Source organism: Theropithecus gelada, chromosome 10, assembly GCF_003255815.1.
Source record: "Theropithecus gelada isolate Dixy chromosome 10, Tgel_1.0, whole genome shotgun sequence".
Lineage (NCBI taxonomy): Eukaryota > Metazoa > Chordata > Mammalia > Primates > Cercopithecidae > Theropithecus > Theropithecus gelada.
The window spans coordinates 69502840-69570342 of NC_037678.1; the positions used below are offsets into that span (position 1 = coordinate 69502840).

General features: G+C 46.8%; 2 protein-coding genes across 3 annotated transcripts; both read right to left on the minus strand.

Annotated features, from left to right (window-relative positions):
* Positions 1-1283: 1283 nt before the first annotated feature.
* LOC112633557 (putative BPIFA4P protein) lies at positions 1284-18158 on the minus strand. Its single transcript, XM_025400288.1, has 9 exons — positions 18122-18158; positions 13514-13627; positions 12363-12510; positions 10197-10301; positions 9143-9292; positions 6579-6660; positions 5871-5934; positions 3947-4026; positions 1284-1707 (listed from the first exon to the last, which is right to left on the minus strand). The coding sequence occupies exons 2-8, from the start codon at positions 13611-13613 to the stop codon at positions 3986-3988; spliced, it is 690 nt and encodes a 229-aa protein (XP_025256073.1). The 5' UTR covers positions 13614-13627; positions 18122-18158; the 3' UTR covers positions 1284-1707; positions 3947-3985.
* A 10259-nt stretch (positions 18159-28417) lies between these two features.
* BPIFA2 (BPI fold containing family A member 2) lies at positions 28418-47199 on the minus strand. Of its 2 annotated transcripts, none has more exons than XM_025399858.1 (9): positions 40800-40931; positions 39715-39886; positions 36918-37062; positions 35825-35932; positions 34453-34605; positions 31833-31914; positions 30152-30215; positions 29219-29296; positions 28418-28606 (listed from the first exon to the last, which is right to left on the minus strand). In XM_025399858.1, exons 2-8 carry the CDS (start codon positions 39869-39871, stop codon positions 29256-29258), a joined length of 750 nt encoding a protein of 249 aa, XP_025255643.1. In that variant the 5' UTR covers positions 39872-39886; positions 40800-40931; the 3' UTR covers positions 28418-28606; positions 29219-29255. The 2 variants fall into 2 exon arrangements, with proteins under 2 accessions (XP_025255643.1, XP_025255644.1); XM_025399859.1 differs by lacking the exon at positions 40800-40931 and adding an exon at positions 47151-47199 and having other exon boundaries at positions 28421-28606.
* Positions 47200-67503: the final 20304 nt, after the last annotated feature.

Genomic DNA, 67503 nt, shown 5'->3' on the forward strand with positions numbered 1-67503 from the left:
TTCTCAAAGGGACCAAACTTGCTTTCTGTCTTCTTCCATTTTCCGCTTTTCGATCCCAATTCCCCTTTTATTAATTTTCTCCAACATGTGTCACCCAATATTTGCTCATTTTGCTTTAGCTGATCCTAAATTCTCATGGTTGCTAGAGATAGCTGCAACACTAAATTTCTTCACTTAGATCCTCTGGGAATTGGGGACCTGTCTTTGGAAGAGGGATTGTGTGACTCTGGGGGTGACATTCTCCATGCGGTTGTGCAGTGTGTGGCAGCTCCCAGGAGGGAGCGTTTATCAGGGAGTTGGCAGGTTTCACTGAGCCCCTCCATGTGCCAAGCAGTCAACAGGACAGATAAAAATCCAGTCCAGTGTTCAGCTCTGAGGTTGAAACAAGCTGAGGAGGCAGCACAAGAAAGCCAGTGTGACCAGAGCAAGTGAGACAAGGGGAAAGTGATGGGGACGGGGTCAGGAACATGCATATGGACACAAACAGTGTGCCCACAGGCCCAGTGAGTACCCAGACTTTCATTCTAAGGCAGATGTGGTTTGAGTTCTGACTCTCTCATTCTTAGAGGTGCAGCTTGCACACATCACTGCACCTCTTTGAGCCTCAGTTTTCTCACCTATTCAAGAGAAAATAACAGTTACTTCCTAGGTTTATCATGAGAATTAAATTAGAATAATGCTTTGGAGAAGGAAGCCAGATTGTATATAAAAAAAAAAAAAATACGGCCGGTTGCAGTGGCTCACGTCTGTAATCCCAGCACTTTAAGAGGCTGAGGCAGGTGGATCACTCGAGTCCAGGAGTTAAAGACCAACCTGGCCAACATGGTGAAACCCCATCTCTACTAAAAATGTGAATATTTACTGGGCATGGTGGCACACACCTGTAGTCTGAGCTACTCAGGAGGCTGAGTCAGGAGAATTTCTTGAACCCAGGAGGCGGAGGTTGCAGTGAGCCGAGATCACACCACTGCACTCCAGCCTGGAAGACAGAACAAAACTCCATCTTAAAAAGAAATAAGCAGGGGATGAAAGTGAGGAAGGAGAGGCAGTGAATAACAGCTTATGTTTTGGGAAGTTTGGTGATACAGGGAAGAGAAATGGAGTTACCAGGGCCAGGATAAGGTTTCTCTCATAAATCACAACTTTGTAGGCTGTTCCTGCCTGAGGGTGCTGGGAAGATGAGACCAACATTCCCACTGCGCAGTGAGGAGACTGTGCCCAAGAGGATGGAGCCACCCAAGCTCACAAAATCAGTTCAGAAAACATCCCAGACAAGACAGGAAACCTTTTAAAATTTTTAATTAGCTTTAGAGAAACATCATACTAGAGTGTTCAGATGTTTATGAGATAATGGATAAATCAACCCACGTATCCTCCCCTGCTTTCCAGACTTTAGTTATCATGGCCAGACCCACCACCGTCTCTGGCTACGTTGCCCCCATCTACATGGCGCTGTGGAAGGTGGACAATTTGCAGTTCAGAGCTGCTAAAAATTTATTGTGGGAAGATTAAAGGGAATCAGCACAGAGGTTCTGGTGAGGATTTACAGGGAAATAACCTCCATACCCGGAGAAGCAGGGGATCTTCGGGTCCAGGGTGGGTCATGCAGTTCCAGGCATCAGCTGAATAATCAACACGATCTACGCAGGTGGTGTCCTGGAGTGTGGAGAACATTCCAGGGAGAAAACTAGGATGTAGAAGCTGATTCTGTGTGAAATAATCCAGGTATTAGTAAATGTCACACCCTTTCTTCCCGTCAGAACCGACAGCCTTTCCCACTTCCTGCCCTCTCCCTCCGCGCTGGTAAGACTGCTGTCCGTGGTGCTGAAGTCTATTCCTGTAGGGACACCCATCCACTGCCTCTCTCTGGATAACGTTTTCTCATTGTTTCCCTGGACTTCCTTTCATCAATTAAGGTGGCTCTTCCTCGTCACCTTGGCCTACTTCACAACACAATAATACAAAATGTCACCAGGTGCCCTAGTTAATCAAAAGACATATTTCTTACTTTTAATATTGGCAACTCAGTCACATGTATAAAACACTTTATAAGCTAAACCAAATATGTCTGTGAGCTGAATATAATATGGGGGGGGTCACAGATTTGGGACTTCTGTGCTAAGTGAGAGCCTAGATATATTGGCAGGAACACTTGAGATGCCCTAGACCTTTCAACGTTTTGCAACTGCCAGCCAATTAACTTAGAGAGAGCTGCACTGTCCAATAGGGTAGCCACTAGTCACGCATGGATATCAGCATTTGAAATGCAGCTAGTCCACACTGAAATATGCTGTAGGTATAAAATACGCATCAGACCAAAGACTTACTGCAAAAATAATATGTAAAATATTTTATTACTTTTATATTGATTCCATGTTAAAATGATAATATTTTGGATATGGTGGGTAAATATAAACCAGTAAGGTTAATATAATCTATTTCTTTTTCCTTTTAAAGATGGCTTTGCTAGACAATTCAAAATTACGTGTGTGTCTCCTGTTATATTTCCATTGGATAACAATAGTTTAGAGTATGACATAACTAAGCTAATTAACTCAAGGACATAGATTCCATTATGGTGTTGGCCACTTAATTTTTTATGTCCCCGTCATGCACTGTACCTTATTACAGCTCGATTCATATTCATCACATGTGACCTTGTTCTCACAAAGCATGTGTACAGCGCAGCCTATTACATGCTTATCCTTACTCCTCAGAGGAGGATACCTCTATCCCCCATGACTCTTATGGGCAGTCACCCAGAGCTTCTCCCCATTGCCCAGAGCATCAGACCCTTTCCTGCTTCTGTGTACTTGCACATGCTGTATCCTCTGCTTATAATGTCTTTTCCCACCAAAAGAGTCTTTATCATTTTTCAATACCCAGTTTAAATCTTGCCTCTTCTGCAAAGACTCCTGGAAGTCTCCTGGTGAGGCTACTGGGTCTTGCCTGTCTACTTCCATAGAACCTCAACTGATCACCTCAGTGCACAAGAAATTGCCTATTTATTTGTTTTATTTCTTGCTAGGCTGGGGGATCTTGAGATCAGGGGCCATGTGTGATTCGTTTTTGTAATCCTGGAACTTAGGATAAAACAGGGAATAAGATGAAGTTCCTGACTTCATGAGGTGTACATTCTTTTGGGAGGGGGAGAGAAAAGATACAGATAATATAGTAGGAAGTAAGATAATAATGACTGTTATGAGGAAAAATAAAACAAGGAAGAGAGTGGTGGATGTGCCATTTTTGAGAGACTTGAGATGGTGACACCTGAGCAGAGTGTATTCAGCACAGAATTGTTGCAAATACATACATGATAAATGAATGAATAATGACATCTCCTTTTATAGAAACTCCCTTCCTTTTATCTGCCAGATATCACTCTTGTAAAGATGTCTCCTAAAACTGAGCTCCCTGCACACTCCAGCCCACGTCAACCTCCTTTCTTTACTTCAAAAAGGCAAGTTCCTTCATTCCTGCTTCAGGGACTTTGCACGTGTTCATCCTCTTGCTTGTGATACTTTTCTCCTGGGTCTTGGTACAACTCCTACTGCCTGATCATTCAGGGCTCAGCCGAAATATCTGTTCCCCAAAGAGCCTCTGTCTGACTATATTAATTTGATGCCTCTCTCTGTCCCCACCTCAGTTACTTTTGTCCACATCCTCCTGCTTTGTTTTCTTCTGAATACCCACCATCCTCTGGAATTTAGTTGACTATATATTTATTTATTTGTTCGCTGTTAGTATTCCCAACTAGAATATAAGCTCCAGGAAATCAGATTCCTTGTCCATCTCCTTCACTGCTGTATTTCTAACATGTAGAATAGTGTCTAGCATATAGTAGAGGCTTAACTACAATTTAATAAATGAATGAGTAACACACTTATAATGACCCTAAAGGCCAAAGGTCATCACTAAGGAATGGAAACATGCTCTGGTTTCTCACCGGATTGGTACACACGTAGCTCCTTCACTTTGGGGACATTTAGATGGTGACTTGGTACTTTTCCTGCAGCAGGACCAGATCTAGAATGCAAAACAGATACCTCAGACAGTGGGGGTGGGGGAGGATCAGAGAGACCAGGGGGGTTTCCCCCTTGGAGCAGCACTGGGAGCAGAATGGGGAGGGGGAATGAGCCCAAGCTGTGGAGACGGAAGTCTGAGGCTGGAAGCTCTGATTTGCTGCTGGCTGTCTTGAATGATTTCGTGGACAGTTCTGGATACTGCATGGATACTGCATGGATAACCATGCAGTATAGTGACTACCAGTGTGAGCTCTGTAGCTGGAGGATGTGGGTTCGCTCTGACTCCGACCCTTTCTTCCATGGAAATATGGGCAAACATTTTGATCTTCCTTTGTTTCTGTTTCCTTATCTTTAAAATGCAGATAGTGATAATACCTAGTTCATGGAGTTGTGTGGACTGATCAAGTTAACATATGTAAAGTCCACAAAGAGTCTGGCACATAGTAAAGCACCTAATATGCATTTAGATTTAATTGTTACTATTTTTTGCTAAGCAATCTTGGATAAATTGCTTAAAGTTCTTGGATCTTGGTTTCCTTATCTATAGATTAGGAACAACCACTTCCTTCCAAGCTAATCACTTAAGAGCTCCTACATTGGAATGAGACAGTGGAGAAAGGTGCCATTACTGCAGCTGGAGTCTCATTTCATCTGGTCATCTCTCTGAAGCGATGGCCCAATAGCAAAGTGAAGGTGTTGGTTGAGCTGTCCCATTCATTTGCATGGGCCTGGGATCACAAGCTTTGGAAATTTTTAGGTTCATCCAGATTAGTTGCCTCAAGCTTCCTACCTCATAAGTAGTGAGTTCTGGCCAGGCGCGGTGGCTCACACCTGTAATCCCAGCACTTTGGGAGGCCAAGGTGGGTGGGTCACTTGAGGTCAGGTGTTAAAGACCAGCCTGGCCAGTACAGTGAAACCCCGTCTCTACTAAAGATACAAAAATTAGCCAGGTGTGGTGATGCATGCCTGTAATCCCAGCTACTTGGGAGGCTGAGGCAGGAAAATTACTTGAACTCTGGAGGCAGAGGCTGCAGTGAGCTGAGATTGCACCACTGCACTCCAGCCTGGAGAACAGAGCGAAACTCCATTTCAAAAAGAAAGAAAGAAAAAAAAAAAAAGTAGTGAGTTCCCAGTTAATGAAGGTATATAAGCAGAGGTCAGAAAATTGCTTGCTGGGAGAGCCACTCGAGAGAACGTTAGAAACTCCGGCATCTAGCACTTGGCAGGACTAGTGAATATTCAGTGAATGAAGGCATATACCTTTCAATTCAGCTTTTTTTTTTTTTTTTTTTTTTTGGTGGGGGAGGTTTGGAGTCCTGATGGGGGCCTGAGCTGCTGAGATTCAATCTTGCATTTTTTGCTTTGAATTCTAGCAGATCTGAAAACTTTGGATGCTTGAGGTAGAGACATCTGAAAGGAGGCAGTCTTTGTCTCGGCTGAAACCAAACCAATTTCCTGACCCTCAATCAACATCATACAATTTTAGAGGAGAATAAAGGGAGAATTGGGCAGATTTTCTACCCTGGAGAAGCCTTCATTCATATCTTAGCTGCTCTAGGCTGAGGACAAGAAGAGAATTGAAACAAGCATGTCCTTAGCTAAAGGTGCACATTCAATTGCTAGTGCAGGCACAGTGCTTCATGTTGGCACACTGGGCCCCCTCAGTAAATGTCAGCTGAGTTTATTAAGGTTGTGATTATTAGGGACCATTCTACTTCAGCAGGAAAGAGATTTTTGGTCTAGAAGTGCCAGGGTGAGGTAAGGGGAAATGAGATACAAAGGGTGACAGAGGGGTCTGAGCTTTCTTCTGGAGTGTTCCTGTCCCTTCCCACCTCCAGCACTTACTAATCAATTCTTTAACCACATGCTGCTCCAGGTTGTAGAGCCATTTATTAATCACAGGACACACCTGAAAGACAAGGAAATAGGCAAAAGTCAGGAGGAGGGCTCCGTTAATAAAGCCTAAATTAGAGTGAGCAAGGCAAGTTCTCCTAAGCCAACCCATTCTGGGGACAACCAAGTAGATGGGTTTTGGGGACAGGCTACCCTAGGGTCACAAGCCAGCTCAGGCTGCCCTAGGGTCACAAGCCAGCTCAGCCACTTGGCAGCTGTATGACTTGAGTAAGTCATTGGCCCTGCCTGGGACTGTTTCTTAAATCTGGAAAATGAAGATGATATTGTTACCTGGAGTATGAGATTGTTTGGAGGATGAGATAAGAAAATTCGGATACTTAGCATAGTGTTTGAGTGCTTAGTGAATGTTAATTTTGTGATTACTTATCCCCATTTTATGGATAAGGAAACTGAGTTTTGGAGAGAATTATCAACTCACTTCTGGTCACACGGATGCTGATTTTGACCTGAAGAATTAAAGAATGTCTGTAAAACACTTCACCAGTGTCCGATTGCAGAATGGGAGCTTAATAGACGCCACTCCATCTCTCCCTAGCTCTCCTTCCTGGAAGATTTCCTCCCACTTCGTTAAGAAGATCCAATCCCTCGTTATCTGAGTCTCAGCTCAAAAACGGAAGTAATCTGGGTTTGCATACTTACCTTTTGTCCCAGATCATGGGCTACTATGTTTTTCAGGTTTCTCTCTATGTTTGCCACAACAAATTTTGCTGCTGGGGCGAGTCTAAATCAAGAGGCAGAAAATATGCAGAACAGATTAACTTCTCTCGGATTCCTTTCTCCACATCACTTCTTTGCTCAATGACCGTGAACTTCTTCAAGTCTACTCTTTGTTTCCACGGCATTGAATCACCCAGCCATGTCCTACTGCTCCAGTCCACACTCTAGGGCTCCTCAAAATTAATCTTCCAAGTTTAAGTCACCTTGCCCTTATCATTGTTACCCACCGTTATCTTCTCTGTGACTATTTTGCATCTCCCACTGGAGATGCCTTCTTCAAATTCTTGTTAGGCCCAGCCAACTGGTTTCCTTCAGAAAGCTCTTCCTGACCATCCTGGCTAATTCTGAGTTCTCTCTTTCCTTCTCACTTTCTCATTTCTCTGATTACCTGATGCTACAGCGGAACTTATCTCTTCTGCCGGAGGGCCAGTGCTTTCATGGAAGGAACAGTATAACATCGTTCTTTAATTGGGAGACAGGAGAAAGAAGCAGGAAATAGCATAAAGGTGTCCTTGTGTTCTGTGTTCCTGACTCAGTCCCTAATCATTAACATGTGAAGATAAATCTGTCCTATTCTCAGGCAAACGGTTTATGTCTTTATTTTTTAAAGAGTGTGCATAGAAATCAGCTATGATCTACTGCTTCCAACCTTAGGTCTCAGATTCCTCACAAAGGAGGGCCATGTTTTCTTTAGCATATCACGGGAGAGAGAGGTATTTGCAGAGTTTTCAGAAGGGGAGATGGGCTGTGAATCTGGCCTGGTTCTCATTTGTGTCTGAGCATGTCAGGAGGACAGGACCAGGTGTGCAAGGGTGCAGAAAGCATTCCACACCCAGAGCTTTCCTGAAACAGCGAGCAACTGAGATGAATCAAAATAGAGAATTCGTGAAAGAAGAAAACAAGATAGAAAATGGACTGGTGATGACCACTGGATTCAGCTAAATGTGGATATCAGCCTTAATTTAAACAAACACACACACAAACAAACAAACTTTAAAAAGGGCTAGATGTGGTGGCTCATGCCTGTAATCCCAGCACTTTGAGAGGCTGAGGCAGGTAGATCACTTGGGTGCCGGAGTTTGAGACCAGCCTGGGAGACATGGTGAAACTCTGTCTCTACAAAAAACACAAAAATTAGCCAGGCATGTTGGCCTGCGCCTGTAATTTCAGCTACTCAGGAGGCCTAGATGGGAGGATCACCTGAGCTGGGGAGGTGGAGTTTGCAGTGAGCCAAGATTGTACCACCATTGCACTTAAGCCTGGGCAACTGAGAGAGACCCTATTTCAAAAAAATATTTAAAAAGAAGACTTTTGAAAAAGGATTATAAATTTAGAAGTAAACACTAAAACTCTACTTATTAAAAGAGCAAAATCTCTGAAGACAGTTTCTCTGAAGAGGAAATATCAGAGACTAAGAAATGATGAAATCTTTTTCTACTGGTAGTCAAAGTAATGAAAATAATAGCATTTGTGGGATTTTCCTCCTAGTGAAAAGAAGATCTTGTCTTAATGTAGCTCAGAATAATCATATTCAGCACTTTTCCCAGCACCAAGCAGGCTGAAATAAATAAGTAAGAATGAGAGCCATCTATAGCAGATGCTTGGGGAAGGTATGTATGTATAAAAGAATAAATGTTGTGAAAAAGAGAATAATTGGGATTTATTTTATATGGGACAAAACTGCCCAGTATCAGCTAGAGACATGCCACTTGGTTCAGTTCCATTGGTAAGGTATTTGGTGAGTGGTTTGGCAGTGCTGAAAACTTAGAAGTTGTAGAACTGTGTATACTTTTGGAATAATCTTAAAAATCTACAATAAGAAAATAATTCTATTTTTGGAACATTTTCCTATATCAAAATGTTCTGGGTTATTTATGATAGCAAAATGTTTATCTTTTAAATTAATTTAATGTTTTCGAGACAGGGTCTTGCTTGTTGCCCCAGCTGGAGTGCAGTGGCATGCTTATGACTCACTGCCACCTCAACCTCCTGGGCTCAAGTGATCCTCCCACCTCAGCCTCCCTAGTAGCTGGGACTATAGGCGCCTGCCACCACATGTGGCTAATTTTTATATTTTTTGTATAGACAGGGTTTTGCTGTGTTGCCCAGGCTCGTCTTGAACTCCTGGGCTCAAGCTCTCTACCTGCCTTGGCCTCCCAAAGTGCTGAGATTACAGGCATGAGCCACCTCACTAGGCCCAAAAAGTTTAGAAATAACCTATCAACAAATGGCCAAGCAATCCTTTTTTTTTTTTTTTGCTCAGTCCTATTTGGTAAGTCTCTTTTCATGTTGATAGAATTATTACTTTTGTAAAAAACAAAATTTTAAAGGCACAGAAAGTCCTATTTATTATACCCACATCACCATACACACAAAAGCCTAATTTTGTAGGGTATTGTTTTTCTAGTGACATCTTTCAGGTGAAACCTCACTGGGAACATCATCATAACCAGCTGGACACAGAGAAAGACAGATGGAGAACTCACTGGGCTCCAGTTTGGATCCAGATAGCCTCAGGCAAGAGTCTGCAGTTCCCAAAGGCAAGTTCATATCTGCCACCTACATTCTTCTCCAGACGAATCTGGACTTTTATATCTGACTGCATATTAGCTGTGAAGGGCTTCAAGGTCAGGAGCCTGTGGGAGGGAAGAGGTAAGGCAGATGGGAGAGAAGCTCAGAGCTCACTACATCCCCATTTGTTTCTAGAACGAGGTTCCCCATGTTGCCACAGAATCTTCAAAACCACCCTGTTAAGGTCATTTTCTCATTTTTCAAAAGAGGCCATTCAGTCCTGGAGAATGGGAATGGCTTTCTCCAAGTCATGCATCCAGCCAGTGGCTAAGTCAGAGGGTTCTGCACTCAGGGAACCTAATACTTGCTACCTCTGGCTCTGGGGACAGTTAGGAAGGAAAATCTTGATTCTAAGTATGGCATCTTATCAAAACTAGAAAACTGCATCTGACCTTGGAAAGTCCTTTTCTAGAGGTCTCAGAATCCATCGCCTTGATGACCAGGCTTGAAATGGCAATGAATGAAGTAGACCGGCAGTTAGTTTCACAGGGAGAGGTAAAGGCTGTGGTGAACTGGAGAATGCCTGGCCTCTGCAGAGGCACCATGCAAACCAGACAAAATTTATCAGTGGGCCAGATGCATCTCCTGGGTTGATCTCTAGGCAACAGTGTCACAGAATTGGGGTCCAGAGGTGATTCGGTGTTCTTGTCTTCAGTTACATTCAATCAGAACTAAGCAGACTCATGAAGTCCAAATAAATGAAGGTGGGGGCTGTCTGGAAGAGGTAGGGGGAGGAAATCTGCTCAACCCTTCTGCTTTCTCCAGAGAGGCCCCAAGCTTGGAGCACTCAAGTATTCTGCAGGCTTCTCATTCTACACATGGGGTGACTCAGGCCCAGAGAGGGTGGATGTTTTGCTCTAACCACACAGTGAGTCTGTTGCTGAGTCCTTTGGTTAGCGCTCCTGCCCACAACCCCCGACTCCTGTGCAAAAGCCGATGGAACCTGCGAGACTCATAGCTGTGACTTACTGCACGATCAACTCAGATATGAATGGTACTCGTACAGTGGCCTCCTTTCTTTGAGGGGTGCTCTCGATGGAGACTTGGAGGAGTTGAGGATTTTTCACCTGTATCCTGGGTGAAGAAACAGCACAACACAGGGAGGCTGTGGCTCCTGCTGCAGGTGGACCTCACTTTGTGCAATGGCAGGTCCCTTGCAGAGAAGAAGCTGAATATAGGCAAAGATGGTTACTCATTCATTAACCAGGTAGTTTATTGCAAAGCTACTATGTGTTATAAGCACTGGAAATATATCTCCGAGCAAAAAGAAGCTCTTATCTTAATGCATCTCAGAATAATCATGTTCAGCACTTTGCCCAGCACCAAGCAGGCTGGAATCAATGAGTGAATAAGACCGAAAGCCATATACAGCAGATGCTTGGAGCAGGTATGTATGTATAGGAGAATAAATCCAGTAAATAAATACATACAGAAAGTGATAGGCATGGTGAAAAAAAAAGGCCCTACAGGATCAGGACAATGGAAGGTAATATTGGGAAGAGTGGAATTTCAGACAGGGTAGTCAGGGAAGGTTTATCAAAGGAGTCAACGTTTGGGCAGAGTCACGAATGAAGTGAGAATGAGTCATGCAGACAGTCAAGAGAAGGAAAGGACAGGCTTAAGACAGAGCAAGGCTGGGTGCATGGCTCATGCCTGTAATCCCAGCACTTTGAGAGGCCAAGGCAGGAGATCAATTAAGTCTGAGAAGTCAAGGTTGCAGTGAGCCATGATTGTGCCACTGCACTCCAACCTGGGTGACGGAGCAATACCTTGTCTCGAAAACAAAACAAAGGAAAACAAAAAATCAACCAACCAAACAAAAAATTAGCTGGGCATGGTGACATGTGTCTGTGGTCCCAGCTACTTGGGAGGCTGAGGCAGGAGGGTGGCTTGGGCCCAGGAGGTTGAGGCTGCAGTGAGCTGTGGTCACACCACTTACTGAACTCCAGCCTGGGAGACAGAGTGAGACCCTATCTCAAAACAATAATAATAGTAGAAATAATAAAGAAGGCAGAGCAAGTGCAAAAGCCCTGAGGCTGAAATGTGGCTTGTGTGTTTGAGGAACAGCAACGGGCTTTGTGTGGCTAGCAGGCAGAGAGTGAGGCGAGACTAGTAGAAGAGGTGAACGAGGTAGCCAGGGCCAGATTGCGTGGAGCCTTGAGGGCCAGTGGTAAGAACTTTGGACTTGGTTCTGAGGGCGAAGATAAGACATTGGAGGGTTTGGACAAGGGAGTTACAGGGTTGGCTCCGCTTCTTAGGAAGATTTTTCTGGATACTGGCAGAACAGAATGGAGGAGATGAGGGCTGGTGGGTAGAAGCAGGAGAATCTGCGGCTGTAAGTTAAGCGGGGAGATAATGGTGGCTCAGACCACCAGAGGTGGGAAAAAAAAGTGGTGAGATGCCTGGCTGTGATTTGAAGGCAGAAGTGACAGGGAGGATTTGGCAACAGGCTGGAAGCAGGTACAAGGGAGACAGAGGAGCCAGGGAGGATATCACGATTTCTGGCCAGAGCAACTGGATGGATGGAATTGTCGTTAGGTAAGATGGGCTGGGCAGGGAGAGGCACAGGTTGGGGCAGGGATGAAGGTGGGAGTCAGCAGTTGAGTTTTGGACATGTTGAGTTTAAGAAGACAAGGGACCCAGGTCTCCTATACTCTGGTGGCCAATCTAACCCTAAAGCCCAGCATCATCCAGTATTAGGATTATCACATTCTTGCTGTTGTTTATTACCTGTGATTGGATGCTTACTGAGGAGAGGAAGATGTGCAAACATTTTACACATATTATTTCACTTAATGTTCACAACAGTCCCATGGGGGTAGATGCTATTATTCCCCATTGAACAGGGCAGATGTTGAGGCTCAGAGAAAGGGGGAGATTGGTGATGCTGTCACAGCTGGTGAGCAGCCATCCTTTTCCCAGACAAGGGGACTGAATCCCTGTGTCTTCAGCCCCTCCCCTAGCCTTCTGCAGTGGGAGTTTCTCCCACCCAGGGGATCTCAGGCCATCAGAGTTGGAAAGGCTCTTTGCAAGGGAAGGGCCTCTGTGAGGTCAGGAAATGTGGGGAGAGCTCTAACTATCCAACAAACCAGGACAGCCTGGACTGGGGGTGGTTGGTGATCAGGGACCACTCACCTAACAGTGTCGATCTCATTGGTGAGTGGAGGCCCCAAGATGTCCAGGAGGCCTGATACAACGTTGAAGGCACTACTCAATGATTTCTGGAGGCCAGTTGTCTGCAGGCTGGGAAGAAAGTCTGCCCTGAGGAGTCCTTGAGTCAAATCTGTAAAGAATGTCCCACCCCCAAACCCATGTAGACATTTAGATGCCAAAGATCCCCAGATACAACCTCGACCTCCGAGCATGTCCCCTATGTGGCTCCGATTTGTCGATCAGCTATTTCTGGCTTGCTGGGCTCTGGGCCAAGTTCCAGACATAGTCATCCAGCAAATATTCATAGGGGCCTACTATGCACCTGGGCCATGCATCCAGTCTGTTCACCACCCTGGGCACCACCCTGATGGAGCTGGCATTCTTACGGAGCTGAGGAGAGACAGATGAAAAAGTGGAGGATAAAGGGACAGGCAGGATTCAGGTGCAAACAAGTGCTGTGAAGAGGCTGGTTTCAAAGTATTTAGCAACAAGCTCAACAGGGGCACTGGCCATAGCTCTGGACCCAGGTCCTGGGGTCCCCAGGCTGTGCCAGGTGTTAACTGCATAGTTGTTTAGTTCATGGGGAAGCTGGAGTTCTGGGGGTGAAGCCGGGATGGTTGGGGCAATGGGGGGCACCTGGAGAGTCTGTAAGCAGGAAGTATTTCCCAAATAGTATACCCCAAAATTTCAATGTTTTAACCATGATGACCGTGCCGCTGAATATCAGTCCATCCTATGACGAAAAAATAAAAGGCAGGGTGAGGGATTCATTTATGCAGGAGGTCAAGGAAGGGCTTTTTGCAAATGTGGCATTTGAGCAGAGACCTGAAGGAAGGGAGGCAGCCATGTTGACAGGTAGGGGAAGAATGTTCCAGGCAGAGGGAACAGCAGGTACAAAGGCTGGGACAGGGACCAGTCCATGTAGAGCTGGTTCCTTTGATGGTGGGTCTTGATAGATAAAGCACAGCAAGGAGACAGGAAAGAGGAGGCTCTTGGAAAATGCGGATTAAACGATGTTGCAGTCAGGACAGCGAACAATTAATAGTGTTAATTGTGTCCCAGGCACTTTGCTAATGAGAACTTCACTGGCATTGGCTAAGGGTTCTGCATGACCCAGAGCAGGACAGTCTCACCATTAAGGAGCTGGGAAGAAACTCCAGCCAGGACCTCCTGTGCAGAGGATGAGGCAAGCAGCCCACAGAGGAGAATGAAGAGGCCGGAGACATTCAGCATCCTGGGTTAGGTCCCTGTGGAGGATCAGAGAAAAGAGGTCATTTGCAAGGACACTTTCTGAGAGGGTCTTCCCAGAGCTTAGGTCTGAAGTGGCCACAGAACTCATGTGGACCCATTCACCTATGTCCATTTTACAGATGGGTTGACTGAGGCTCAGAGAGGGACCTGCTTTTCCTCAGAGTTTACAGCAAGAAACAGAGGGTCCAAGAGATGAAGTCACTTGCTCAAGGCCACACAACTTGTATTTATGCCCAAAAGCTGGACATATGGTTTTTCCCGCAGGGACACTGCCTTCCCCAGCAGGGCTGCTCATGGCTGCTGCAAGAGGCTGCATAACGTTAGAATTATGACAATGGTCTCTGAAATCCCCCACCTGTTAGCAGCTGTGGGATTGTGGGATTTAGTGCAAGTTGCTTCACCACACGATGTTATGCAGGACACGCTATCCTCATTTTACAGTGAAATGGTGGTGGTGATATGCCCTGGCTTCAGACAGACATACCCAGGATGGAATCCCAACTCTGCCACCTACTTGCTGGATACCTGAGGCTTTCCTCACCTGGAAAATGCAGAGGATACAAACGCATACCTTCCTCTTGCCCTTGTTGTAAGCACTTAGCACAGCACCTTGCGCATTGTAAGTGCTTCACAAATGGTCACCACTGTGCCGATGCATCATTATGATCATGATTTTCACTTGACATTTTCAAGGGCTTACCTCCCTGAGCTGGTGGGAGAGAGTAGGCTCCGCAGCACGGACAAGAAGGGCCCAGGCTGAGGGACTAGGGCTGGAGTATGTGGACACTACAGGCCCATCTACTGTGCCCGTTTGAATGGCACACTGCCTGGTCTGGGAGTGCCCCTTGGGACCTTGACACATGCTCCACCCCTCCCGGAAAGGAGGTGCATGCAGGTGTTCATGTGGCTTCCTGGGACTTCAACCAAATGCCAGTGCAAATGGCCCCACTGGGACCTGAGACTAACAGGTAGAGGCTGGTAGGGGCCGATTCTCTCCTTAGACACTTGACAGATTCCAAGGAGACTCTCAGCCCAGTCCCTGGTCACTTTTCTCATGTAAATTCATAGCCCATTTGGTTTAGCATTTTATTTTATTTTATTTTATTTATTTATTTTGAGACAGAGTCTCACTCTATTGCCCAGGCTGGAGTGCAGTGTGGTATGATCTCTGCTCACTGCAACCTCCACCTCTTGGGATCAAGCAATTCTCTTCTTCAGCTTCCCAAGTAGCTGGGATCACAGGCACCCACCACCACGCCCAGCTAATTTTTTCGTATTTTTAGTAGAGATGGGGTTTCACCATGTTGGCCAGGCTGGTTTCGAACACCTGACCTCAGATGATCCACCCAACCTGGCCTCCCAAAGTGCTAGGATTACAGGTGTGAACCACCTCATGGTTTAACATTTTAATTTGGGAGATCTGTTTTTAGGCAAGTAGAGAAATTAGAAAATAAAGATATGTACAAAGACAGAAGAAGTAGATAAAAATAAGTTCACAGAGATAACTTCTGTTGTGTCTTTTTTTGGAAGTTTTTCTTTCCATAGGTATGCATTCATGTAACACGATGAGAAACAAGGATTGGCCTGTCATGCTTCTACAGAAGCATTTATTCAAGTAGCAGCACATCAGGACTGTCTACCTCCTCGTCTGCAGAATTTTCTAAGGTATGTATTGACTGATGTTCGTGGAATGTCTCCTCTTTTGGGCAATTTTCATGTTTTTACCCCAGATGGCACCGGCAGGAACCTCCTTAGAGGTTTTCTGCATTTCCCTGCCACATTATAACCCGTGAAGCATTTTCCAGGAATAACCAACCCTGAAGTTCTTTGTGTGTGTGTGTGTGTGTGTGTGCACGTGTGGTGTTTTGTTTTGTTTTTGAGATGGAGTTTCGCTCTGTCACCAAGGCTGGAGTGCAGTGGCGCAATCTCAGCTCACTGCGACCTCTGTGCAAGCCACCACAGCCGGCTAATTTTTTTTTTTTTTTTTTTTAATTTTAGTAGAGACAGGGTTTTACCATGTTGCCCAGACTGGTCGTGAACTCCTGAGCTCAGGTAATCTGCCCCCGTCAGCCTCCCAAAGTACTGGGATTACAGGCGTGAGCCACCACGCCTGGCCTGTTTTTATAAGTATGGAAGCATTCTCTGTGTTCATCCTTCTCACCCTATCCCTGAGCCGCAATGAGGGTTCACAGTCCTTGTGAAATCTACGCTCAAGTTCCATCTGCAGAGTTCTGGTTTTGATCACGACAGAGTATCTTGCATCAGACTAACCCTGCCAACTAAAGTCAACTATAAGAGATGGAAATCTATAAAAACAAAGGAGGACATCCATGAGCAACTACACGGGCACAATTTGAAATGCTGTGATTCTTGAGAAAGAGACATCATTCAAGGTGGGCTCCATATTCACCCCAGTTTTTGCTTGAGGTCATTTTCCAACATATCAACTAGAGTCCAAGCAAAAAGAGCTAGTCTTACAGGGAGGAGGAGACAAAAATTGGAATTTGGGGCCACCAAAGTGGCTGGGACTTGAGGGGCAAAATCCCAGAGGAAGGTCCCCAGGGAAGGAGCCTTGAAATCTCAGCTTTTAAGCTGCACCCTTGCAGGGTGGGACTCTCAGGCTTGAGGCAGAAAACAGCAGCTGAAAGTTAAAAGGTGAACAGAGACATCAGCACCTCCGCTGTGTGATGCTGGGGAAGGAAGCGCTGGTTGGAGGTGGGCCCCTTTGATGGGAGGGACTTTGGTACACATCTTAAGCTCTCAGTGAAGACACAAAAGACTATGCTCTAGGAGAAAGGGCCACACCCTAGAAATAGTCTCCCTCTAAAAGTAAGAACAAGACCAAAATAGTTCTACATAATAAAACACAAAGCTAAGCCTAGGCAGGGTCATGATCCATTTCTGCTCTATCTTTCTGCCATCTTCGTTTCTGGAAAAAAGATAATGTCATTCACCATCGTGTTCAGCATCCAATAAAAATTTACAAGGCATGCATGCTTAAAAAATGACCAAGGGACTAAAGGCCAAGAAATTAAAATATGCAATAAATAAATCCACAGGCAAGTCAAATATTCCAATATTGAGCAGACAACAGGGCAAGAACCCAACAGAGGATGAGGAGGCCCGCGACCTTCAGCGTCTTGGGGCAGTACCCGTGGGATACCAGGTAAGCAGAGTCAGCTTCAGGGTCACTCTGAGAAGTTCTCTATGGAGCTAAAGGAGATTGGGGGGAGCAAAGGAGTCATTTGGACTCATTGCTACCCACCCAATACCGGGTTTTTTTTTTTTTTTTTTTGAGATGGAGTCTTGCTCTGTCACCCAGACTGGAGTCAGTGGCACGATCTCAGCTCACTGCAACCGCCACCTCCCAGGTTCAAGCAATTCTCTTGCCTCAACCTCCTGAGTAGCTGGGACTACAGGCGTGCACCACCTTGCCTGGCTAATTTTTGTATTTTTAGAAGAGACGGGTTTCACCATATTGGCCAGCCTGATCTCGAACTCCTGACCTCGTGATCCTCCCACCTCAGCCTCCCAAAGTTCTGAGATTACAGGCATGAGCCACTGCACCCAGCCCAATACCCATTTTACAGATGGGACACAGAGGCTCGGATCAGGGTTAAGTTTTCTTAAGGCCAGCTGTAGTTAGTGGCTAGCACCTGGCTCTCCTGCTTGTTAGTTTTTTATACTTTAATCTGCATCTCACTCAAAAAGGTTAGTAGGAGAATTCAGCAAGCATTTTGAAAATTGTTTAGCCTAGTGCCACTAAATAGAAGTTAATTTTGAATTTGCAAATTAAAGTTCCTCTTTATCCCTCCCTGGTTCTGACAGTAAGTACCCTTGGAAGACTCACAGACAGTCTGAAGGAGGGGAGGGTGGCCGGGAAGCATCTTTCCTGCTGGGTGCTGGAGGAGTGCCCCGATTCCTTACAACATCCCAATCCTATGAGACAGTTATTGACATGCTTCCTTTACAGAGCAGGAAATGGAAGCTTGGAGAGCTGAGGGCACATGCCCATTCTTCCCTCTTTATTTACAGAATCCTTTTATTTTTGAGGGAAGAAATGTGCTTAACAAAGAAATTATCTTTCCCAACCTTCTTTGCAACCAGGGATGGTCCATGAGATATAAATGGAAATTGTAGGTCAGGGCTTCTTAAAACGTTCTCTAGAGTGACTGATCCAGCTGCAAAGCGCATGCTTTTGTTTTCCTCTCCTGCCTTTTCCTGATTACATGTAAGATATGATGACTGGAGCCCAGCAGTTATCTTACTAGAAGGAAGATGAAAGCTACATGCTAGGGGTAGCCAAGGAAGGAGATGGCAGGCTCCGCCAGCCTAACTCTGGGCTTCTCATCATGACGGAAGCCATGATTTTTCATATTCTGTGCTAGAACCAAACACAATTTGTAACTGGTAACATGTATCAAAAGCTTTAGTTTGGTTCAGCATCTGATGAAAAGGCAGGTTGGAGAGTGCCATTGCCTTGTGCTTACCTGTATTTCTCTGGTGTGCTGTCGAGACACTCTGGCCTCTGTAGGTTGATTCTCGATGACTCTGTAGGGGAGCAGACTGTATAAATGGCAAGTGATCCCATTGCTGGGGGAGACGTGGCACTGGGTGATGGACAGCTAGGAAGCTGATGGAAAGCCCTTGATTTTACCACGTCTATCCAATACCTCCAAAGCAAACATGCCTGCCTGGAAGGCCCGGGAAAATGTCAACAACATATTTGAATCTGTACATCACGAATGCCATCAAATGGAGAGGTGCAGAGAGTATGGAGAGCACCGAGAGGGGCTGCAAGCGGGAAGACAGTGTGTAGGAGTCACATTCACATCCCTGCCCCGCTCTGAGCTGCTTTTCTTATCTGTACAATAAGCGAGATGGGTCTGGTGACTCTGAGGAAGAAAGCCGTTCGGTCTTCTGTGAGTGGGGAGGCAGAGGATGTCCTAGCTTCAGTTTACTGGTCTGTGGTCCCAGACCCTTGAACTCCAGCATGGTGCTGCCCATTTCTTGCTGTTTGATGCTGGACAGCTCCCAAGCCCTTTCTGGGTCTCCGTCTCTCCATCTATAAAAATAATAGCTCACATTGACAGGCAATTTTCACAAATGCATCCTTATCATGCAAGAACTAATTAACCTGATTTTACAGATAAGGAAACTAAGACTCAAGAGAAGACAAATCTTGCCCAAGGTCCTAGAGCTAGTGTATAATAGAATGAGGATTTGAATCTAGTTCTACCTTCTATGAAAGCTTGTAACCTTCACACTACATCACAATTTCCTCCTTTTAGAGCAGAGCTGTGACTTCCTTGTGGGGTAGGGGTAACTGTTCTCTATCTTACTGAAGAGGTTTGTTCATTGAAGACTTGAGAACAGATGTGCTCAACCATTTGAAAGGTTGGGACCCCACTAAAGCCTTAATTGCAAAGATGTCTTAAAACACGTGCATGGTTTGAATGCATGTGTCCCTCCAAAATTCATATGTTGGAACTTAAACCCCAAAGCAGTGGTATTAAGAAGTGGGGCCTGTTGGGAATCAATTAAGTCATAAGGGTTCTGTACTCATGAATAGGACAGTGTCCTTATAAAGGTGGCCTCAGATAGCTGCCTAGCCCCTCCACTTCTCTTTTGCCATGTGAGGACATAACATTTGTCCTTTTGCCCTTTCGTCCTTTCTCTCTTGTGATTGCAGTGAGAAGGTGTCATCTTGGAAGCAGATAGAAAGCCTTTACCAGACACCAAGTCTGCTGGTACTTTGATCTTGGACTTCCAGCCTCCAGAACTGTGAGACGTAAATTTCTATTATTTATAAATTATTCAGTCTAAGATATTTTGTTATTGCAGCAGGAACAGGCTGTACCTTTTTGATGGTGGGAACAGGTCTTGCCCTCTTCCCCTCTCAGTCCCTCCAGTCCCTGCAACAAGTGTGGCAGGAACACATTCCTTGCATGCTGAGGTTGGCGAGGCACTGCTTAGGTCATCTCTGAATTGCTCAGCACAGGCTTGGCTCAGCTAGATACTCAACAACCTTCCTATTGTTTTTGAAAATGCACTTTTTTTTCTTGCATGCACTAACACAGAAGTAAGTCACATCTAACAAATAAACTTCTGTCAAATTTTGGCATCCCTTTTCAGTTTTTTTCTCAGTTCCACTTTTTTGCATCATTGTGATTCCAGCTAAGCAAATTCTTAGATCTTTATTTCCACCCAGCTGGAAACTACAGTTATTTTTCCATTTTTAAAAAATGCCCAGAAAACAAGTCTGTTGAGTTGGTGTAACAATTGACTCCCCTAATTTGAGAACTTTGGCTTTTCCAGTGTGATGAAATTTATTCTACTCCCATTCGCAGAGCAAATATTTACAGTAAAGGTTTCCATCTGCTGACAAAGATGTAGTGAAATAGGTACACGCTATCATCGTAGTGTAAACAGAAAGATCCACTTTGGTAAATATTTCATGATGTGTTCCTGGGGTCACAAAATGTTCCAAGGCATAGAGTTAACAGTTTGGATCCTGAAATGTTATCCTGTATGAATCAAGCAAACATTGGAAAGATCCATATGAATGGGCAGCATTGATTTAACTGAATAAAGGCTTCAAAAGAGCCTGCACTAGAGTTGAGTGCTTTACTCTCTGGATAACTTCATGTCCACTTAGGTTGTGCCTTCATTCTTCCCACATATCCCCTTATGGTAGATGTCCCTCTCCCTCCCAAAGCATCCTCCTCTTCCCCAAAGCCTCCTTCATGGGACATCTCCACATCCAGGAAGCCCTCACCACATCCCGACTTTTAAGTTCTGGGCTTGGTGAGAAAGAAGCCCAGAGCTGGCCCCAGGGAGGCTCCCAGAGGGGAAACTCCCCCACTCCACATTGGCCACATCAGTCATCAGTGGGTCCTGGTGATCTTGGCCCTACTCCCTCCACAGCCTGGCGCCATGCAGCTAGGAGCCATGCGTTTGGTCCATAGTCCATCAATTTTGTCCTCCATTATCTGTCTCTGGTTAACAGAAAATAATGCAGGTCTCCCATACCCCCTAATCCTGGTTTGCTAGAGTTTTCCTGCTTACTCACCCACTCAGCTGCCCCAGAGGTGGTGTCTGTGTACAGTCAAGAAGAGGCTCATTCATTTATTCACTCCATTCATTCATTCATTCATTCATCATGGGTTATTTGCTTGCACCTTTGCTAGGCACTGGAGCTGTTGAGGAGTGAAGCACCTGCCCTCAGGCAGATGGGCAGAGGGGTGAACGAGAAGAGTGGAAGCCACGCTATTAAGAACTGATGATGTTTGAGTGTTCTTTCTGCATTGGACGCTGGTGACAAGGTAGCTTGGTTAGACCTGCATGTCGAGAAATACAGTGTCTCATTTTTGGAAACATTAAGGAGCAGTCCCGCTCAGCTGGGTGGTGACTCCTGAGCAGTGGAGGATTTAACCAGCAGGTGAGGGAGAAGGAAAGGTGTCCGAGGTGGTTGGGACAGCATGGACTAAGGCTTGGCACTGACCTGAGTTAGTTCCTGCCCAAAAGAAGCCTCGACTTTTGAGCACCTCCTTGTGTATTTTCTGTGGGATTGGATTGCCACAAATTATAGTCAGTAAGGAAAATTCGCATCCTTCATCTTTTGCTAGCGGGAAAAGCTATGGAGGAGATGAACTTCCGATTAAATGCCATTTTGCCTCTGACTAGCCATGTGGCCTCAGGCAAGTCACTTCACCTCTCTGACCCTGAGTTGCCACACCTAACCAAAGACTCATTCACTGGATCACTCAATAAAAATCCGAATTCAATGAGATAAATGTGTATGAGGTCCACTACAGGATTTCTTCCCCACCTGGTCACTTCTGCAGGTTTTAAAATTTAATACATTGTAATCAAATAGTAGCAGCAGTAAATAAACACTTTGAAAAACAAGCAAGTATCCCCTTGTATCTGGAAGAATATTAAGTCAAAGTATTCTACATGATAGAAGGGAGACAACTGCCAATGTCCATGGTTAGACAATTCAAGGACATCTTGGAAATTTCTTTTTGTTCTTTTTATTTTTTATTTTTTTCTTCTTTCTTTCTTTCTTTCTTTCTTTCTTTCTTTCTTTCTTTCTTTCTTTCTTTCTTTCTTTCTCTTTCTTTCTTTCTTTCTTTCTTTCTTTCTTTCTTTCTTTCTTTCCTTCCTTCCTTCCTTCCTTCCTTCCTTCCTTCCTTCCTTCCTTCCTTCTTTCTTTCTTTCTTTCTTTCTTTCTTTCTTTCTTTCTTTCTTTCTTTCCTTCCTTCCTTCCTTCCTTCCTTCCTTCCTTCCTTCCTTCCTTCCTTCCTTCTTTCTTTTCTTAGGCACAGTCTCACTCTGTCACCCAGGTTATAGGGCAGGGGCACGATCTCAGCTCACTGCAACCTCTGCCTCCCGGGTTCAAGCGATCCTCCTGCCTCAGCCTCCCAAGTAGCTGGGATTACAGACATGTGCCACCATGCCTGGCTAGTTTTTGTATTTTCAGTAGAGACAGAGTTTCACCATGTTGGCCAGGCTGGTCTCGAACTCCTGGCCTCAAGTGATCTGCCCCCCTCGGCCTCCCAAAGTGCTGGGATTACAGGTGTGAGCCACTGTGCCCAGCCCAACTTGGACATTTCTAAAGCCATTTCCAAAAAATCAATGGCGACAGGTTGGGACACAGCTACTTCAAAGGGTAAAATGTCTATATCTACATTGGTTTTTATAAACAGAGATCAAGTTGTACCTGTATAGCATGACATTCTTGTCTTTAGCTTTAAAAGAAAAAAAGCCTTTTCTATTGGCACCAGTTTGAAATATTTCCAAAATAAGGCTCCCTTAAAATGGATTAGTACAGTATTTATTCATATGACAGAGTTCATCCATGTAGTAAAAAGACAAATACAGGCTGGGTGCGGTGGCTCACACCTGTAATTCCAGCACTTCGGGAGGTCAAGGCAGGTGGATCATGAGGTCAGGAGATCGAGACCATCCTGGCCAACACAGTGAAACGCCATCTCTACTAAAAATACAAATCTTAGCTAGGTGTGGTGGCATGTGCCTGTAATCCCAGCTACTCAGAAAGCTAAGGCAGCAGAATTGCTTGAACCTGGGAGGTGGAGGTTGCAGTGAGCCGAGATGGTGCCCCTGCACTCCAGTCTGGTGACAGAGCAAGGCTCCATCTCAAAAAAGAAAAAAAGAAAAAAAAAAAAAGACAAATACAGGGCTTCGTAGGCCTTGTTTGTTTGTTTGGTTAATTGTACAAAATGAGAGAGGAATACTCACAAGCATGATCTTTTTAACAACTGTTTAACTCTTAGGTACATCAGAATGCAAAATATAGAATGCCCTAAAAGAAACTGACCAACAGGCATATAAAATTGCAGTGAAGCCTGGAATCAGCTCAGTTCCTGCTATCCCTTCAGCATTCCTATGAAGAGGGCTTTCTCTCCTCCTGGAGCATAGACCTTCGACCTAATAGAAAGGAACCTCAGAAAGGCAAGGCATTCTGATAAAACACTCCTCCAGCCTTTACATGGGACATTTTATTTTTAATTTGAAAGGATCAACCGGCCTTGGTCAGCCTTAGGAAGGGAGATATCACTTAGGTGAAGATATCTGGGGAAACTTTAAATACCTAGCTGCCTCTTCGCATTTAAATCAGATTGCCTTCAGCGGTTCTTACAAAGAATTCCTCATAGCTATTCAGAGCAGTCACTCAAGTTTTGGTTCTCTTTTACATAGCTGCATTTGGAGACACTCTATGTGAGGCATGTTTAGAAAAAGAGAACCTGGGCGGGGTGGCTCAGGCCTGTAATCCCAGCCCTATGGGAGGCCGAGGCGGTGGATCACTTGAGGTCAGGAGTTCGAAACCAGTCTGGCCAACATGGCGAAACCCTGTCTCTACTAAAAATACAAAAAATTAGCTGGGCATGGTGGTGGGCGCCTATAATCCCAGCTACTTGGGAGGCTGAGGCAGGAGAATTTCTTGAACCTGGGAGGTGAAGGTTGAAATGAGCTGAGATCACACCCCTGCACTCCAGTCTGGGCAACCGAGCAAGACTCTAGTCTCAAAAACAAAAACAAAACAAACAAAAAAATCCCCACTTATACCTGGAACAGATATTCTTCCAAATAACTTAGTCTTGTTGGTCAAGGCCTGTTAGCAGGGGGTTCCCAGAGATCACCGGCTGTTAGCAGGGGGTTCCCAGAGATCACCGGCTGTTAGCAGGGGGTTCCCAGAGATCACCGCCTGTTAGCAGGGGGTTCCCAGAGATCACCGGCTGTTAGCAGGGGGTTCCCAGAGATCACTGCCTGTTAGCAGGGGGTTCCCAGAGATCATGGCCTGTTAGCAGGGGGTTCCCAGAGATCACTGTCTGTTAGCAGGGGGTTCCCAGAGATCACTGGCTGTTAGCAGGGGGTTCCCAGAGATCACGGCCTGTTAGCAGGGGGTTCCCAGAGATCACTGCCTGTTAGCAGGGTGTTCCCAGATATCACTGGCTGCTAGCAGGGGGTTCCCAGATATCACTGAGTGTCAGTGGGGGGTTCCCAGAGCTGCTGTAGAGACAGTGTTTCTGGTGGAGGGTGTCCAGGTTCTTGGCGTCTTGAACAAAGAATTGGAGAAAACGCACAAATAAAGCAAGAAAGGAATGAAGAAATTTATTGAAAAGAAAGTGCACTCCACAGTGTGGGAGCAGGGCAGAGCACAGGGGCTCAAAGGCCCTGTTACAGAGCTTTTGTGAGTTTAAAAACCCTGTACTTGGGGTACGCCCTGTGTAAATGAAGAGGATGAAGTAAAGTTACCAAGTCATTTACTCAGTGTAGGCCCTATGGAGAGGGTATTTCCTGTCCTAGCTGAAGTGTGAATTGGCCTTGTGTTCCCTGCCTCCAGACCCTATTTTCCTGCCTCATCAGGGCTACTGGGTAGCATGCTTTGGTCAGTAAAGGTGAGCAGTGCCGTTCTGGAACCTTCCCGCCCGTCTGCTCATCCTTGCTCATCTGAACATAGCAGTCAATTAGATGAATCCACACTTGCCACAAAGGACAGAGTGCAATCTGAATTTCCCATCTTGGTATTTGATTGGAAGATTAGTTGGTCCAGCTGATGTTTTAACAGATATTGTTAATAGGTCGTCTGAATGGGAGCTATCTCTAATCAAGCAAGTTCCTTCTGGTGCCTCTTTTAATTTATCTTTGGCTCCATGGACATATTTCCCCAGTACCATCCTGTGGGAGCTCCTGCAGGGCCTTTCCAGACACGCACCACCTTCGGGCACAGCTCCTCAACGACCCCGTGGTCTCCCCGCTGGCTCCGCATTCCTTCCCTGCCATTCCTGGAGGGCTCAAGACACCGCAGGGTCATGGGAGCAGGGTCACTGTGGCAAAGACAGGTGGCCACTCGGGCTGGCTGGGGTCAGAGAAGGGTTTGTGTCCTTCCTGAATGTCAGTGGGAATCCCAAAATGAGTCCCTCTGGGGTATCTAAAATGGGGGAGGAGGGGTAGGGGACGGGGTTCTTTCTCCCCAGGTCCTAAAACACAGACGGCAAAGTCCTCCACAGATATGGTCACCCACAAATTGCCTAACCCGGGCTCCCCAGCTCCAAGGGTGGGGAATCCTGAGGCTGTGCCCCAGGGTCCTGGCCCTCACTGTCCTCAGCCCACACCAGTTGCCTACTACAGGGTTTCTTAACACTAGTGACATTTTAGGTTGGATGCTTCCGTTGTGAGGGTCTGTCCTGTGTACTATGGAATGGTTAGCACCACCCCTGGCCTCTACTCACGTGCTCTCCTGGAGTAGCACACGCCTCATCCATTTGTGACAACTGAAAATATTGCCAGTGTGAAAGGAAGTTCTATTCAAAGTCATCCCTCTGCTCACTGAAATAGATGCATATTGTGACTGCCTCCTTTGGAAAGGCTAATCAGAAACTCCAAAGAATGGTACCATTTGTCTCACCTACCTGTGATCTGGAAGCTCTTTCCCTGCTTTGAGTTGTCTCTGTTTTTCCCGGTTTTCCGGACAGAACCAATGTACTTTTTACATATATTGATTGATGTCTCATATATCCCTAAAATGAATAAAACCAAGCTTGGGCGCATGTCGTCAGGGCCTTCTGAGGCTGTCATGGGTGCACATCCTCAACACTGGTAAAATAAACTTTCTAAATTAACTGAGACCTGTCTCAAATTTTCGGGGTTCACACCAGACATTACCAAATGTTCCCTGGAGGGCAAAGTCATCATCAGTCTAATACAGTGTCTGGCATGTAGTAGAAACTTAACAAATGTCTATTCTTTCCTTCCCTCTTCAGTTATGGAAGAAAAGTTAGCTTCTGTCCTGTCAGAGTGGGAAGAACCTTTGGGGATATGGAAACAGGGCTCCGAGAGGGGAAGCTGGCTGCCTAATGGTCACACAGCATGTGACTGGAAGAATGAGTTAGGTACAATGTAGACAAAGCAGACTTAGCAAAAAGACCCCAACGTAGTGGTTTAAATAAGCAAGTTCATTCCTTTCTCCCTTAAGAGCCCAGGGCTGAGTGGTCTGGGGCTGCTGGAGCAGCTGTGTTGTTCTCAACACAGGGCTTCCACCTCTGGGTCCAGGGCAGTTGCTCCAATTGCTCCCATTTCTAACTGCAGAGGAGGGAGAATGCCAGGAGGAAGTTGAGGGAATCCCCTTCCTTTTAAAGCACAAAGTGGAATTTGCATAATTAGTTCTGCTTATATGCCATTGGCCAGACCTTAGTCACGTGGCCACAGTTAGCTGCAAGGGAGGCTGGGAGATGTGGTCTCTGGCTGGGGTCCATATGTCTAGCCAAATCTTGGGGAGAGAAGAATGCACACTGGGAGTTAGTTAGCAGTCCTCCCTCATAGAGACAAGGTAGAAACTCAAGATCTCCTTGGGCCACGATTCTTCTACCATATTTTTATCTGTCAGTCAACAAACTTGAGCGTGGCAGTTTTAACAGTAGTTTCAGGGTGTAGAGGCCAACATTCATCCTGTGCTTATTTGATATGAGGCCCTGGTTAAACACTTTCCACTCACTGGCTCCTCATTTAATCCTCACAAGCCTAGTGAGGCAGATTTTCTATTAATTCCATTTGACAGGTGAGAAAGCTGAGGTTAAGTAACTTGCCCAAGGTCACACTGCTAGAAAGTGGCAGACTTGAACTCAGATCTGCCTAAGTCCTCAGTTTCACCCTGTGTCAAGCAACTCACAGTCATAGCCAGAGCTGAGGTCTTCAGCAGAGGGGCTCAGGAGGAGATTCAGCTTGCTGGTCCAAGGCCCTCTACACAACTTTAAGGAATCAAAGGGCCCCCGTAGGCCGCCTGACTCCGTGAGACTGCCTTCATCAGAGAGGAAGCCCTCGAGTGAATTAGCAACTGGGTGCAGGCTTCTGTGTGGCCTTGGCCTCTCTGAATTTGAGTTTCTCGTGGAGACAAGAGCCATCCCTGCCTCCTAGAGTTGTACAGAGTAATGAGATGGCTGCTTGGCAAAATTGGCAGAGGTTCCTGGGGCTGGGTTCCCTACTGGAAAGGAGAGGCTGCTGCGATCATGAGGCGACAGCGTGCATTAGTGTGTGGCCCGTGTTGCATCTCTGCTGAGGCCAACGCGATTGTGGGAACGGGCAGTGTCCTGCCCCTTCTAGAACAAAGGAAGAGCCGAGGGTCCACACATGGGGGAGAAGAACAGCACCCAGAGCACCTCGTCTGTCCTGGGCCAGGGAAGTGGAGCCTGCTGGAGACTGGCAAGAGTAGTGGCCAAAGTGCCTGGAAGCCAGGATGTCACCTCTCTGAGCCTGGGCCCTCTTTGTGCCTCAGTGTCTTCATTTGTAGTAAATCCAGGGGTCCTACAGCTGTGGATTCAAAGCCCGGCTCTGCCCCCTCACTCACTGTGTGACCCGGAGGAGTCACTTTGCTTCCGTCAGCCTCAGAGTTCTCTGTCAAATGGGTGTGATAATGGCTCTCCTGGTGCATGGGTGTGGTAAGGAATCAATGGAGCCCTCATGCCGCACAAAGGCAGCCCCCCATGACGTGTTGCTGTGAGCAGTGTGATGCTGTCTTTGCCACAGCCTGGTGCAGCATGGGCTGAGCTGCATTCTGGGGTGTGGATGGAGGGGCTTTGGGTGGAGGGAGAAGCTGGTCTCCATAGGATAGGTGAGCATCCCAGGGTTCTCGACCTCACTAGGGAAGCTGGACCTCCAGGCAGCCTGGCAGGTGGGTGCACAGGCTCTCAGGTGATGGGAGGGGTGGGTGAGGGCGCTGCAGACTAAGAACTCTCAGCACCCCCTGGAAAAGACATCTCTGCTCCAGTGGGGCCCCTAGAGGGCAGCGGGGCCAACAGGGCAGGTGGAGATGGGGCCACAGGCCTCTGAGCCTGCATCACTCTGCCTTATACTCCTGACTCCAGTCAGGCGGGGTGTCCCCTGTTTCTCCGAGAATCCTCAGGGCCCCTGGAGAGGAATGGAGGAAAGCGCTGGGTGGGACTGCTCCCAGAATGTGACTTTCCAGTTCCCACTGCCTGTCTGGCACAGAGTAGGTGCTCACTACATACCTGTTGAATGCGTGAATGGATAGATCAGAGGTCTGCCATCGCCACAGACTGGCTGTGAGACTTGGGCTGGTTTGTTGCCTCTCTGTGTCTCCGTGGCCCCCTTTATAGAACCAGGAGATGGGGCTGGATATTCTCACTGAGCCTTCTAGCTCTGGATCCAGGTCTCTCCCACCCTAGTTGCAGTCCCCAACCTCCCTCCCCAATTCCCACCAACAAATCCCAAATGGAGGGAACACAATGAGCCACACAGAAGGGTGCAGAAATGAGCCTTTATTGCCAGGGACAGGAGAGTATGTGTAGAAACTGCTGTTCTGACTGTGAGCAGGAGGGGCATCTGGGAAGGTCCTTCTGGTGGGACTTAGGCTTTCACGCTGGTTAGGTGGTGGCAGCAGCTTCCCAGAAGGAGATGCTATAAGGGGGTGGCGCAAGCCACTGGGAACCAATCTGGAATGAGACCACAGGGGGTTAGGACATTTGCAGCTAGGCTGCCCTTATACCCAGCTGTCATCCACTGGGCACTTGATGGGACCCAAGTTGACCTGGCTCCAGCTCTTTCCCACAATACCCCATGTGGTTTAAGTCCTGGGAAGAAAAAACTGGGACCTGTGGTTTGGGGTCTTTCATTGGCACCTAGCACTGACTCATCTACATTCCCCTCACCCTCCTTCAGAACAATGGCAGATGTGGAAAGATTGATTGCAGGCCACCACTGGAGCCAGGTTCAGGGCCCAATATGTGATCAGAATCATGGATCCGTTTGAGACCAAGGTTGGGGCTCAGTCTGTGACCAAGACTAAGGCTCAGTCAATAACTGGCATCAAAGCTCGGTCTGTGACTAGGATCCAGGCTCAGTCTAGGGCCAGAATCATAGTTCAGTGATTAAGGCTCAGTATTCAGAGTGTGACCAGAATCAGGCCCTAGCCTGGGACAGGGGCCAGTGCTCAGTCTATGACTGAGATGAAGGCACAGTCTTCTAACACAAAAAGAAGGGAAGCCATGCTTGGCTTTTCTTCACCATAGGCCCTGTGCATTGGGGCTTAGAGCCTGGCTCCTCACCAGCAGACATCACAGTGGTCCTCGTCATTCATCCTCTTCAGATGTGGGTTTGCAGCTGGGTTTCATGCTGAAGATTATCTGAAACAAAATTAATAGCAGGTTTTAGTCTCTGCCTCTGGAAAATTGAATAGAGACCAGACTCCAAAAGATGCCGCTCTCCTGCAGGTCACCTGACAGCTGTGGGACCCCAGGGATGTTACTGCACCTCTCTGAGCTTCAGTTTGTTCATCTGTAGAGTGGATACAATGACTGTACCCACCCCACAGGGTTGTTGCAAGGATCCAGTGAGATAGTGAGTACAGAGCATGAAGTGACTGCCTAAGGGACTGGACTTGCAGCTATTTCCTTTCTTCTTCTTTTTTTTTAAAAAAATTTTTTTTTTGAGATCGGGATCTCACTCTGTCGCCCAGGCTGGAGTGCAGTGGCATGATGTCGGCTCACTGCAATGTTCGCCTCCCAGGCTCAAGCAATCCTCCCACCTCAGCCTCCTGAGTAGCTGGGACTACAGGTGCATGCCACACACCTGGCTAATTTTTGTATTTTTTTTGTAGAGATGGGATTTCACCGTGTCACCCAGGCTGCTCTCAAACTCCTGAACTCAAGTGATCTGCCCACCTCAGCCTCCCAAAGTGCTGGGATTACAGGTGTGAGCCACTGTTCCTGGCTGACTTGTGGCTATTTTCATAGAAGGGTCACCTCCAGGGTCTTGACACCTTTACTTACTCCATTTCTCCCCAGCAACCTCAGCCATGCCTGTAGACCCAAAAGCCAAAGAGAGTCCCCAAGTGCCTGTGGAGGGAAGCCACAGCTCCTAATTTGCTTAGGACAGTGGGTTCTTCTGCTTCTCCAGGGTCTCCTGACCAGAACTGCTTATGCGGTGGGCACAGAGCTCCAGGCCTGCCTCAGAAGGTCCCCACTTCCCCGTTGACTTACCGATGATCTGCTGAATGAATTTCACATCCAGGGAGTGGAGGAAGATGCGGATCAGTGGGCATATCTGACAGCCAGAGAGAGGAGGAAGAGGACGGTCAGGAGAAGGAGGAAGAACAGACCGTTCTCCTGGGCTAGAAACAAACTGCTTGCCACCCACAGAGGAGCTCATTTCTAGGGATCTTAGAACCTTTGAACTTTAGGATTTCATTTTGTTTTATTGGTTTTTTTTTGAGGCAGGGTCTCACTGTCTTGCCCAGGCTGGAATGCAGTGGTACAATCTCTGCTCACCGCAACCTCCGCCTCCCAGATTCAAGTGATTCTCCTGCCTCAGTCTCCCAAGAGACTGGGACATGTGCCTGTAAACGCCAGGAACATGAACTGCTTTCTAACTAGAGACAGAGCCACATGGATCATCACTTAGAATCCCACATCTGACCAGCGGCTCACCCCAGGGCCTCATGAGATTCTCAGCACAGAGACCTTATTCGTTCATTCATTCAACCCATATTCACAGAGCACCAACTCTGCACCAGGAACCTAGCTGGGCCCTGGTACCGAATGAGCGAAGTACAAACATCCCCTAAGCTGGTACCTAAACATGCATGACTAATCTTTGTGTTTTTAGTAGAGACAGGGTTCCACCATGTTGGCCAGGGTGGTCTTGAACTCCTGACCTCAAGTGATCTGCCCACCTTGACCTTCCAAAGAGCTGGGATTACAGGCATGAGCCACCGTGCCTGGCCTGAACTTTGGAATTTTAGAGAAATGGGATCCCAGCAATCTTAAATCTGGAAACCCTAGGGTGTTAGAATCCTAAAACCTTAGAACACTAGAATTCTAGGACCTCAGAAATCTACATTCTAGAGTGTTGACATCCCCATGTTGTTGAGCTTTGGAACCCTGGAATTTTAAAGGGTCAAATGGTGCCCTGAGGCGTTTGCCCTGAGGTTGTAGAGCAGAGTATCTCATGCTCTTGTGTGTACACAGTTCCCTGCAGATTGCAATTCAGCAGGTCTGGGGTGGGGCCTGAGATTCCATGTTCCTATCAAGCACCCAGCTGAGGCTGAAGCTGGTGGAGGACCACACTTGGAATATAAATAAACTCTGGTTCAGTGGGTCACGGAGCCATCCGGAGGGTTTTTCTTTTATAAACCCACATTCCTGGGTCCCCTTCCAGAATGACTGATTTAGTATCTCTGCAACTGTGGGCCTAGGAATCCTGCACATGGTACCTATGGTTCTGGATGATGCACAGATGGAAAAAAAAATTAAAACTATTTTATAAGTCTGTGTTTAGTTTTTCCATTGATTGTATGATATGTGATATTAATTTTCTATTTGTGATAGGGATATAAAGTTTTATTTTTAAAAATAAATGCTTCTAAAGAAATGTATTTAAGTAAAATTGTGTCGAAGATGTTAGCTGCAAAAGCATATTGGTAGTGCATGGATATGTTGAGTGGCTCAAGTTTGGGTCCTGGCAATTCCAGCTGATGTCAGGCCTCTGTTCTCCCCTGCTGCCCCCCAGGCTGATTAGTAGGGGAGGAAGTTCCAGCTGACCTCCCAAGGAGAAGCTTTCACCTCTGAAGGAAAAGTGCCCAGAGGATACAGCCAGGCCTGCAAATTCCCCAAAATGCCACGACCAGGCCTGGATCTGGGCCCCAAGGAGTGGGAGACTTACCTCCTTCTGCACCAGGAAGGATACGGTGCTTTTCAGCGTGTTGATCACTCTATTCACGACGTTGTTGATGATTTGGCTGCGGCTGCAAACACAAGGAACTGTTAAAGTCTAGTCAAGTGGGCAAGAGATGGGGGAAACTGCCAAAAGCTGGGGGGGAAACACTGTGGAGTCAGAGAAATCCCAGGGACATGGAAACTCCTTTCTAACTACAGACAGAGCCACATGGATCATCACTTAGAATCCCACATCTGACCAGCGGCTCACCCCAGGGCCTCATGAGATTCTCAGTACAGAGACCTTATTCGTTCATTTATTCAACCCATATTCACAGAGCACCAACTCTGCACCAGGAACCTAGCTGGGCCCTGGTACCGAATGAGCGAAGTACAAACATCCCCTAACCTGGTACCTAAACATTAACGGTCCAAACATACCCTAATGTGGTACCTAAACAATTCTTGCCAAGGTTGGCTCCTCCCACCTTCAACTGTCAGTATAACTGCCACCTCCTCAGGGCAGCCTTCCCTGACTACTTATCTAAGAGAGGGCTTTGCTATCACAGTGCCCTGTTAAGGGTAATGCTCTGTGCAGGACTCATATTTCCCTGGAGCGTTCTTTACTGATGGACTGAATTTGGGTTGATTTGATCCAAAGTGCAAAGAAAAGCCCTGAGAAGATTCGGAGCTGTAGAGCGGTGTCATTTCACAGATGTGGACACAGATCCAGGCCAGCTTAGCTTTCCCTTAGGTAAGCTCCGCAAGAACAAGGGACCTTGTTTGTCATTACCAATCAGTTCTCCAGAGCCCAGAATGGTGCCTGCTCAATACACCTTTTTTTTTTTTTTGAGACAAGGTCTTGCTCTGTCACCCAGACTGGAGTGCAGTGGCACCATCTCAGCTTATTGCAACCTCTGCCTCCTGGGTTCAAGCAGTGCTTGTGCCTCAGCGTGCCAAGTAGCTGGGATTACAGGCACTTGCCACCAACCCTGGCTAATTTTTGTATTTTTAGTAGAGACGGAGTTTTGCCATGTTGGCCAAGCTGGTCTTGAACTCCTGACCTCAACTGATCCGCCCACCTCAGCCTCCAAAAGTGCTGGAATTACCAGTGTGGAGCCACCATGCTCAGTCTCAATACATTTTTGGCTGAAAGAATGAAAAAAGTCAACATGCAATTAAATATATGTTGAGAACTTGTGACAAGTGTTTTAAAGGCAAGAGTAGACTCTTACGAGAGAGAATAGGAGGAGCCCTGTGAAGGCCCTGCAGGATGCAGCAGTCCATTGAAGCAGAGTGAGAAGAAGATGCTCTAGGCAGCCAGAGCATCCCATGCAAAGGTCTTGAGCTGGGAAAGAGCCTATCTGAGGCACGGCACAAAGGCCACTGTATCTGGGCACAGTGAGTAAGGGGAGGGTGCAGGGATACAAGGGTGGGGCCAGATCAAACAGAGCCTACATGACCATGGGGAGCACTTGGGATTGAACCACAAGTGCAAAGAAAGGCCCTGGAAGGATCTGGAGCTGCAAAGTGGTGCCATCTCACAGATGTGGGCACAGACCCAGTGCAGCAGGATGGAGTTCCTGAGGCTACTTGGGAAGATAGCACCCAGCCAGACTCCGGTCTCTGAATTTACATCCCGGCCTTTGCAACTCACATCAGGCTATGGAAACCTTCTTTGGTTTTCAGGGGTCTTTGGGCAACCTGTGTTCAGATCCCTCAGTGCAGGGCAAGTGGAGTGTCCTCTGCTCATGGCCATCAGGGCTGAGAGCTGAGGACCCAGCCTTGCTCCTGGCCAAGGCCAAATAGCCCCAGCCCTCAGCTTCTGGGTCGTTCTTCTTCTCCCAGCCATCGGCCAGTGTCACTCTTTTTCCCTCCACCCTCTTGTCTGAGTCAGACCTGCTCTTTCAAGCACAGAGCTTAAGATGTAGATTTTGTGGATTAAAAGGGATCAATGATTTAAATGGGGAGGATTAAGTTTTCAAGATCTCCTTTCAGGAAATTTCCACTGGGTGGAGAACAATTTGGGGACAATCTGAAATTAGAGCCCATGGCAGGCGCTTACTCTCCCCTCTCCCTCCTTCTGGAGGCAAGAAGGTAAATATAATTTTATTATTATTATTATTATTGAGGGACATTACATAACAATAAAGGGGACAATTCTCCAAGAAGCCATAACAATCCTAATGTGCATGCACCTAACAACAGAGCTCCAAACGGTATGAAGCAGAAACTGACAGAGTTGAAAGGTGAAATGAAGAAATTAATGATTATGGTGGGGAGCTCAACACTCCAGTCTCAGTAATGGAGAGAACCAGCAGGGAGAGAGGCAGCATGTTCTAGGCTGCATGCTAAATATTTGTATTTTCTCATCTGGTCATCTCAGAAGCCTATGAGTAGTTATTATGAACACCCCCAGTTTACAGATGTGAAAACAGGCTTAGAGGATCAAGTTGGTGATAAAGTTACAAGTTAGTGGCAGAGCTGATGTTTAAACCAAGGTCAACATGACCCCAGAGCCTGAACACTTACACCACGAGGCCTCCTCTTATTTATAGGACTAGAGCTGAAATTAGGGGTCCTCAAGTTCCCTGAGAGCCCAGCTCTGCTAAGATGACAGGACTTACTTGTCCAGCAAGGAAAGTGAGATGCTGGTTGGGTCACTGGTGCATTCTCCCAGGACAGCAACAGACTGATTTGTCTGGGGATCAGTTTCAATGCTGACTGCAGTCAGGAGGTCCAAGGAAGCTTTCAGGTTGATAATCTGGCCAATGATGGGCCTGCAGGAAGTAAGATGCACAGTGAACAGAGTCTAGAAGGTCCTGCCTGTTGCCCAGTTGGGTTCTTCCACCTGTGTGGACATGAGTCAGAATGTCTATGTGTAATGTCAACATGGCCCAGGTAATATCAACATGGTCCATATCCTCTATGAAATTTACATGTTTATATTAGGGTCTTCTTCTTCTGGCCACTTGGGTTTAGCTCATATGAATTTTTTATACAACATTACACTAATAGGTAAAATAATAATAGTTAATATTTATTGACAACAATTTATGTGTAGGTACTTTAAAATGTATTTTACCTGGATTCATTTATTACTATCCCTATTTTCTGAATGAGGAAACCTTGGTACAGAGAGGTTAAGTAACTTTCCCAAGATCTCATAGCTAAATGATGGATGGCACCATTAGTGCATGTAGTTTACAGAAGTGCTTTCACACATGCTCCTTTCTTGTCTATCTCCTTTAAAATTAAAATTTTTTAATTTTTGTGAGACAGGGTCTCACTCTGTCACCCAGGCTGGAGTGCACTGGTGCAATCAGGGCTCACTGCAGCCTCGACCTCTCGGGCTCAAGCAATCCTCCTGCCTCAGCCTCCCAAGTAGCTGGGACTGCAGGCGTGCACTGCCACACCTGGTTAATTTTTGTATTTTTTGTAGAGACAGGGTTTTGTCATATTGTCCAGGCTGGTCACGAACTCCTGAGCTCAAGCGATCCTCCCACCTCAGCTTCCCAAATTGCTGGGATTACAGGTATAAGCCACCACTCCCAGCTAAAATTAAAAGAGTTTAAACTTATATTTTGCACACATATACTTTATTATACAGTGTGTATTACTGTATGAATTTTTCTGTAATGGTCTCTGCAATTTAGAGAGAATCTTGAGAGACAAAATAATGCCGGAGGAAATTTTGCCAAGGAATAATAAATGCTTGTTTTCTCAACTTTTCAAATTTTAAAACCAGATAAATGTCATGATTTCAAAACTACATTCATTGGAGTATTATTTTTAAAAGACCCTTGATTATGGCTAGAGTTCTCTAGAGCATTTTAAGGATTGAGATCTTAGACCCAGAAGGGTCCTCTCACTCACAGATTGGGAAACTGAGGCCCAAGGTCACCCAGTAACGGGAGGAGGTGCCTGATTCCCAGGTTGGGCATCCATCGGCCAGGTTGCACTGCCTTTCCCAAATCTCAGATTCTAGCGCATACTCACAAGGTTGTAGTGACTTCCGCGGTGACGGGGAAGCTCAGGTTAAGGCCTTTGCCACCATCGATTGGTTCAGCTTTGAAATCCAGGATGAGGGAGTCGCTGATTTTCAACCTGTGTAAAACCCACAATTCACCCTTGTCACTCCTCATAACAGCCACTTGCCAAGCACTTCCCTGAGTTGAGCGTTTGGGCCTCGTCAGCCTTGCCATCTTTAGTCTTCACTATAGCCCTGTTCAGAGGTTTGATTCTCTCCATTTTATGGCACAGCACACCAAGGCTCAGGCTGGTGTGATATTTCCCCCAGATCTCCAGGGGAGTAAGTGCCAGAGGCAGATTTTGAGGCCAGAACAGTCTGACTTTAAAAGTTCATGAGTGGGGCCGGGCACGATGGCTCATGCCTGTCATCCCAGCGCTTTGGGAGGCCGAGGCAGGTGGATCACCTGAGGTCGGGAGTTCGAGACCAGCCTGACCAACATGGAGAAACCCCATCTCTACTAAATGTACAAAATCAGCTGGGTGTGGTGGCACATGCCTGTAATCCCAGCTACTCAGGAGGCTGAGGCAGGAGAATCGCTTGAACCCGGGAGGCGAGGTTATGGTGAGCCAAGATCGTGCCATTGCACTCCAGCCTGGGCAACAAGAGCGAAACCTCGTCTCAAAATAATAATAATAATAATAACAATAAAATAAAAAGTTTATGAGTGGATCCACTGCCTGGAGTTATGTGGTGAAGACTCCAGTTTCCCTTCCTCTAAAGGGATCTGGGCTTTTACCCCCAGTTACATATGGAAAAGAAAATTTTTATTCCTTGGAAAGGGACTTTGTGTACCAGCAAACAGGTAGAGGTAAGGATGAATATAACCTTCACCCTGACCCTGAAATTAAAGAACACGGAAACCCAAACCCATAAGACACCCAGATTAACCTTGTAGCCCTGCCTCTAATTTACTCAAGCTCTGGTGGGTCTGACCTCGCTCAGACCACCTTGGCTCTGTGGGAGGGGAACGAGGCTTGTCTTTCATCTTAAACTTACCTCCTCAAAGATATGTTTCCCTTTTCTTAGAGCAAAGATCTCCACCTTGAAGCACCAACTCACCCCAAAGTGTTCGTATTAGTTGGAAGCAGCTTAGAAACGACATTGTTCAGCAATTTCTCAGCTTCCTGGGCCTTCTGCTTGGCCAGTTGCCAAGCACTGGATTTCTGAAGCACCCCTAGGTCGACCTTCAGTTTCTCAAGGACACCTGCCAAAAACAATCGCTATTTTGTGTCATGCACCCCTTACGAAGTAGCTACGATGCTCCAGGTACTGGGTAAGACTGTTTGCCTATGTTATTTCATTTAATCTTTATAACAACTCAGTGAGGTAGATATTGTCATTGTCTGCTTTTTTACAGCTAAGGAAATAAAGGCTCAAGATGGTTAAGAAATGTGTCTAGCCACACACCCAGGGAACTCTTGTTTCCTTCATGCTGCCTCCGTACTATTAATAATATATTCTGATTATTTGTCAACAGAGCAATCAACCAATTGGCCAGGCAATTGATATTGATTGTACGCCAGTGTGTGACTTAGGGGTCTATTGTGTTAAGTGAGATGCTCACGTGAGTTTGAAAAACTAGAAAGAATGAGAGAATACACTCAAGAAATGAAAAATCTAGAATCAAGGAGAAAAAATGGCTCCAATCCATGAAACTGGCAAATGAGAGTCCCAGAATGACAGCTTTGCAGCAGGCCCACAAAGCAATAATTCTTTCTTTTTTTTTTCTTTTACTTTAAGTTCCGGGATACATGTGCAGAATGTGCAGGTTTGTTACATAGGTATACATGTGCCACGGTAGTGAGTTGCACCTATCAACCCGTCATCTAGGTTTTAAGCCCCACATGCATTAAGTATTTGTCCTAATTCTCTCCCTCTCCTTGCCCCCGAGCCCCCAAAAGGCCCCAGTGTGTGTTGTTCCCCTCCCTGCATCCATGTGTTCTCTTTGTTAAACTCCCATTTATGAGTGAGAACATGCAGTGTTTGATTTTTTGTTCCTGTGTTAGTTTGCTGAGGATGATGGCTTCCAGCTTCTTCCATGTCCCTACAAAGGACATGATCTCATTCTTTTTTATGGCTGCACAGTATTCCACGGTGTATATGTACCACATTTTCTTTATCCAGTCTATCATTGATGGGCATTTGGGTTGGTTCCATGTCTTTGCTATTGTAAATAGTGCTGCAATAAACATATGTGTACATGTGTCTTTACAGTAGAATGATTTATATTCCTTTGGGTATATATCCAGTAATGGGGATTGCTGGGTCAAATGGTATTTCTGGTTTTAGATCCTTGAGGAATAGCCACACTGTCTTCCTCAATGGTTGAACTAATTTACAGTCCCACCAATAGTGTAAAAGTGTTCCTATATCTCCACAGCCTTGCCAGCATCTATTATTTCCTGACTTTTAAATAATTGCCATTCTTACTGGCATGAGATGGTATTTCATTGTGGTTTTGATTTGCATTTCTCTAATGATCAGTGATGATGAGCTTTTTTCCATATGTTTGTTGGCCAAATAAATGTCTTCTTTTGAGAATTGTCTGTTCATATCCTTTGCACAATTTCTGATGGGGTTGTTTGTTCTTTTCTTGTAAGTTTGTTTAAGTTTCTTGTAGATTCTTGATATTAGACCTTTGTCAGATGGGTAGAGTGCAAAAATGTTCTCCCATTCTGTAGACTGCCTGTTCACTCTAATGCTGGTTTCTTTTGCTGTGCAGGAGCTTTTCAGTTTAATTAGATCCCATTTGCCAATTTTCCATGCTCATGGATAGGAAGAATCAATATCGTGAAAATGGCCATACTGCCCAAAGTAACTTACAGATTCAATCTGTTCCCATTGAACTACCATTGACTTTCTTCACAGAATTAGAAAAAACTACTTTAAATTTCATATGGAATCACAAAAGAGCCCATATAGCAAGACAATCCTAAGCAAAAAGAACAAAGCTGGAGGCATCATGCTACCTGGCTTCAAACTATACTACAAGGATACAGTAAGCAAAACAGCAGGTCATTGGTACCAAAATAGACATATAGATCAATGGAACAGAACAGAGACTTCAGAAATAACACCACACATCTACAACCATCTGATCTTCAACAAACCTCACAAAAACAAGCAGTGGGGAAAGGATTCCCTATTTGATAAATGGTTCTGGGAAAACTGGCTAGCCATATGCAGAAAACTGAAACTGGACCCCTTCCTTACATCTTATTCAAAAGTTAACTCAAGATGGTTTAAAGACATAAATGTAAAACCCAAAACCATAAAAACCCTAGGAGGAAACATAGGCAATACCATTCAAGACATAGACATGGGCAAAAACTTCATGACACCAAAAGCATGAAGAAAGAAAAGAAAGAAAGCAGTAATTCTTATAGGAGGAGGAGGGCAAAGTGTCTTTATGATAGGTCTCTGGAGAACTTAGAGGAATGCAAAGTGAAATAAGTTATAGCTTTTCATCTGTGAGACAGGCAGAACATTTAAAGTTGTCCAGACCCACTGCTGGAAAAGGGGTGGGAAAAAAAACACTCTCGTAGACTGTTGGAGACAGTGTTAACATAGGAGATTATTTGTCAACGGCATAGTTTTTGAACTTTTGAAATCCCACTTGTAGGAATTTATCTTATGCACATATTGGCAAACGTTTATCAGGATATAATATGTAAAAGGATAGTCATTGTGGCATTGCTTGTTTCTAGAAAGAAATGAATGAGCCAGGAGTTCAATAGCCACTTTTCTCAGTAAACCACCCATAAAGAGTAGCCCCTAGTGGCAGCCTCTGGTAATGCAGGCATAGTGTTTAGGAGGCTAATTTAGGTGACACGCTTCGTAACTCTCGTTGATTTACCTTTAAGAGTATTGTCAACTGTCTCAAGTCCATCGTGAAGATTAGGTTTCAGCTCATCCACGACATTGCTTAGGTCACTGCCAAGATTGTCAAGAAGAGACTCGGAGGTCCCAGTGAGGACGCCACATAGGAGAACAAGTTTCCAAAGCTGAAGCATCTTTTGTCTTGACCCCTGGACAGTCATGGGAAGAACAAAGTGAGAATTGCCCAGAGGGAAATGGTCTCTTCAGTGAGTTCCCATTACTCTTAACATTTAACATTCCTTTAAGATAGATGTAGTTATTTCTTATTTTACAAATGGGCAACCAAGGTCAGAAAGCTACAGCAACTTGCCCGGAGACACACAGCCAGTGAGTGAAGGAGCTGGGATTTGAAAAGTCAGACTTGACTCCAAGCCCATACTCTTGGTTCCTTTTCATACGCTGTCTTCTCTGCCTAAAATATTTTTCTTCTTCTTTACTTTTCCACTTAGGTCAATTCCTATATCATGCCCTCTGTGAAGCCTACTGTAGGCCCCTCCCCAGATTCTAAGTTGGGAGAGTCCCACCTTGCTGCCTTCATTATCCTGATCAAGGTCCTGGGTAACACTTCCCTGATTATTTGACCACCTTTCCTACCAGGCTGTGAACTCCACAGGGGAAGGACTGTGACTTATTTCACTGTCAAATCCTCAGGCGCCAGTAAAAAGCCTGCACCTAGTACAGTACAGTAAATGAATAAATATTTGTTGAATAAAAGTATGAACAAATCAGTGGAGACCAACTCATGAACCTGCATTGTTCATTAGTTTGACGCTTATTTTAATATAATCTATAGATCTCTAAATTTGCTCTGATTTGCTATTTGGCTTGATACCTGGACTGTCATGGGAGGAACAGGAGTAAGAATTGCCCAGAAGGAAATGGAATCTTTAGTGAGTACCCATCACTAAGTTGCTATTTAGAGCAAATTTAGAGATATATTGATTATCTCTGCTATATGCAAAATATTAGCTAACCCAAGCAATCCCACCCGTCTGCCTCTTGCCCCCAAAGCCTTCTGAAGACCACCATGTGTGGTGCCAGTGGGGAAAGCACGCCACTCACAGGTTTAGAGGAGGATGCTCATGAAATCCTTGCCCCCTGCACAGTCTGCTGGGATTCTGCTGAATGGTGGCAGCTCTTATATGGTGGAGATGGGATGGAAGGCTGCCCACAGAAGCAAGCCTTGGTTCTGGGATCATCCAAGGACACTCCAAGGAAAATACCCCTCTCAGGATGAGCAGAGAGAGAGATTTCCAACCCAAAGGTCACCCAGGATGTTTGAATTGAAATGGATGGCTATGGAGAGGGCTTTCTGCCAAGACTAAGACCAGGTCCTCATGGAGCCTGCAGCTACCAAGGGGGTGGTCCTTGGTCCTTGTGGGTGAGGACTGGGGAGAGACCGAGAATGAATGAATTGGAGAATGTCCTGGCAGGAGGACCCATAATGACCATTCAGTCTAACTCTGTCATCACTTGGAAACTGAGGCTCAGAGAGGGGAAGCTACCAGCTTGGGGTCATTCAGCAAGACAGGGACAGAGATGGGTCTAGAATTGTGGCCCACAAGGAGTCAGACAGTCTCCCAGTGTACAGCATCCTGCCTCCAGGGGTCTGCACCCGGCAGGTGCAGCAGATGCCTGGCAACTGCTTGTGCTGACACTGGGCTTGGTGTCCCTAAAAGGCACTTTAGATGCACTTTCCTGTTATTCCTTATGAAAACTCTTTAAGGCAGGTTTTCAGAGCTCCATTTTCCAGTTGAGGAAGCTGAAGTTCAAAGAGGGAGGTGGCTTGTCCACACTTGCAAGGACAGGAACCAGGCATTTGGGCCCCCAGGGAAGACCCTTCCACCCATATCAGGCTGAGGTCAGTTAGCAAAGAGGGAGAGTCCCTGGGCCTGAATATCCTGTTTTTGCTTCGGCCACCGATGTTTGGGTTGGTTGTAACGCCTGCTGCGCTGGGCCTGTGTCAACCCGGAACAGCACAGGAAACTCAGGTGGGTGCCCACTTGGCCTCAGGCTGGGAAGGACTGGCACAGAGCTCAGGGTCACTATGGGTCTCTGCCCTTCTGCTTACCCACCTGCAACTCAGCAAGGACCTGGGGGGGGGGCCGTCCTCAAAATGACGCAACCAGGCAAAGGTTGGGACAAGACCGGTGGCTCCAGGAGCTGGCTGTTCCTACGCTAACCGTGGCTCCGCTGTTATAGCACAGAGCTGGGCGGCTGCAGGGAGAAGGTGATGGCCAGGCCTCAAGAGCCCAGACCATTAGAGCACTGCTGCAGTCTTGCCCGTGGTCTTGAAGGGTTGTCACACCTCCTTCCCTGGCTGCCTGACACTGGGTTCTGCACACATCTGAGCCCCGCTCCTCCCTCAGTTGTGAAGCACAGAGCCAAGGGCTGTGCTGAAATCTCGTGAAGGCAGTTTGTTCCAGCCCAGGAATACAGCCCAGGGTGCTGAGCGTGATGCAGTGACCTCGAGACCTGGTGTTGGCCTAGGCCTCAGTTGCCTCATCTGTAAAATGGGTAAACATCCTGTTCCTGGATCTCAGAGGCATAGTGGACAGGCAAGGACCTAGGAAATCAAAGCGATGGTGAGGGGCTTTGAGGGCAGTGCTCAGAGCCTGGCACTGGGCTTGGGCTCTCCCGGGCTTGAATACTTGCTCTGCTGGTTGCTGGCTATGTGACCTGGGCCAGAGACTGTACCTTGCTGAGTCTCGGGCTCTTTATCTGTGAAATGGGACTAAGAACAGTGCTCACCTCATGGGCGTGCTGTGAGGTCAAAGTGGGGTAACAACCATGAAGGCTTAGCTTAGGGTAGGCCCTTGATGCACGGCGACAGCAAAGATGGTGAAGATGATGCTGATGAATATGTGCACATATGGTCCCAGATTACCACGGTTTGACTTCAATAATTCAACTTTACTACGGGTTTATTGGAACATAACTTATTATAAAATGAGGACCATCTGGCCGAGTGCAGTGGTTCACACCTGTAATCCCAGCACTTTGGGAGGCCGAGACGGGCGGATCACCTGAGATCAGGAATTCGAGACCAGCCTGGCCAACATGGTGAAACCCCGTCTCTACTAAAAATACAAAATCTAGCTGGGCGTGGTGGCGGGCGCCTGTAATCCCGGCTACTCTGGAGGCTGAGGCAGGAGAATCGCTTGAACCCGGGGGGTGGATGCCGCAGTGCGCCAAGATTGTGCCACTTCACTGCAGCCTGGGCAAAAGAGTGAAACTCCGTCTCAAACAAACAAAAATAAAATAAAATGAGGAGCATCTGTCATAAGATTAATATTATATAATATACAATACAGGGTCTTTGGTGGGTGGGGAGTTTGGGACCCTCAGAGGTCACCCGTGGTTCAGGCTGGCCGGTCTGAGTCCTTCCGGAAAGAGAAGCAATGACACCTCCGCCTGTGTGCTCCTCCTCCTCCTCCTCTTCCCTCTCCAGGTTACACAAAGTCTTCTCACATGGAAGATGTTTGCCTTTCAGGGACAAAGGCCCCAGCCATGAGGGTCGCGAGATGAATTTCTTATTGAAAATTCCCAGCGAGGCATTAAAGACTAGCTGTGCCAAGACTAGGACATCCTACCCCTGGCATGACTGCTAATCCCCAGCTGGGGCAGCTTCCTGGTCCCACTGGCCCAGCCTTAACCTCCAAGCTGGTATCTTTTTCCATACATGGCTCAGTGCCCTGTCTAGAAAGAGCCTAAGAGGTCACGCAGCCTACTGAGACCAGAGAAGGCGAGTGACAGGGCTGGGGTTGCACAAGGGGCCAGCCAGGCTGGGGGATGTTCAGCTAACCAGGCTCTGCCCCATTGACCTTCCTTCTCCCCACCGACAGAAGCAGCCCCCACCCCTTCTCCAGATAACAAACACACAGATGTGCACTCCCATCGCACCCATCAAAGATAATTGCCTTATTTTGCCAGTAAAATTGTTGAAAGGCTTGTCACCATTTTGCTTGTGAAATCAGTCAGGTACGAATCATCCATCCAATTTCTAGTAGGTCCTAGGTTGTCACACTTGAACTGCCTACTCAGGAATTCTTGGCAAATAAGAAAGATCAAAGCAACAAAATGTTTTCACACGTTACTGTCCTTCTTATGACTGCTCAATAGAGCAATTAATAAAGTTGTCACAATGTTACAGTCTGAAGGCCTTTAATTCAACTTTTACTAATTTTGACTTTGCTGGGTTTTTTTCCTGATTTTGAAGGTGACAATTGTATTCTTTCAGCTCTCAAGTATTTCCCTAAGTCCCGGATTCCACATCTGGACACTAATAGACCCCACTCAGGTCCTGCCCCTAGAATATGGGGAGCCACCTCCTATGGACTGACTGATGGAGGGGGCCTTGCCCCACTGCAGGCTGGAGTCTTCTTCCTCCTGTCCCATGGAATGGTGCCTGAATGCTTCACCCAACACTCCCAGAGAAAATTTAAAGGAGTTGTCACCGGGTCAGCGTCCTCCCCTGGACCTTTGAGGTCTGGGCACCTTGTCTTGTTCACCTTGGTTCCCTCAGAGCTGGAACAGGGTCTAGTCTACAGCAGGAGTCAAATGATGTTTGTGGCAGGGAAGAAGGGAGAAAGAAAGGAAAAAGAGGGAAAGGGAAGGAGGAAAAAAGAGAGAGGAAGGAAAGAGAGAGGGAGGGAAAGAGAGGGAAGGCGGGAGGGAAGAAAGACAGGAAAGGGAAGGAGAGAGGGAAGGAAGAAAGAGAGAGAGGGGATGTGGAGAGAGAAGAAGAGAGGGAGGAGAAGAGGGAGAGAAGAAGGGAGGGAGGGAGGCCAGCCACGTCCCACCAGTTCCACTCTCTGAGGGCAAGACCACACCATCTCCAAGGTCCCAGTACCCAGCCCAGGGTCTGGTTCAGCTCATGGGCATTGACTTTCTGTCTTCCCCAGGTGGGTGGGCCTCTTGACATGAGCGAGCTCTCTGGGTCCCTCCCTGTTCTCACCTCACTTCCTGGAATTTGGCCCCTCAATCTGTCTGTGCCCTGTCTCATCTTCCAGATCCTCCTGGCTAAAGTGGGCCTGGCCCTGCACCTAGTCATCTGTCCATTGATTTATTGTTCATTCACTTTACAAGGCAAATTATTTTCTGCTGGAACCACTCATGCTTTTGACAATCCTTTGGTGGGCACCCCAAGCCCTGTGATGGAGTCAAAGATGTCTGAAGCTCAGTCCTTGTCCCAGAGACAAGCCACCTCCAGGGCAGTAGGTGAGTTGCTTCGATCGGCTCACGTCTGGCAAGAAGGCATTTACCCTCCCAGCAACCAGAGGCAGGGACTGTCTTATTCCCATTTTATAAACAAGGAAACTGAGGCACAGAGCGGTAATGTGTATTGCCCAAGGTCACACACCTAGTAAGTGGCAGGGCTGGGATTTGAACTCAGAAAGCCTGACTCCGGAGTCCATGCTCTGAGCCACTCACAGTACACTGCCATTTGTGTGTGTGTGTGTGTGTGTGTGTGTGTGTGTGTGTGTGTATATATATATATATATATATATATATATATATATAAAACAAAGTCCATCTTGGCTCACTGCAACGTCCACCTCCCGGGTTCAAGTGATTCTCTTGCCTCAGCCACCCGAGTAGCTGGGATTACAAGCATGCACCACCATGCCCGGCTAATTTTTGTATTTTTAATAGAGATGGGGTTTTACCTTTTGGCCAGGCTGGTCTCGAACACCTGACTTCAAGTAATCCACCCGCCTCAGCCTCCCAAAGTGCTCGGAATACAGGCAAGAGCCACCGTGCCTGGCAGCACTGCCACTTATATTCTAATCGTCAGAATCCCCCCTGGGCTGTGTGGGTCCTTCTGATTCATTTGCATTGCGCCAGCACCCCAGCCCCATGCCTGTGTCCGGGCAATCCCTTCATAAAAGCTTGTTGGTTGAAGGCATGTGAGTTAGCCCTTTCTCCTCCGCTGGACTGGGGCTCCTTAAGGTTGGGGACCATGATTCTGCCATCTCTGTGTCCCCAGCAGCAGCCTGGGGCCTGGCTTTTGGTGGATCCCAATAAACACCACAATTAATTAAAGCGAAAAAAGCAAGTTAATCCACAGACTGAATAGATGAATGTAGGAGATGAGACCCAGAATCAGCAAGAAGAGTCTTTCCTTCCCTCCACCCACCCATCCTGTCATTCATTCATTCGTCACACACGTACGGAGCGTCTTACCTGGGTCCTGCCCCATGTGGGGCTCTGGACCCCACAGAGCACCCCCACATGTGTCCACCCTCAGACCCCACCGGCAGAGGCAGAGGCCAACATGCACACTGACAATTACTTTCCACAAAGCAGGTACGGTTCTTGCAAGTGTTCTGTGCATCGACGGCCCGAAGCAAATAGGCAGCTGCTGTCCCTGGCACAGTGCCCTGCCCTGGTGAAGGTCCTTCCTTTAAGCACTGAATGGGGTCGAACTGACTTTGGGAGTGGAAAGAGGAAATGCTATGACACTGTGGGGTAGGTGGAGACAGATCATATAGACGACAAAGGATGGGAGGATTCCAAAACGTGGGTAAGTCTGGGTGTATTTGCCTTGCAGGGGCTTTGGGTAACCAACCAGACCTCAGTTTGGATCCTAACCGTGCCGCTTTCTAACCGTGTGACTCTGGAAAAGTGACATTGCCTCTCTGGGCCTCTATTGCCTCATTTGCAAAATGGTGACCATGATCATCCGCCTGACACAGCTGATCTGGGACTTAAGCCTGGAAAAGAGTCAGCCCAGTATCAGGCACATCATAAGTGCTCACTAAAGATAATGCAGAAGTGTCATGCCCAGCAGCAGGATTAAGGGTGGGAAAGAAGGCAGAGCCTCACTCCAGTCTCTGCCACTGACCAGCTGTGTGATGTTAGGCACGGCACGGCTGCTCTGAGACAGTGTCTTCTGCTCTCTAAAATCGGTGCAATCCTGGCCAGTAGGGACTGGGGAGGCATTAAATAAAAGGGGGAATGCAGAGTCCTGGAGCATCGTGTGGTGGCCACTCAATCAAAAGGGTGAATCAAAACCATGGGAGAGGCTGGGCACAGTGGTTCACGCCTGTAATCCCAGCACTTTGGGAGGCCAAGGCGGGTGGATCACCTCAGGTCAGGAGTTCAAGACCAACCTGGCCAACATGGTGAAATCCCGTCTCTACTAAAAATACAAAAATTAGCCGGGCGTGGTGGCAGGTGCCTGTAGTCCGAGCTACTCGGGAGGCAGAGGCAGAGGAATCACTTGAACCTGGGAGGCAGAGGTTGAGTTGAGCCAAGATCTCACCATTGTACTCCAGCCTAGGCAACAGAGCAAGACTCTGTCTCAGAAAAAAACAACAAAAAATCCCAAACCATGGGAGAAGTACCATAGCTCCTTGTCTTTTCTTCTAGGGCCCTCAAAGGACTTGTGTCTGTGGGGTCTTGGCTTACCACCCCTGTCAGACTTCTCTGTTTCTGCTGGACAATTCCCAAAGCCTCCTCTTTGGCCTCCCAGAATTTCTTTGCATCAACTCTTCCCAGTGCCAAGAACCAGGTCTGAGGATGTCACCCCCCTGCAAATTCTCCCCATCCTGCAAGCACCTCTTATATAAAGCCTTCATTGAGTCACCCAGCTGACCTTTTCTTACGTTCTGCCTTGTCAGTTTTGAACAGGTCTCTTCCTTGCCTACACACCCACAGCTGTCTCTCCTCCACTGTCAATTCCGGGAGGCCAAGTTCTGTCTGGGGTTCATCTCTGGTTTCCCACTATGGCTTGCCAATAAACTGAAATGTTTGTCAGTTGCATTTGTCAGGATTCTTTGGGTTATATTTGTAATTGAAAACACAACCCAAACTGACTTAGATGTGAAAGAGAGTCATTGGCTCATGTAACTAGCAGGTCCACAGGTTTCAGGCATGGCTGAATCTAGGTGCTCAAAAGAAATCTCCAGGCCTCTGTTTCTTTCCATGACTTGGCTTGCCTTTCTTCTCAAACTGACATCCCCCCAAGAGGTGGCAGAGATGGCCACCAACAGCTTCAGGTCCACATTCTCTCTTAATAGTCTAGCAGAAAGAGAGTATGTGTTTCTTAACATCTCTTCAAAAGTTCTAGTACTGATTCCCATTGGTCCTGCTAAGGTTACATGCTGAGTACTGAACCAATCAGAGTGGCCAGAGTGAAGGAAGCCACTGGTTGGCCAATTTGCAAATATCACATCTGCAAAGAAGGCAGAGGTAGAATGGTCAGAGGAGGAGGAGGAGGAGGCTAGGGGAGGAAGGCCAAGGGAAGAACTGATTTCATGGAGGAGGAAGTAGTATGTGTGCTATGGTCAAGATGAGGCTGACCTCAACTATGGTCCACTGGCTTCCTCTACCTGGTGATCACAGAGGACCTGGTAAAGGCGAGTTTGGTGGGGTGACCAGTGGAAACAAGATGGGTGGTGGGGTGGATGTATCCAAAATAAGCATGCTGCTCAAAGCGGGGCCCATGGACCACTGGCCTCTCCCTAGCTCAGACCAACTGCCCTAGAACCTGCATCTTAACAAGAGTCCAGGTGGCTCCTGTGTGTGTTCAAGCTGGAGAAGCACAGTTCTAAGGAACTTTGGCTACGAAGGGGATGAGAGAGGGAAGGAGGTTGGTGGAGGGAATGTGTAGTTACAGGTGGAACCTTTATTCTTCCTGAGAAGGGAGGGACTTGAGGAAGTTAGGTGTGTGTTCTTAACAGTGGAAAATGTGGGAGGAGGGGATATGTTTTATTTAACTTTCTGTTCACCATGTAAAACTTAAAATGTTGTAGGACACTTGCAAATTTGCAGGTCAGATTCATATCAAATGGGACCTGGCTATGTTTACTGCCTGAAAGAATGAGTGTCGTGGTGGTGATATTTCCCAAGAGCCTCCCATAGTGGATCCTGTGGTGACCCACGTCCTCGCCATCCATCTGAGCATTTATTGCTGCACCAAGAACACAGGTGCCCTGGGCCTGTGGAGACTCAGGAACCCTGAAGGCCGGCTCCACTTGCTGCTTCTCTCCTTTCCTGGTGCCACCCTCAGGCTCCACATGACTCTCCCCGCAGCCTGCAGGGCCCTCAGGTTGTTCACAAAGATGGTCCTGACAAAAAGGTTGAGAAAACAAACGTTGTCGTATGTGTCATCAGCCATGCACCCAAGTGACACTAGGGATGCCCAGCATGGACTGAGCTCTGGGTGGCTTTGGCTGGGGCGTAGGGAGACATGCAGGAGCTTAGGGTCCTCCTCTTGCTGCAGGACCCACCCCCCAGCCCCAGGAGCCTCCTGGATATGGCTTCTTGGCTGTTGCACTGCACTTTCCTCCAGAGAAGCAGGGGGTAGTGAAGGAGCTCCACTTCAAACACCCCAATCCCTGTGGTACTAGTGGGGAAACTGAGGCCAGAGGGCATGGGAGACTCACCCAAGACACAGTAGGGTCCCCCCTGCTCCCGGCTCCAGACACCCACCACCTCCTGCAACTCCTGCTCGCTGCCAGAGGACCTGGGTGCGAAGCCCAGCTCTGCCTCCTTCCATCTGTGCGGAAGTGGGCTAGGCAGCAGTTAACCTCACTGGGCCTCAGTTTCCTCATCTGCAAAATGAATATGTATGAACAGCTGCCTCTTAGAGTGGGTAAAGGGCTGAATGAAATGATCCATGGCTGGGCACAGGATAAACAATCCACAAAGAGCTAAGGTCTATTCAAAATATTATTGCTATCATTGGCCCCATTTTTCCCCTTTGGAGCCTGAGGCACAGAGAGGTTGTGTGCCCTGGTAGGCCAAAGAGCTGGGATTTGAGCCCGGTTCTGATCCTGACTCCCCTGTCCATCCATGCAGTCCCATCACCACTTTGAACCTCAGTCTCCTCATGTCTAAAATAGAGATAATGATATTGCTGACCTTGAGAAGTGGCTGTGAAAATCACATGCGATCCTGAAAGCCAGATGCCCAGCACAGTGCCTGGCATAAAAAATAAAAATAAAAATCAAATGCTGCATTATGCAAATATCCTTCAAGTCTAACAAGTGTGAGAAACATGGATTAGCACGGTCACAACTCCTCCTTGTGGCAAAATCTGAGAACTGTGCCTGCCCTCACCCCCATCCATCTGCCCGGGAGCCCTGCCTGTGCCCAGGCCATTCCTGCTGCTCCCTGTGTGTGGCCAGAAGCGGGGGAGAGGCTCGGAAGGCCATGCAGTGTCCAGCCTCTGTGACTGTGCCTGTCTACAGGGAACAGGGAGAGGCAGAGAGTGTGACTGCGGGTTCTCACAGCCCCTTCCTTGCAAGTCCCCACTCCACACCTTAGCTCAAGCTGCCTGTTCCCTCTGCCTGGTAGTGTGTAGACAATCCGCCAGTGCTCATATTCATTCAACAGTCCAGGAAGCTGAGGCCCAGGGAGGTGAGCTGCCTGGCCCACTTCCGCACAGCTGGAAGTACGCAGAGCTGAGCTTCACACCCAGGTCCTCTGACAGCGGGCAGGAGCTGCAGGAGGGGGTAGGTGACCAGAGCCTCAGGCAAGGGGCACCCTACGGTGTCTTGGCTGAGTCTTACATGCCCTTCTAGTCTCAGTTTCCCCCACTGGTACCACAGGGATTGGGGTGTTTGAGATGGAGCTGCTTGACCACCCTCTGGTTCTCTGGAGGAAAGGTAGAGTGCAGAGATGTGGTTAATTGGAAATGCAAGGCTCAATGGTTCCAGGTAACTTTACATTTAGCAGTCATTTCCTTTCACTCTTTTTCTTTTTCTTTTGTTTTTTTGAGACAGGGTCTCACTCTGTCACCCAGGCTCTGAGCGTAGGCTTTCTTCATGCATTTTCTCACCATTTTCCTATAAATAGGTGCCATTCTCATTCCCATTTTGTGGAAGAGGAACCTGAGATTCCGAGTCGTTGGAAGGGTAGAATTTGAACTCAGGTTTACCTGACCCTTAAGCCTGTCCCTTTCACTGCCACACCAAAGAGCCATGACTGCGGCCACCTACTTCCCAGCACACAACTGCATCATGGGAGTTTCATGCAATTAAAGGATTCAGTGCTTCAATCCTGTGGACCCAGCAGGCCCAGCACCTCTGCTCAGTCCCACCCATTGCCAAGGTCTGGGAGTTCACAGGACCTCTAAGGCCAAGATTCTGACCTTCCGGAATTCTAAATGTGTATAATGTTGGCGTTTTTTCCTTTATTTCCCTTGGCAGGTCCTGAAGTGAACCTCAGTCATCGAGAAAGTGGCTTGGGAGTACCTTGCTTATGCAGGAGAGGAAAGCAGAGTGCAGAGATGTGGTTAATTGGAAATGCAGAGAGTCTAAGGGTTTCAGGTAACCTTACATTTAGCACCAATTTCCTTTAGGTTTTTTTTTTTTTTTTTTTGAGACAGGGTCTTGCTCTGTCACCCAAGCTGCAGTGCAGTGGTGCAATCGTGGCTCACTGAAGCCTTGACTCCCTGGGCTCAGGCCATCCTCCCACCTCAGCCTCCCAAGTAGCTGGGACTACAGGCACACACCACCACACCCAGCTAATTTTTGTGTTTTCTGTGGAGATAAAATGTTGCCATGTTGCCCAGGCCGGTCTCAAACTCTTGGGCTCAAGCGATCCTCCTGCCTCAGCCTCCTGAAGTGCTGTGATTACAGGCAGGAGCCACTATGCCTGGCCTCTATTTCCTTTAGTTCTAAAAGACTTAGAGACAGGCTTGCAACCTGGCTTCATAAATCTTACTGCAATGCCATTGTCCTGCTGGATGGAACGTCTCATCAGCTTCAGATAGTCCTCAAGAATACTCAAACCCTAAGCTATAAATCTGACCATCTGTCTGAAGTGGGAGGGGCATTCACTGTCTGTCCTTCCCCTGTCAGGCACCATTCCTTTAGTCTGGTTCTTAGAGGCTCTTCTACCTCCATCAGCTCCACGCTGAATTACCTTCCCTTGGGAAGTTTCCCAGCTTATCAGCTTTGGGCATATCCAAACGTAAGCTGTAATGAGGGAACTATTTGTGGTTTGACTGTGGGAAATCATTGGGGGGTAGATCAAGGTCATAGCCACCAAGATGGGGTCAGAGAGTACCACAGTGATGCTCCAGTGTTTGAACCTCCTTACCATAGTCCTGGTGGGGTCCCAGACTCATCCTAGAAATAGGAAGACTGCTGGGTCACTGCAACTGACAGCACAGAAGACATTAGAAGATGCCACCATGAGAAAGACCTGTTGTGGCCAAGGTTTTGCCCTGCTTTCCACCTTCCCAACACTCATTATTGAAGGAAAGGCCTTTGGAGACTGGGCACACTTTACAGATGAGAGGAGAGAGGCCCAGAGAGGGTGGGGCTGGCATAATTTCTCCCAGAGAGTTAGTGTCTGAACTGGGTCTTGAACCTAGGTCTCAGGATCCCCAGCTTAGGGCTCTTTCTGCTCACCTTTTCTGGCTTTCACCATAATGTTGGAGAAGTCCCAGAGAAACAGCAAGAGGGCTTAAGACCTTCCCTGGTTCCCCAGGGGAACAATAGGCTTCCCTGCCTGATTGGAGGAGAGGGACGTCCCATCTTTTCCCTTCCTCCTGCCTGGGACCCAGCCTCGGTGAGAAACTGAGAAGTGGCGCAAGGCACCCTATAATGGCAGTTAGTCCAGAAGTCTGGTCCAGGACAACTCTCCTTCTTTGCCTATGTCCCTCCGCTCTTGCCCCAGCAGTAAGCATAGGGGATGTGGGAAATGAAATGGAAGCACAGTGATTTTTTAAGAATTCCTCCAGACTCAGAAATCAGTTCTGGAAAACTTCTCATGATAGAGCAGTGGGCTATCCCAGGAATTCCAGCCCTGTATTCTTCACTAAAAAGTGGCATAGCCCAGGAACGTAGCCGTAATACCAAAACCATAATAACCACAACGTTTCACTTTAACACCAACGGAAGGGGCCAGTCCTGAGCGCGATGGTAACGCCTTCACTATGGAGTCAGTTATTTCAATAATATACCACAGTAGTGAAATATTTTAGGAATTTCACTATAATAGTCTTCCCACAGCACTGATTGTTATGGAGTGGGAAATTTCAGCAATTTCACCAGAAGACTAGTCATCCTGGAGTGCATGATCACGGGAAGCTCATGATAAAGCCCTTCACTGCACAGTAGGTCAGTTCAAGAGACCCACCCTAACACTGATCACTGTGGAGTGGGCTATCCCATGAACCTAACACTGATCACTGTGGAGTGGGCTATCCCATGAACCTAACACTGGTCACTGTGGAGTGGGCTATCCCATGAACCTAACACTGGTCACTATGGGATGGATACTGCAGAGATCCCTCAATAACAAGAATGGAATAGGATGGCCCTAGAATGCATTGTAACAGTAATCACCATGGTGTGGGCTATCTCAGGAACCACACTGCAACCCTGATCGCCATGAAATTGACTATTCAGAAACCGCGCTTTGGTGCTATTGATCAAGGCACAAATTCTGTGTCGGGTAGGTGCTCTGAGGCCCTGCGATTTTACATCAACGTTTGAGGAAAGGCTGTTCTGCCCTGAAGAGGGAGGCAGGACTGGGGGACAGTGAGGCATATATGGTAAAATAAAACTTACTTTCAAGCAGCCAGTTAATGAAAGAGCCCAGGAAGTATTTGTCCTGGGAAAAAAACCAGATAGCCCACATTAGTTGAGCACCTATTGTATGCTAGACTCTGTGCCTCTCATTTAATCCTCACAACAACCTTGCAATATAAGAATTATGGACAAGGAAAGAAGACTCACAGATGGCTCTGCCCCAAGATCCCTGAAGGTTCCACTTTGTGGAACAAAACACATTGTCTGTAATTCAAGAATTCTCATGAGTTAGAGGGGCTGGCAGGATTATGCTAAGGCTTGGGAGAAGCTGAGAAGAAAGGGAAGCAGGCCCACCATGGACCTAAAACCCCCGCATATTATGATGCCAAGTAACTCACTTAATTTAACATTTTAAACTAAGGGCAGGCTGGGCATGGTGGCTCACGCCTGTAATCCCAGCACTTTGGGAAGTTGAGGCAGGCGGATCACCTGAGGTCAGGAGTTCGAGACCAGCCTGGCCAACATGGTGAAACCTCGTCTCTACTAAAAATACAAAAATTAGCCGGGTGTGGTGGTGGGTGCCTATAATCCCAGCTACTCAGGAGGCTGAGGCAGGAAAATCACTTGAACCCGGGAGGTGGAGGTGCAGTGAGCCTTGATTGCACCACTCCAGCCTGGGTGACAGGGTAAGACTCCATCTCAAAAATAAATAAATACAAAAAATAAAATAATAAAATAAGGGCAAAGAGGAACAAACCACTAATGTTTGAGCTCCTAGTCTGTTCTAGATAAATAACCAGGCATTTTCTCATGTAATCATCATATTATATTCCACACACACTAGAATACCATTGATTAAGATATGCATTATTTAATGTGCCACTAAGAAATTTTTAAATTGCCAATTAAATTATGAAATGCCACTGAATATACAAAGCATTCCAATTTAAGAAATTTACAATGTAAGGAATATGCGTGTCTTGCAAATGATGAACTATGTTAGCTTTGTGTGGGGAATGCTAATCATTCTCACCTGATGGAGGAAGAAACCGAGGCTTAGAAAGGTGAAGGGATTTGCCCAGGGTTGCACAGTCAAGCAGAAGCAGAGCCTACCTGGCTCTGAAGCCACGGCACATACTCTCTCTTTTAAGGGGACAGCTGCGGGCACATTTGCCTGGGAGACTCAAGTGAGTGAAGGGGCACCATTGAGCTAGTCTCAGATGTGAACAAAATCTCAGAGGCAAATCCCAGAACATTCCTCAGGAGAGAAGCAGCTGCTCCTACCCGAAAGTCCAGGCGGTAATACTGCTGAGACAACAGGGGTATTTGGGAGAGAGGTGAGAGGTGGTCCCCAAATAATCCGAGTGAGTGGACATCTGATGGAGACAGAGGGAGACAGGGGGCGACGGGAAGGGTGGACAAGAGAAACGTAAGAGATAAGTCAACTGAGTTGGAGGCTTATAAAGCTCATTCATATCCCCTGTCATCCATAGATTTATGCAGGAGAGGGAGATTATTCCCAAACTGTTACATTGCAGCTAGAAGGCCCACTGTCTTCTGACACAGACAGTGGAGCATTCTCAACTTGGCATGTTGTAATCCATCTCTCTTCCTTGTCCAGCCATGAAGCTCTCCTTACTGCCTGCCTAATCAGCGTCTTTCTACACATCTTCCCATCCATCCAGCCAGCCACCAAATTTTCCTTTTTTCTTCCTTCTTTCTTTTTCATTCATCCATCTCTATAGCTTTTTTCCTTCACGCATTCATTAATCCATCTATTATTTATCCATCCATCTAGCCATCATTCATCTTCCCACACATCCAGTAATAAATCTTTACTTCCTTCATTCACTCACCTATCCATCCACCATTTATGTACACTTTAATCCATTCATCCTCCTATTCATCCTTCCTTCTTTCCTTCTTTTTTTTTTTTGAGACGGGGTCTCGCTCTGTCGCCCAGGCTGGTGTGTGGTGCCGCGATCTCGGCTCACTGCAAGCTCCGCCTCCCGGGTTCCCGCCATTCTCCTGCTTCAGCCTCCGAGTAGCTGGGACTACAGGCGCCCGCCACCACGCCCAGCTAATTTTTTGTATTTTTAATAGAGACGGGGTTTCGCCGTGTTAGCCAGGATGGTCTTGATCTTCTGACCTCGTGATCCGCCCGCCTCGGTCTCCCAAAGTGCTGGGATTACAGGCGTGAGCCACCGCGCCCGGCTGCTTCTTTCTTTCTTTTCATACTTTTATCCAGCTTTCTCCCTTTGCTTCTCCCATCCATCCATCCACATATTCTTCATCTTTTATCCATCTAAGTTGCCTGCCTTCCTTCCTTCCTTCCTCTCTTTCTTCCTCTCTCCCTCCCTCCCTCTCTCCTTCCCTTCCTTTGTTCTCCATCCATCATTTCATGTCCATACTTCCTTCTATTTGACTATCACTCATCCACCCTTCTATCCATGCATTCTTCCATTCATCTTTTCATTTTTCTATTTTATCATTCATTCATACTTCTGTCCATCCACATTCCTTCCTTTCATCTCCAGTTCATATGCCAACAAAATTGACATGGTGGATCTACTCTGCACCCAAGAAGGACTGAGACAAATACGAGAGTACAACAAAGTCTCCACCCTTAACAAGCTTCTGGTCTAGATAAAGACACAGCCAAGAAACAGAGAGTTACTATGCTATATGATGAGTAACAGATGGGTGTGCACAGTCCTGCAGAAGTCCTCAGGAGGGAGTCCTTCTGCCTGGAGAGATCTGCAAAGGCTTTGGAAGGACAGATCATTGGAGTCACACCTTGAAGGGGTAAAAGAGCTTTCCAGGCACAGAAAGAGGGTGTAGGAAGTCTCCAAGAGCAAAGTCATTGTGTCTCAAAAGGGGCTGGAATATGTGGGGGTGGCTGAGGCCAACCAGCTGGAGCAGCAAAAGGAAAGTCAAGACTAAGGCTGGATGGAGCAGTTGCAGGAGAGACCTCAACTGCCAGCCTTGGGGATGTGCCTTTGATCCTCCTGGTCATCTGCAGAAGATTTTGATCAGAGGTGTGATTCAGAAAAATCTCTCTGGCGGCCACGAAGGGGAGAAAGCAGGAGTGGGTGAAAGGGATATGCAATGGTCTAAACAGATTTGGTCTCAAACCATTGGCACAACTCACTTTTCAGAAGGTTCAGCTGTTGATTGATGATGTAGAACCAGAACCACTGGGCACAGCTGAAATACAGACGAACAGAGGTCTCGGTGAGAGGAGCCTTGGGTCACCCTTCCAGCCCAGCTGCTTCTGCCTGGCTGTGTGACCCTAGATAGATCCCATCCCTCCATGGGCTTCCAGGTCCCCATCAAGGGACTAAATCAATCTAATCCATTCTGAGCTCTGCCATTTCCTACATGATAGAAATATCATCATATTACCACCATCAACATCAACCATTTCATTCAGGGTTTCTCAGTGTTGGCACTATTGACATTTTGGACCAGATCATTCTCTGTCATGCGTGGCTGTCCTGTGCCCTGTAGGATGTTAACCAGCATCCCTGGCTTCTACCCACTAGATGCCAGGAGCACTCCCCTAGTTGTGACAATCAAAAATGTCTCCAGACACTGCCAACATCCCTTGGCTTGCAAACATACCTTGAACTGAGAACCAATGTTTTAATCAGTTTGAGTTCCACTCAGCAATGAACTATATAACAATGATAACAGCTAACACTTACATAGTGTCCTTGGGCAATTCACTCCACCTCTCTAAGCCTTTTTTCTCATCTCAAGAATATAGGGAATTATAGTCTACACCTCATAACATGGCCATGTGGGGGACAAAATTGTAAGCCTCAAATATTTAATTATTATAGCATTCTCTCTCCTTTTTTTTTTTTTTTTTTTAGATGGGATCTCGCTCTAAAACCCAGGCTGGAGTGCAGTGGCACGATCTCAGGTCACTTCAATCTCCACCTCCCTAGTTCAAGTGATTCTCCTGCCTCCTGAGTAGCTGGAATTACAGGCAACCATCACAATGCCAGGCTCATTTTTATATTTTGAGTTGAGACAGGGTTTGACCATGTTGGCCAGGCTGGTCTTGAACTCCTGACCTCAAGTGAGCTGCCCTTTTTGGCCCCCCAAAGTGCTGGGATTATAGGCGTGAGCCATGTTACCCAGCCAATTATAGCATATTCTTATAAGCCTCAAATGCATTAATCCAATGTTCTGCAAAATTAAAGAACAGAAGCACAAATCAGTAGATGTGATGGCATTTTAATAAGAAACTTTTAAGAAAAAGACTTTTGACAAAATGCTTTTGTGAGTGCATCCTAAGAGCTAATTATTACCTTTAGTTAAAAGATAAGGGAGTAAGTTGGAGATTCACATAATAGTTAGTGTAAGAGAACTAAGGATAAATAGCTTTATTCAGGTGGGGTAAATGCTTTAGGTGAAATTTATATTTATTCTCTAGCTTGTCATCATAGAATTGGATTTCTGGCTGGATTGCTAAGAAGGTCAGGAAAACATTGTTCATACCTTCCCATACTCCCTTTCTTTGCCACTGGAGTCCAGCTTCCACTTGCATCTGTCTATTGGAGCCTCCAAAGCTTGCTTTTCCTGCCTGTGCATAGGCTGGAAGTACCATGGAATCAATGCTCCCAGGAGCAGCCCTCAGCCAAAGACTGATGGTAGTTGGTGTATAAATACCCTAGCTCCCTCACCCTTGGGTAGGGTAATTCTAAGTCATGTTCTATGCACTGAACCCAAGGAGACTAAGCTCCAGTGCTCATAATGGTAACTGGCTTGATATCACACCATATGAGCTGCCTCCTCTTCCCTGTTTCTCATCTTCACTTGCCTACTTGTGCTTCCTGGGACGACCTCCCAAATAAACTGCTTGCATTCAAACCCTTGTTTCAGTGTCTGCTCCTGGAGGAATCCAAACCTGGTCAGTAGGACACACTGCTCTTTTTCAAAAAAAATTCTTAAATTATTTTGCAAGCACTGCAACGTATACCCTTAATCCAAGCATATTTGTGATGGAGGCACTGCATTTATTAGACAGGCTGTTGTAGGGAATTGCGATTGTTCGTTTAAGTTGTAAATCCATGTTTGCCAGAAGAAGCTGATTGTTTACCAACCTTGTAATAATGAACTTGCTGGTGGAAATCTCACTGATCAAATTGTAACCAGTAAACAGATGCTGAATTCTCTTGATAAGAAAATATCTGTACACCTTTCTCTTTGGAGAATACATTTATCAGATGAGATTAAACGATTCTATCAGATTTCTTTGTAACACAATGCAAATGTCCGTCTTCCACAGGTGTAAACTACTTGGTATATAGTTGTCCCTCATGATATGTCTCTTTCTCTCCCCCTTGCCCAGCATCAGGAACCCATAAAAAGGACAGGAAAGCAAAACTCTGGGAGGCTAGAGAGCCCAGGAATAAAACTGGCATGGCTGCCTCTCCCATCTTGGCTAACCCTCCATACTTCAGCTGCACAGGGTCTGCGTAGTTTCCCTTTTCAAATTTACCATGTTGGGTAGGGAGGTATCCAGGATCCATTTCAACGTGGTCTCCATCACTGCAGAGAGCAGGCTGGGGAGTAGGAACATTAGAAATAATAACAATTATAGCGAAAGGTTACAAAAGGTTTCCTTTGCTCTAGGGAGTAGTCTAAGTTCATGGCATATGTTAACTCAAACTGCCTGCATAGTTAAAAACACAGAGTGCTTGAATCCCAGCGTCACTATTTCCTGACTGTATGACCTTGTCCAATTTATATAACCTCTCTGTGCCTCTTATCTATAAAATGTAAAATACGGTTGTTGTGAAGACTAACTGAGTGAAAGAAATTGGCTGGAGGGCATTCAACCCTTCACCACAGGGTACCTGCCTTCTCTTAAACAAGGAATGTCTTATATTCTTTGTGACTTGACCTAAGGCACTTAGAGGGCATTTCTCCTTAGAAATCAGGTTCTAAAATAGAGACTGTAGAATGGCAGGCTGCAGGCCACACGAGGCCCATAGGTGTGTTTTCTTTTGCAAAAATAGTCTTTTAAATTTTTACAGTGAGGTTTCAGAATTTACTTTCCAGTCTCTTCAAAATACAGAAAACTGGCAAGACTGGGCCAGCTTTCCCATATGGCCACAGTCAACTGGAGCCAAGGAGGGGCTACCCGCTTCAGATGAGACATGTGCTGTCCAATTTGCTACAGTTCCTGCCACTCTCTATTGCATACCGAAAATTGAAATTGAACTCAAATGTTGTATATCTTTAAACTGGACCCCGCTTACTAATTTATGCTACCTTCCTACCCCTAATAGGCATTTGAGCATGTGACGCATGTTCTAAGGCATTGAATTCAGAATCTGGGAGTTAGAAAGGATCTCAGAGATCATGCGGTTGAACTCTCAGTCTAGCCTGCCTACCTTGTTAAACCCATGATGAAATTGAACTGTAGCACTCCTGATTTATAGCACCTCCCTGAGGCTTATCGCATCCTTCTCAACCATGAAATAATGACCTTAGAGATCATCATGGTGACTGGGTCCCCAGCCCAGCCTCTGGACGCTTGTTTAGGTTTAGAGAATGATCTGTTTGAAATAAGAGTGCTACAGAACCTGGTTAACCCTGAGCGCATGGCTCTTAAATTAAGTAAGCATGTGTTTTTAGACCTCATCTCGTGAGCCAAACTTAGGTTTTCAGGGTAGTCTACTAAAGTCTTTTCAGGGTAGTCTACTAAAGTTTTCAGGGTAGTCTACTAAAGTCCATCATTTGTTCTATTTATACTTTAGTCCATCCCTCTATCCATCCTTGCCTCCATCCATTTATCTACTCATCCATCCTTCATTCATCCATCCAACCACCATCCATCCATCCATCTATCTATCCATCCATCCTCCCAGACACCCCTCCTCCTATCTGCACTTTCATTCATTTATTCATTTAACCATCCACCCATCTTTCTCCGTCTTGTTCTCCAGGAACAACACAGTGCCTGCCTGGCTCCATATTTGTTGAATAAATAAATGATGAGTCTAAGGCAGCCTCTGCTCCTATAGAGCTCACGCAGGCATATGCAGACAATTACAACACAGAGTGGGAAGTGATTTGACAGTGATCCTGTCCAGGATCTCTCTATGTAAGTGCAAAAAAGTGAGCATGCCAGATTCCCTATAGGCAGGGGCACTATCAAGGAAGGTGTGTGCTTTCAGAAAGAAGGTATTCCTCCTGCTTAGAAATCTAACCTCCCTGGTAGAGAAACCTGGGCAGGAGAGGGGACTGTGAAATAAGAAGAGAGGTATTCTGGTGGCATAGTTTTCTGGAGTTCTGGCCCCAGTAAGCCTGGTGATCACTACAGCATGGCATTGTCCCTGCACTGCACCCTGCAGGGCACTCAGCCCTCCCTGCACTGTACCTACCCTGCTCGCATGTGGATCCTAGTGAAGACTGGCTAGCAGTTCTGCAAGTCAAGAGAGATTTGGCCCAGCTTGGTCTGGGAGAGCACAAAGGGAGCCATGATGCTCATATCCACTGTGGAGCCACTGAGGAAGCTGAGCAACCTGTGCACACAGCAGGAGGGCTGGCTGAGCTGAGCCCAGGGACCCACCAGAGGGAGGGCCCAGCAAGAATGGCCTGGGATGTCACCTGCCAGGGTGCACCCAGAGTTCCAGGACAAGTTGCTGGGCTCTTCTTCTCCACCTCTCTTATGTAAGCAACACTGTCCTCCCAGAGCAGGTGTCTGGAGATGTTCTAAAGGCTTTTCTCAAACTCAGAAACAGGTACTGGCATTTGTGGGTGAGAGAGGTGGCCCATATACAAAAATTTTTAAATGATGCCTGCTGTTCAGTATATATTTTTATATTTATTTATTTATTTGTTGACAGAGTCTTGCTCTGTTGCCCAGGCTGGAGTGCAGCAGTGTGATCACGTCTCACTGCAGCCTTGACCTTCTGGGCTGAAGCAATCCTCCCACCTCAGCCTCCCGAGTAGTTGGGACTACAGGTGCCCACCATCATGCCTGGCTAATTTTTAAATTTAATGTAGAAATGGGGTTTCACCATGCTGCCCAGGCTGCTCTCAAACTCCTGGGCTCAAGGGACCTTCCCACCTTGGCCTCCCAAAGTCCTGGAATTATAGGCATGAGCCACCACATCCAGCCTTGATTTATTTTTGACTGCATGTAGAAAGTGAGTTAACTAAATGCTTTAGTTTATTTTTGAGTATGGAATATATTGTTGTGGTTTAAAATTCAGAAGGTGGAAAAATGTACGGTGAAAAGCCTGCCTCCCACCAATGTCTCCTAGCCACCCAGCAACCCTGTTGTGATCACACACCTCACCAATGTTTTTCTTCCTTCCTTCCTTCCTTCCTTCCTTCCTTCCTTCCTTCCTTCCTTCCTTCCTTCCTTCCTTTTCTTCCTTTCTTTTTCCTTCCTTCCTTTCTCCCTCCCTTCCTTCCTTCCTTCCTCTTTCTTTCCTTCTCTCTTTCTTTCCTTCCCTCTTTCTTTGTGTGTTCTGTGTCTATGCTTACCCAACCAGTGGTTTTCATGCATCCTTCTGGAGATACATGGAATTCTAGGGAACTGGCAATGTTCCTAAGGGATCCTCGTTTTCCTGAGGGAATCCTGGTGCTGGCTGAGAGAAGTGTCACCATTTCTCTGGAAATGCCAATCATTGCACCAGAATTCTCCCTTCCCTCAGGGGCACCCAGAGCCCTCGGAGCATCCCAGGCTAGATCTGGAATCTGCACCGGGGCTTCAGGGCAGGTCCCAGCTCTGCCATTGGCTAGTTGTGGGACTGACTCTTCTCTGTCTCAGATTTCCCCTCAGCGCTGGTCTTAGCACCTGCTCCCTGAGGGACAAGGAGAGCAACTTGAAGGGCGGTACCCATTGAAGGGGCTCTTGGTCTTTCTGTCACCATTCACAACCTCAGCGTGACTCTTCCTGGAACCCTCTTGGGGGTTTGAGGAACGTGAGAGCAGGAGGAGGCTGCAGCCCAGAGAGGCCGAGAAGCTCAGCCACATCACACAGCACTGACTCCAGTGGGCCTCTCCTGATCCCCCCTGCCATCCCTCTCAGGTACCCTGGCTCTATCCAGTGCCCTCTGAGTGCCACTAGTATGGGAACGGGAGTCAGCCACAAGGTGGCTGGGACACTGCCCGGGGATGGCTGGCTGGCCTCCTGTCTACCTGCAGGCTTTTCACCTGTTTCATACTTTACTCAGCAGGAGAAAGAAAAACAGCGGCATGTCCCAGCTGCTCCACTTGCTTGCTAGCTGGATGAACCTGAGCTGGTCGCTTAAGCTCTCTGAGCCTCACATCCTCATCTGAAGTGAGGATAAGACTCCTTATTGCCCAGGATGGCTGTGAGAGTTTCACAAAATTATCAATGGGTATATTAGTCTGTTTTCATGCTGCTGATAAAGACATACCCAAGACTGGGAAGAAAAAGAGGTTTAATTGGACTTACAGCTCCACATGGAATCCACCTCAGAATCATGGTAGAAAGTGAAAGGCACTTCTTACATGGTGGCGGCAAGAGAGAATGAGGAAGAAGCAAAAGTGGAAACCCTTGATAAACCCATCAGACCTCATGAGACTTATTCACTATCATGAGAATAGCATGGGAAAGACCAGATCCCATGATTCAATTACCTCTCCCTGGGTCCCTCCCACAACACATAGGAATTCTGGGAGATACAATTCAAGTTGAGATTGTGGTGGGGACACATTCAAACTGTATCATTCAACCCCTGGCCCCTCCAAATCTCATGTCCTCACATTTCAAAACCAACCATGCCATCCCAACAGTCCCACAAAGTCTTAACTCATTTCAGCCTTAACCCAAAAGTTCACAGTCCAAAGTCTCATCTGAGACAAGGCAAGTCCCTTCTGCCTATGAGCCTGTAAAATCAAAAGCAAGCTAGTTACTTCCTAGATACAATGGGGGCACAGGCATTGGGTGAATACAGCCATCCCGAATGGGAGAAATTGGCCAAGACAAAGGGGTTGCATGGTCCATGTAGGTCTGAAATCCAGTGGTGAAGTCAAATTTCAAAGCTCCAAAATGATCTCCTTTGACTCCATATCTCGCATCCAGGTCACATTGATGGAAGAAGTGGGTTCCCATGGTCTTGGGCAGCTCTGCCCCTGTGGCTTTGCAGGGTACAGCCTCCCTCCCAGTTGCTTTCATGGGCTGGCATTGAGTGTCTGTGGCTTTTCGAGGTGCATGATGCAAGCTGTCAGTGGATTTACCATTCTGGGGTTTGGAGGACGGTGGCCCTCTTCTCACAGCTCCACTAGGCAGTGCCACAGTAAAGACTCTGTGTAGGGGCTGTGACCCCACATTTCCCTTCTGCACTGCCCTAGCAGAGGTTCTCCATGAGGGCATTGCCCCTACAGCAAACTTTTGCCTGAGCATCCAGGCATTTCCATACATCTGAAATCTAGGCGGAGGTTCCGAAACCTCAATTCTTGACTTCTGTGCCGGCTCAACACCATGTGGAAGCTGCCAAGGCTTGGGTTTCCACCCTCTGAAGCCACAAGCCAAGCTGTATGTTGGCCCCTTTCAGCCACAGCTGGAGTGGCTGGGGCATAAGACACCAAGTCCCCAGGCTGCACACAGCACGGGGACGCTGGGCCCAGCCCATGAAACCATTTTTTCCTCCTGAGACTCTGGGCCTGTGATGGAAGGGGTTGCCATGAAGGTCTCTGACATGACCTGGAGGCATTTTCCCCATGGTCTTGGGATTAACATTAGGCTCCTTGCTACTTATACAAATTTCTGCAATCAGCTTGAATTTCTCCCCAGAAAATGGGTTTTTCTTTTCTATCACATAATCAAGCTGCAAAATTTCCAAACTTTTATGCTCTGCTTCCCTTATAAATCTGAATGTCTTTAGCAGTACCCAAGTCACCTCTTGAATGCTTTGCTTCTTAGAAATTTCTTCCTCCAGATACCCTAAATCATCTTTCTCAAGTTCTAAGTGCCACAAATCTCTGGGGGCAGGGGCAAAATACTGCCAGTCTCTTTGCTAAAACATAACAAGAGTTACCTTTACTTCAATTCCCAACAAGTTCCTCAGCTCCACCTGAAGCCACATCAGCCTGGACCTTATTGTCCACATTGCTACCAGCATTTTAGGCAAAGCCATTCAACAAGTCTCTAGAAAGTTCCAGACTTTCCCACATTTTCCTGTCTTCCTCTGAGCCCTCCAAACTATTGCAACCTCTGCCTATTACCCAGTCGCAAAGTTGCTTCCACATTTTCGGATACCTTTTCAGCAACACACCACTCTATAGGTACCAATTTACTGTATTAGTCTGTTTTCACACTGCTGATAAAGACATACTTGAGACTGGGAAGAAAAAGAGGTTTAATTGAACTTACATTTCCACATGGCTGGGGTTGGGGAGGCCTCAGAATCATGGTGGAAGGTGAAAGGCACTGCTTACATGGCAGTGGCAAGAGAGAATGAGGAAAAAGCAAAAGTGGAAACCCCTGAAAAACCCATTAAATCTCATGAGACTTATTCACTATTATGGGAATAGCACAGGAAAGACCGGCTCCCATGATTCAATTACCTCCCTTTGGGTCCCTTCCACAACATGTGGGAATTCTGGGAGATGCAATTCTAGTTGAAATTGTGGTGGGGACACAGCCAAACCATATCAATGGGCAATGCCTGGCACTGCTGTTGCACTTGCTAGGCAATTAATAAACACTAGCTCCTTCCCATGTATCCTGTCTGTCACACCTGACCTGTGTCCGTGAATTTACACGCAAGAGGTCACTTCACCTAATCCAAAGACTAACCCACTAACACCAGAAGGCGCAAGGATTTTCTCACCCAAGCAGCCCCTAGGAGGAGCTGTGGGTGCTGCCTTGTCCAGGATTCCCAAGTCACTGGGAGAGGATCCTGGCTGGGAGCACAAGGCAGGAGAAGAGGTCTTGGGACGTCTTTACTTAAAGAGGCTGTCTTGAGCTGGGGCCGCACTGACACTAGTGAGGGCTACACTGAAGGGAAGCCCTCAGGCGCAGTGCCTGGCTGCAATCCCCAGAGGGAATAACTGGGTTGTTTTGGTGCCCTTTGGGAATTTCTTTTTTATTAAAAAAAAAAATCAATTTTTGTGGTAATTTTTTAAAGAAAATACAAATTTGCTAAAAGAAAAAAAGAAAAGAAATTAACATCACCCTCTGAGATAACCATCACGAGAATGATGGTGTATGTTCTTCCAGTAGCTTTTCTGTGCACATACAGGTAAACTTGGGTAAAATTTTCCCTAAATAAAAATGGGATTATGCCCTGCGCAGTGTTTTTATAAACTCTTTTTTCATGTACCAATGTATTACAAATACGTTTCTGTGTCTTTTGTTAACAGTGATACAGTACTCTACCGCATACATTGAACATAATTATTCTAACTATCCTCCTCCCGTTGTGCATTAGTTGTTCTTCATGTTTACAAACCACTCTGGGATTGACACCCTCGGCTTTCAACTTTGTTCACCTGCTTCACTACCAACTGGAGAGCCTGTGGTGAATTCAAGATGATCACATATTCTTTGCCACCCATTCCATTGCTGGGTGGAGTCCACTTCCTGTCTCCTTGAATCTGGGCTGACTCATGGGCTGTTTTGACAAAAATAATAGTAGAAGCGACACTGTATAATTTCCAAGCCTAGGCCTTAAGAAATCTGTAGCTTTCACCTTTGCCATTCTGGAATGTCTTTGTTTTGAACCCAGCCACCATATTAAGAGGAAACTTAAGCAGTTATATGGAGGAGAACAGAGGCTCCCTAGCCAAGAGTCCCAGCTGAGCTCCTAACCAGTGGCTGACAAAACTACCAGCTGTGTGAGTGAGGTCATTTGGACTGTTCAGCTATCCCAGTGCCCCAGCCAATGCCACACTTAGAACTGCTAGGTTAAACCACAGAAGCATGAAAAATAATAAAGAGTTGGGTTTGTTAAGCTACTGAATATTGACGTGGCTTGTGATGCAGTAGTACGTAAGAAACCAAGTGTTTCCTGGGAATCACCAGCCTGCTGCTTCTGGGGGATGCTCTTTGTCTTCTGAACCTCTCTTGCCTCGTCTCAGAAATAGGAGGACAGGAGTAGCATAGTACTCTTTCTAGTGGTCAGCGTACAACTAAGACTACTGGTGTGGGATTGAAGGTCAGGGTGGTGAAGCTAAGAAGAAACAAAGTGAACCACTTCAGAGATGTTAGGGTCACTGAAAATGAGATATGAATAATACTGGGTGGTTGCAAGAGAATGGAAAATTCCAGGCAGCAATTTCACATGACTGGTGAAATCAAACTGTTGAAATACCTGCGGAGGGTATGGGCTGATAAGATGGTGAAAAATGGTGTGCACCAAGCTGGCTAAGACCAACTGGACCAAACATGGTGCTGGATTTGACCTAGGTTTCACCTAGGCCCTCATTATATGCTCATTAACATACCAAATTACACATCCTCCAGCACGATGACAGTTCTAGGAACATCCATGTTTGGTGTAAAAATGAATGGCACCACAGTTCCAAGAAACGTCCACCTTTTTTCAGGAATCTTTATGAATATTGCACCCCTTGATTAAAGAAACCCACACAGGCAGCAGCCTCAAACCCCCTCACATGACTGTCTTAAGGGCACCTGCACTCCCTTTTTTTTGAGTGCATACTTTTCACTTTGCAATAAATCTCCATACTTCCACTATTTTCTGACTCATCCTTGAATTCCTTCTTGCAATGGTGTCAAGAGCCTGGATGCTGGCTGGAGTCAAGGTCCCACTGGCATCTGGGGACCTTCCCCAGCCCACCGGTATCATCAGGGTTCTATGCCATTGTGATAAGGCTGATGAAGTGGCCACTTTGATGAACCTGGAAGGGCTCTTGTGACCACCTTGACTAACTGTGTATAAGCAGAAATGACACGTGACTTCCAAAACCGGATCACAAAAGTACCATGTGGCTTTCATTTTGTTCCCTTGGGATACTCGCTCTTGGAACCCAGTACCCAGAGGGGCCTTGTGCAGGTGTCCCGGCTGACAGCCAACATCAACCAGCAACCAGCAGGCAGGTGAGTGAAGAAACCTCCAAATGATTCCAGCCCCCAGCTGTCAAATCACCCCCAGTTGTCTGAGTCTTCCCAGCTGAGGCCCTCAGACATCTTGGAGCAGAGGTAAGCTGTTCTGACCCACAGAAGCTGTGAGGAAGCTAAAATTGTGTTTTGTGCTATTAAGTTTTGAGATGGTTTGTTACTCAGGATTAATAGCAGAAACATCTACTAA

Coding starts and splice junctions, on each gene's coding strand:
- LOC112633557 (XM_025400288.1), bottom strand. CDS start 13,613: ATGCTGAATGTCTCCGGCCTCTTCATTCTCCTCTGTGGGCTGCTTGCC. Junction 12,511..13,513: donor TTCTTCCCAGCTCCTTAATG/GTGAGACTGTCC, acceptor CATTCTTTACAG/ATTTGACTCAAGGACTCCTC. Junction 5,935..6,578: donor CCCATGATCTGGGACAAAAG/GTAAGTATGCAA, acceptor CTTGTCTTTCAG/GTGTGTCCTGTGATTAATAA.
- BPIFA2 (XM_025399858.1), bottom strand. CDS start 39,871: ATGCTTCAGCTTTGGAAACTTGTTCTCCTATGTGGCGTCCTCACTGGG. Junction 37,063..39,714: donor AGTTGACAATACTCTTAAAG/GTAAATCAACGA, acceptor TGTTTTTGGCAG/GTGTCCTTGAGAAACTGAAG. Junction 35,933..36,917: donor ACTAATACGAACACTTTGGG/GTGAGTTGGTGC, acceptor GGTTTTACACAG/GTTGAAAATCAGCGACTCCC.